This window comes from Myiozetetes cayanensis, unplaced genomic scaffold, assembly GCF_022539395.1.
Source record: "Myiozetetes cayanensis isolate MyiCay16 unplaced genomic scaffold, myiCay2020 scf5-8, whole genome shotgun sequence".
In the NCBI taxonomy this organism is placed as follows: domain Eukaryota; kingdom Metazoa; phylum Chordata; class Aves; order Passeriformes; family Tyrannidae; genus Myiozetetes; species Myiozetetes cayanensis.
This window is the reverse complement of record NW_026087742.1, coordinates 61,631,212-61,703,300: the sequence shown is the minus strand read 5'-3', so window position 1 is coordinate 61,703,300 and position 72,089 is coordinate 61,631,212. Positions and strand designations below refer to the sequence as shown.

The 72,089-nt window shown below is 40.3% G+C and overlaps 1 protein-coding gene across 3 annotated transcripts; it reads right to left on the bottom strand.

Annotated features, from left to right (window-relative positions):
- Nucleotides 1-19,180: 19,180 nt before the first annotated feature.
- RNASEH2B (ribonuclease H2 subunit B) lies at nt 19,181-63,100 on the bottom strand. 3 transcript variants are annotated; one of them, XM_050333437.1, is made up of 11 exons: nt 63,007-63,100; nt 50,382-50,453; nt 47,438-47,545; nt 45,269-45,345; nt 43,432-43,552; nt 36,938-37,002; nt 35,623-35,728; nt 32,511-32,589; nt 31,682-31,724; nt 26,161-26,241; nt 23,573-24,278 (listed from the first exon to the last, which is right to left on the bottom strand). In XM_050333437.1, exons 1-11 carry the CDS (start codon nt 63,050-63,052, stop codon nt 24,171-24,173), a joined length of 906 nt encoding a protein of 301 aa, XP_050189394.1. In that variant the 5' UTR covers nt 63,053-63,100; the 3' UTR covers nt 23,573-24,170. The 3 variants fall into 3 exon arrangements, with proteins under 3 accessions (XP_050189396.1, XP_050189394.1, XP_050189395.1); XM_050333438.1 differs by having other exon boundaries at nt 43,432-43,549; XM_050333439.1 differs by lacking the exons at nt 23,573-24,278; nt 26,161-26,241 and adding an exon at nt 19,181-21,111.
- Between the last annotated feature and the right edge of the window lie 8,989 nt (nt 63,101-72,089).

Here is a 72,089-nt window from a genome sequence, read left to right as displayed (position 1 = left end):
GGAACAAACCTACCTGAGTATTTTCCTCCCAGTCACTTTTGGCTAGAGCAGTCATACAACAGGGTTCATTTTGTAATTATCTACAGGAGGCTATTTTGGAGATTTCATTATGGGCATGTCCCTCGGATCAGTCAAATCAGCATGAGTCAGTGGAAGAGGTAGGTGCTTTAGGGGGATAATCCAACATGTCTAAGAGAGACATCAAGGGAAGCTGTAAGTGGAGGTGTGAACAGTGCCACCCACCCACACATACCATGTGAACAGAATTATTTTCACATTACTTAATATTTCCACCCACCACCTAAAATCCAGGTGTTTAGATGAAGGAGTAAGATCCTTCTAACCCTCACCTTGTAAAATTCCTAGCAATTGCTTTACTCTCACAAGAGTCAGTTGTTGGCAGACAGATCCAGACCTCTCGGCAGTAGTGTTCTTCCCTGCCTGGACAGGTTTCCATGGGCTCAAGGCCTCTCAGAGCAACAGGGTGTACTAAGTGAGGTAATAACTTGGAAAGGGTGTAACATCCACTGCCTTCTGTGTTTGGACTTTCTTGCTGGCAGGCTCTACTTCTCTTTCTACTTAGGCTTTTACCTGGAGAAATATGATCTACATAGGATCTAAAGAATCCTTGAGCATCTTAGACTTGTCCTTTCTAGTGCCGCTTGGAAGGAGTTCTGCAAGATCAGAGTGTAGCACAGCAGTGCTACATGTGGGAGAAAAAAGTTGGAACCAGGCTTTCTGTGGATGTGCAACAAAGTGAAAACACAGAATAGAGAGGTAAAGAAGGCAAAATACACAGAGGATGCAAAGAAGTTGCTTGGGCACCTAAACATGAGTTCTTTGCAGACACATATAGATTTTGTGCAATAATTGAGGTAACTCTCTTGAAAACAAGGACTTAGGATTTACACTTAGCCATACCTGCAGAACAAAAAGGAACCTATTTCCTAGTAGTCCTGATTCTGGTTTCCTGTTTTATACTCAGGGCCTCCAGCAGGAACGTGTTGTCTCTGATTTATGATTCGCACATTTTTATTGCTCATGGTCTTTCAGAATAATTCACAGCTAAAGCAATTTTTGGGGCATCCAAAAAAGCAATGCTTAAAAATAAAATTTCCATGACCTGCAGTAATTTAGTACCTGGCACAAATCCTAACCAACCCTAAACTCAGCAATAAATAACTTACAAGTACAGCTTTCTTACTGTGGCATTACTTCCTCCCCTAGTGAACAAATCGGGTCTGACTCTGCATTTCCCACTCAGGCAAAATTTCTGTTGATGTTAGCGGGACTTTCACCTCAGGAGTCCAAAGTCTGGTCTGCAGTTATCATAGTAGTGACATAGTGGATTGAAGCTGCTCTGCTCTGCTCTGCTCTCTGTTAAAACTGAGGTTCTCAGCTGGCTCTTGCTTACTAGTCACACTTGACATCACTTCAGTGACATAAGGGTTGAAGTTTCTTTGTCTCAGTTTGATATTTTTTGAGAGAGTCAGTGGAAGGGGGAGAGGAGAACCAGTAGGCACTCAGAGGTGGGAATAGGGTAACATGTCTTGAAATGGTCTGGGTGAACCAGTAGACAGACATGCAGAAGGACAAGGGACCAGGCAAAGAGCTTTGCAGTGGATCAGAAGCACAAACAGAAATTTTCTGTGGGGTATAGGAGAGGGAAGTTTGAGGGATAATTTAGGTTTAGAAACATGACCCAAATGTCTGGTTTTGAGCCCTTTTCCAGCCCCAGGACATGGACACAGAGTGCCCCCCCACCTTCACATGCAGTAGCCTGTACTTGCACAGACAGATGTGTCTCCTTGAGCCATGCACACACTACCTTCTACCACTCAGGCAAAATCTGTAACTAAGATATGTCTACCCCTGAGAGGAGGGGATTTCACTGCATCATGTGTTTAGCAACTTGTCTTTGAAATGCCCATGGGTGGAATGTTTACTCCTACCCTGCAGTAAACAAACTAAATGTCAGCAATGTACTGTGAAGAGTCTCATAACCCTCAGCCCAGTTGCAAACACATTGCCTGTTTGTTAGTTCATATATCACTGCAGGCAGGGATGAGACCTCACCAAAGAGAAAGACTGAAATACTGACAAAGCAGGAGCATCCGTGGCAGAGGGTGAGTCAATAGGATCCCTAGCAAGATGAAAAGGCTATTGTTTCTGGTGAAGACAACTGTTTTGAATGGTTTTGAACCTCAGGAGTGTGAAAACAGTAACAGATTTATGAATTCTTCCTCGGTGAATGCAGCCACCAGCCTTTAGCCAGCACACGTGAGAAGCACAGATCCTACATGCATTGAGCCTGCTGGGGATAGTGCCAGGATTGAGGAGGACAGCTAAGCTCATTTCCCACTTTTTGTGCCCAAACTACATATGGTAATAACAACATGAAGTTGGAGGAACACGATCAGATCAAAGGTCCATCTAGCTCAGCATTCTAGCAGGAGCCGATAGAAAATCCTTCGGGAAGATCTTTAAGAATGGGAAATGCAGAGACTGAGGCTCTGTTTGGCATCCTGTTCTGGCTTCTAGCAATCAGTAACTTAAAGGCTTTCTAGGCCTGGGGTTGTGTCCAGACCACCAAGTTTAACAGCCACCACGGACTTACCCTCTCTGAATCTGTCTAATCCCTTTTTGGACTCATTACTCCATAGCTCTGTGATAGCTGCACACACAAACCCAACTTGGCAACTACACGCACGCCTTTGTGTGGATGTGAGGATCCAAGCAAGCCTGTACTCATTAAAGGAAAAGAAAATGTAAGAAAGCCTGGCCCTTAAAAGCCTTTCTTCCCTCCCTCTTTTGAGTCCATGGTTTCCTGGCTCCTCAGGGCACTACTGAATGTCAGTCCTGCTTTTTTCCTCCTCTAAACCCTTTTGGAGGCAGATGTTGCAGGAAGCCTGGGCAGTGAAGTGGTCACTGTTATGCAGCACACTGATGATGAGCAGCTGCTCACCACAAGCAGCACTGCCGGCAGTGAGTACATCAGAGGCTTCTTATAAAATGGTCCTGATTCTTTATTTCACAAAAGGGGAGGTGGGCTGAGGATGATCCACATGAGCCTAGTAAAGCCATCATCTGGATGATACAGCAAATAGCTCCCCAAGGGCCAAATTTCTTTTCTACAGCATTTGTATGCTCCACTCTTCCTGATGACCCTGCGAGAGAAGGAACTAAGTCCCTTTAAAATTTGTCACTTTGGCTTTGCTACTGGAGTCCCCACATCCTGAGTAAGTTACCTCATCTTGAGAGACTGGAGGAGAGGTAGAAGCTGTGGCTTTGTTTGCTGACTTGGGTTTGTACCCGGTCCCTAGGGCAAAGACTCATTATTGCCAGTGTCAGGACTATGCTCCAGGCTGGTAAGACTGCACAGCAGCAGTGGGATTTGGGAGCGGGGATTTAGGTTAGTGCTAAACCCAACCATAGCTAAAGGAACTCAGCATCACTACTAGGTTCCCACCACAGCAAGCCACACTAAACACCAGATTTCCAGTTTTGCACTATGGAGGACCCACAAGTTGAAGCAGTTTTATAATCTGATTTGGGCTCATTCTGAACACTTCTACTGAACACTTCTTCCATTAAATACAGTACTAATCTGGCCTGGTCACAGCAGAGTTCACACCTTTATTGGTTGATAATGAATGACTGTGAGGGTCATTTACATGGTGTAGAACAAACCATCACCTGCCTCTCCATTAGCCCTTTGCCCTGCAGCAGCCTTGTTTCAACATCACAAGTCATCTCCATCACTGAGTTTTCAAGAATGTTTTTGAAGACTTCGAAGTCTCTGAGAGACATTGTAAAATTGCCATTGGCTTACCTGGGAAATGAGCGTAGAAGAGCCAGAAAGTTCCAAGGAAAACAGTGGCTCTAAGAATGCAGACACTTCCTGCTTTGACAGTACCTCTCCCTCAGCTCTGGTCTGCTGGGTGATGGTGACAAAACAGAAGAGAACTGATCTCTGGGCTTTGCACTCTGCTTCTTTGATCTGATACGGTCCTTCAAGCCACCTCACATGCATTTGCTGTGCATGGTTATGCTCCACTCCACCTATCTTCCTCCATCTTCCACAAGAAAATTTCTGGCACGCTTTTGCCAGAGGTTTTTGGTTTTGCTGATTTTGATATGTGACCTGTAGTTTTTGTGACACGGTAGATGGCAAAAGAAATCAGAGGCAAAGCAGCAGCTCTTTCAGACAGAGCTGGATACAATGCACCAGTCCTGCCAATAGGAACAAGCAAGTACCACAGGACAGCACACACATGGAATCATCACAGAGTCATTGAATGGTTTGGCTTGGAAGGAACTTTATAATCTAATTCCACTGCCTCTGCCATGGGCAGGAACACCTTCCACTAGACCAGATTGCCCAGTGTCCTGTCCAACCTGGCCTTGAAGAATTCCAGGGATGGGGAATCCATAACTTCTCCAGGCAACCTGTGCCAGTGTGTAACCACTTTCACAGTAAAGAATTTCTTCCTAATATCTAATCTAAACCCAACCTCTTTCAGTTTAAAGCCATTTCCCCTTTTCCTATTGCTACATATCCTTGTAAAAAAAATCATCTTCCAGCTTTCTTGTGAGCCCTTTTCAGGTACTGGAAGGCTGCAAGAAGTTTTTCTCTTCTCCTGGCTGAACAGCCCCAGCTCTCTCAGCCTGTTTTCATAAGCAATCTACTCTAGCCCTCTGATCATCTTTGTGGCCCTCCTCTGGACTTGTTCCATGTCCTTCTTATGCTGGGGGTCACAGAGCTGGATGCAGCACTCAAGAAAATGTCAGCTTTACCAGAGTTTTCTCCTGGGGTGGCTAACAAGCTAGATCTGTTCACACTGAGTACTGTTAGGAGATTTTCCTGGCACTTTTAAAACTTTTTTAACACCTCTTTTTGTTCTCTTTTTATCTGCCAGCAGCTAGAGCCAGTTGGCTTAAGGGAGAATGAAAAAACAGAACAATGAAGAGTGGCTTTCTAATTAGCAATGGCAATGGACATCCTAGGATTAGTGTTTTGTCATAATACATGGAAAATAAGAAACAATAAATTGCAGAAAGCCTGATATTGAGCACTTTAATGAAAACAGATTATGAGTTTTAGGTCCAGATTTTAGGAATGCCAATACTCTGTAATAAAGGTAAACAGAAGTGTTCGGTGCTTTTGCTCTCAAGTCCCAAAATGAAAAAGGATGAAGTATTATTACCTATATTTTAAAAATCAAATACAGTCTAGAGCTTTTGTCTTTGGCTGCTAATATGAAGTTAATGATGAGCTATAATGTCATGACACAGTGACTGCCCTTAAAAGAGGAAAGGGCCCCCAAAATTTGGTTTGCTAATATGACATTCACTGAGAGACTATTTTAATAAAAAACATACAGTATGAGGGCAGGTGTCTACAAGCTCAATCTGAAGCCACAGTTCAAGTCCACTGAGCTGTATAGAAGATTTAGAGCAACCTTGACCAAGGATTTTGGCTCCTTATCCTTGACTTCATTCACAAGTGAAGCACAGCACAAAGTTAAGCATGATGAGCCAGAGGTCTGGTAGTAGGTGACCCATGTAGCACTTTGGCTAAGAAATTGAGATTGTGTTGTCTTAGAAAGTCTGGAACAGCAAGTACCTAGGAGTTATTACTTACAGCTATAGCAGAGATTTTCTGCCTGAAGTCTTTATGACACATAGAGACCAGGAATGCCCCTTGTTAGCAGACTTAAATTGACTATAAAGAAATGTGTCCTTCCCTCAGAGAAAATGTTGAGGGATCTGCAAACAGGGAAGGAAAAGTTGAAAGCCATGAATTTAAAGAATTGAGCAGAGCTATGATTTCTGGCCCTGACACCTTCATCTCATGGTGATGAGTTCTGTCACTCCTTGATGCCTGCACAGACCCATCTGAATATTTTGCTGATGATTTCTTCGTTTCCTGCTGCAGGCATTCCCAAGGTCAGACCCTATAAACACTTTACGGTAACTTGGTTACTCCTTGACACAATTTAGTCCCTCCATAGTCCGAGCACCAGACACCTCACTGAACTGCGTAAACATCATTTGATTTTGCTCAAGGGAAAGTAGAGAGAGAAAGACAAAATGACTTGGCAAAGATCAGGACACGATCAGGAGAAATCTAGGTCTCTCATCCTCCAAAATCCCTTCCTTTCTCTTAGGTCACTTGTAGAAAAGGCTCCATAAGCACTCTCAGGCCTGTTGTTGGGAGATAGAAGAGTACAAAAGTGCTCATGGCTCCTGCAGAAGTGGCAAGCACTGACTTACACAGTCCCATCTCCATGAGTGCATTTTTACCCTCCCTGACTGGAAAACAAGGGAAGGTAGTGCTGAGCTATGGCTATCTGTTATTAAGGCCTGTTTTAGCTGGCTGTGTTAACCACATTCACACAAATTCCAGAGTTATGTATCCTAGCAACGTGACCCAGCCCACAAAAGGTCCCATAGAGGTACCCTGAGGGGTGTCATGGCCTGCACTAGGCTTGGGTATCCAGCAGCATGGCATTTACCTGGCTTAGACGAATGACACAGAGAATAGGGGACAGAGGGAAAGTCCTGATACCATCTCATCTTTTCATGCTTCTGGGATATGCTTTAGAGAGGAACAGGGTAACTATGACAGGGCTTATGGGCCCTGATGGGGTTGGAGAAACAAGAAACCTCTCAATAGCACTATAGTAGATCAGAGCAAATCCCATGTTACAGACCAGCTCAACGGGACAGGTGAGAAAGAGACAATCTGTGGTTGGAAGGCCACAGATGTATGGTGAATAAGCAGCCAGTGACAGGAAGGAAGAAATGGACTCCGAGCTTTAGAAAGGAGATGTTCAGCTGACAGCTTCTAGTTCTTTGTTAGGTTTTATGCCTGGTTGTGCCATTCTATGTACGTGTTAAATGAAGCAAAAGCATTTGTGTCTTTTGGCATCTGGTGTTAGGGCTACAGTACCACTGAAGATATTCCAAAGAAGCTCTTCAAGCTCTTACACAATTTATGAAAAAAAGAGCTTGGCCTCCTATTCTTGGTTGTCTGTGTCCAAATGACACAAGGGGAGAGGATGAGGATTTCATAGTCACCAAATTGTTCACTTCTTCTTCCTAAAGGGAAACAATTTCACCTCCAGGGTTGAAGAGGGGTATTGGTTTTGAACCTTAGGGATATTTTACTTTGTCGGATACTCTATTTCTATATCCTGCTCACTGTCCTACCAGAAGGTGCCACTATGAACAGAGAATAGGTGATTAAATGTTTGTATTATTTATGCTAATGATAAGAGTTGGTGGCTAAGTTGCATTCCCTTGCAATGTTAAAGCATGAAACCTCTCCCCTAGGACACCCAAGTACCTTCTCCAGTTATCAAAGTCAGCATGTCAGATGGTCAGGGGATAGGGCAAAGGCTGCAGCCTTAGACTGCAGGAGGGCTCATTTGGAAGCTGGAGACCTGCTAAAAGGACACTCTTCAGCTGTTTTTTGGCCACCAGGTAATGAGCAAGCTCCTGACAAATGAGGCCAGCTAGCTGTCCTTTGAAAGGGGTCAGAGAGTGGAACTGCAGATGTATGATTCCAGGGAGACAGGGACTTGAGGGGGAAGCCAGACACAGGATTTCTCTGCTCAGTAAATGAGATTTGCTATGTTTGCACCCAGCAAATGTATTCTTGACATTTCTGTCGTAGAAGCCAGGCCATGTATGGAGGCAAGGGACTACAAACCTTCTGAACAGAAAGGACCTACTTGAGTCCATTGAGATGTTCTTTCCTTAGGAGAGCTGAATGACCTCCTTCCAGCTATCTCCCTCCTCCATCTTACGGACCATGTCTAATCTTAAAAGGACTGGCAATGAGTGTGCCTTAATTAAGGCTACTAAGAATTATTGATTTTACACTTGGGGAGGAGACTATGCATTAAACTGAAACAGAGAGAAAGAAATTCCCAATATTCAGCAAAATGAAACTATTAATTCTGTCTGACTGCAGCATTTGAAGTGACCCCAAACAAATGCTTTCCTTCCATTGCCTTGGGGCTTTAGAAAAGGCAAAGAAGCAAAGACAAACAGTCAAAGGGGGAGGCTAGGTGTCCTAGCCAAAGCCATCAAGAGTAATGATGCCTTTCTCCTCACTTTGTGGCTGAAGGACTTAAGCAATAATGAGCAGGGGCTCTTGCCTGGGATGTGTACAAATGGGCTTTAAACATTTAGTCTGCTCAGTTCAGACTAATGAACTTGCATTGACATCTTATGAGAAGATGAGAGGTAGTAAATGAAACAAATATATAATGAGGAGGACTTGAGACTGGAGCCGAAGGAAGTGAGATCCAGCTGTGGGCAAAAACACCCATATTCTTTTGCCTGACACTGAGAATGACCAAAACCCATAAATTTGTCAGGAGAGCTTTGACCAGGATGCTGGGGAGAACATCCTGATCATGGGGAGATTCAGCTGGGGAGTCCCTGCGCAGAACCGTAAATAAGGCAGCAGGGGATATGAATCTATTGCCTTTGTGCTAGGTAATTAGGGCAAGTTCCAAAAACAACCCCGTTTTGCAAAAGGGGCCCAAATCCCCCCGAGAAACCAACTTCTCCAGATGGAAATGGTCTGTATCAGAAATGTCAGCACGGAATATAAATAATGCTGGTGGCCACCCTGTGTTGGCTTTTGGCAAATCGAAGGTGTGCCCAACCCTTCATCTCCAAACTCATTCCTTTTGTCAGCATTGCAACAGGTACAAAATGCAGGACAAGCATAACATGGGAATTTACTGAGCCTTTGAATAATCAGTATGATGACACATCCGTTACCTAGACTCACAGGCTGCTAACCATGTCATTTACTTGGGCTGCATGTTCTGCCAAGTCCACATAAGTCATCAGTAGAAATGCAAATGCATTTCCAATTTTTTACATGAATTACAGTCACAGCACAGGCTTTCTTATATTTTGCTTCTATGGAAAATACATTTTTTTTTCCCATTTTGTACCCGGCAGTTTTCATCCTACACATCATGTAGACAAATAAACAGCCCCACAATCGAGCCAGGGAGGTTAGCAGGCTTGATACCATGCTGTGTCTAACTGAGCCAGTCTTTTACATATGTTATATATTCACCTTTTCTCTGGCATCTGCATTGCACTTGGGAAAATACTTGCACGCAAAGGGATGGGCTCTGGGGAATGGAGAAACATTATCTAGCACGGGAATACTCAATTAATTTTCAGCAAGCAACTTTTATAATACATAACATACACTTAACATAATACACTTTGGTCGTGTGCCAGAGATTCTAAATGATTAGGCTGTATCAATTTACTCTTGAAACACTGATTAAAATCTCAAAACTTTCATAGCAAATGATGCATGAACCAGAATCTGTAATGTGATGACTGAAATATTGCAATGTCACAGATTCATCACACAGCCTTTCTCAATCCACTCTCAGTTTCAGCTGGCCTATTAAATGTTCTACTCACACGTCCTAGTGATCAGTGTTTTTCTCCTGCTCTGTCCCCCCTCCCCAACTCTCTGCCTCTTGGAAAGATAATAGCCAGGCCTTAATTGAAGCAAACAGGTCATTAAAATAGTAATTTTGTAGGCATTTGCAATGACAGACATTCATTCACTGCCAAAGACAAGAAAAAGAATCAAGGACTGGATATTCCGTGCACATTAATTCTACCACAGACCAAAAAAAGTTAAACATTCTCCTTACTTCTTACTATGAGAAATTTCCATTGGAAACAGAATTTAAACAAGGAAAAATGAAAAATAACTATTACTCTCTTGCCCTGTGAATGGTGGCCTAGCCTTGAAGCAGGTCTTAACAAATGATGTCATAACTTCTCCAATGAGAAGGAGGACTTTATCTCCTGCTTCTTGGTGCACAGTCACATTACTGTCACAACCTCTCTGTAGGACAATTCTCATCACAGTGTCACTAAAATGCACTTAGTTCTCACTGGAATCCAGAAACTCCAAGCAAAATAGCCTGCTGCATGAGGTGCATCATCCAACGATGATGTCTGACCTAGGAACCATTGTACAAGAGCTTTTGTGAAACGATACTTTAGCAGCAAGCCAACACCATAAATCTAACATTGGGTCTCAAATGTCTGTTAAGATAAGCACACTTGGAGTTCTTCAAACTGTCAGCTACCTTAGCTGTCCAACTGCAGTGTCTCCGGGAAGAGTGATGTGTGATGCAGACAGTCTGCTGGTGAGGATGTCCTGACCTGCTCTGGTAAAGGAGAGCAGGCATCACCCTGAAGGTAGTCATCTGAGCCTGGACTCATCCCATTTAACTTCAGGCCAAGTTGAGAGTCATTACACTAGCACTGTTCCCCACAGTCTGTGGGGCAAGGCACCACCACCAGACTCCTTGTCAACACTCAAGTAAAGACACATTTCTGTCCCCAGTGACCTTGGAGGAAATGGCTCCTAAGTAAGTGTTCAGTTAAATGCCTGAAACGAGATGAGGTGACATGGATCAGGCACTAGCCTGATGTAGCTGCACACATGAACTGCCTGTGTGCTCAAGTGCCAAGTCCAGTGGCAGGTTAGGACCAGCACACCAGGCCCTGACTGGCATCCCATTAACATCTCAAGATGCTAGAAACTAGGGCCCTGGGGACATGACCTCCGCTCCAAGTTTTAGGGGCCACATGAGGGAGAGAGAAACCAGAGGAAGAAGCACATCACCATTTAAAGATACAGAGTAGATGCCTGGCTAGAACCAGTCCCCTGAGGCTGCCCTGCTCCCAGCCAGCAGTGCTCTCCGCTATGCTTTTGGCATGCTTGAACCCATATCCAGGACCTTTCCTGGGCCATCACACACCACCATTAGAGGACAACTTCTGTGTTCTTTTCAGAGCTTTTACTCTGCTCCATCTCAAACTGTATATATGCAAGGAGGAAAAAACCCCAACTGAATGAGATCATTTTTCTCTTCTCATCTCAGACATTCAGCCTGCTAGCCAGGGTTACTGGAATAAAGCAGGGAAGCTCTTTTTCCATAGCAAGCCATCTGGTTGACATAGACTCACACTGATGCTAATCTGTTGGTTTCTTTCTTTTTATTAATTTTTTTTTTTTCCTGAGGAACACTTCATCTGCAGCTGTAAATTCAGACCTGCTCCCTCTGAGCGCAGAGCATTCATTTTGCACACATATTTATTACCACATTATGCCCCATTGTAGGTGTCAGGAAATCATTGTTATCTTTGGTGTGTCTACGTTATTCTAATGTCAGGGATGTACTTTCAAATGGAAATTAAGCAATTATGTTTCACATGGGGAAACCTGACAGACGCATAGATTTTTACACCACTGGCAATGTCGCTGTCACAAAAGCAGACATTGTTCTCAGTGGACTGTCAAAGAAATATAATGTATTTCAAGAGCAAAGCGTGAGAGGGAGGGGAGCAAAAAGGGGGAATGTGGGGTAATTAACTGTGTGATTTGAGTTCATAGATCACAGAGCTGTTTAACTTCAAAATGCAGTAGCGACATGACAATTAGGCTACTTAACTCATCCTTGAAAAGGAGGTTTCCAGTAGCCTTTTAAAACACAAATAAATGCTTTCAATGCTATCTTTTACTCCACCCTGGTGAAACCAGGATGCTACTGCATGTTTACTATTTGTACTGCTTATTTAGGCACTGGTTTAATTAGCTATCAAGACGAGTGCTGTAGGAGCAAAGAGCCATGCTGGTTCCCAGTTTATTGAACATCAGCCCTCTAGCTGAGCTGTCCAGGTGGTGTTCTTGGGGCAGGGAGCTGGGCGATCCTTCACCTGTAAGAAACACGTGCCACGGGTTGGTGCCACACATGAAATAGGGATGGGCACCTTCTGCTCATCCCCCGTGGCTCTGTTGTTGTAATGCAACACACAGTGCTGGTCTAGAGCCTCACGCAGCACAACCCGCCTTCCCTCTTCCTCCTCCCACCTCCCCCCAGTTATTTTTGGTTTGTTACGGGCTTTATTCAGCAGTCTTTTGTGTAACTCTCTTCTGCCCTTGGTCATTAGCTTCATACTATTCCCTCGGGTGTAATAGACCAACAGCAGCCCAAAGCCAGCAGCCAGTGAGCTCAGGCAAAGGGCTGTACTCACGCCCAGTTAAATTCAACAGGAATCTGGGGCCCAAGGAAGAGAATATCTTAAAAAATGAAGTATTTTTAAAATGTTTCAATCAAATACTCACCAGTAAACAAAAAAGCCTGTTAAGAAGCCCAATGGTGTATACCAATAACTAGGCCTTCAGCTAAATGGATTTCTAGACAAGATCAAAAAGCACTTAGGTTTAGGGAGAATTTATTTGTTTAATGGATATTTTAGATAGACAAAGCCTGTAGCCTTCACTACAGCAAAATTCTTACAATAGAGATTAGAGAGGAACAACTGACGATCAGGACTTCTGTAATCCAAGAGCTGCATAAACATAGCTGAGGAAATGGGTGCTGCTTCGAGGAGGTCATATTAAAAATACAAGGCATAACAAAACCACTGAGGCAGGGTGAGGGGAAGCAGAGATTTCTACCCTTCCTCCCCTCCATGAGGCAAAAAAGGTGTTTATATATTACCCCAGGTCTCCACAGAGTTTTGGGGCAAGCCAAGAACTGAATCCAGACTTTTCAGATGCCAGTCTGGACTTTTAAGCTCCTCTGGTTAGTCAACTCACCTTTATCTGTGTGAAAGGAGAACAAAGCCCACAGCTGTTTGTTTGGGTCCAGTTGGCTGCAGGTGTCCCACGTCTGCTGCTCCTAGAGGTGCAAAGCAGAAGCACTGGCTGGCACCTGGACACTTCTGAGGAGGCCCTACCCCATCTCCCCAGCCCAAAGAGCCTCAGTGGGTAACTGTGCCTAATGCCACCCATACCTCTCAGGCTGGGAACCAGTGTTGGTACCATTTGCTTCAGGACACAATCCCTTTTGTTCCTGTCTTCTGCAGCTCCCTGCTCACTCTTCCTGCCTACTCCCTGACCCTGGTTGCAGGCTCTGGTTTTAATTCTTTTCCTGGTCCTCCAGGGAAGGCATCTCTTATTCACTGAGACACACCCCTCCTCATTCTTCCTCCTGTCTCATTTATTTCATTTGCAGTCCCCTGCAGAAGATAAACCACAGGAAACCTGGAAGCCCTCCTTGAAGAGTTTGAAGATCACTGGACCAACAAGTGCTGCTTTAACACCAGGAGATTAATACCACATGGCTTTTAATACCACATGGCTTCTTCAACAAGAGGCAAAAACCAGTGTTCCATAGATTAGGTGAGAAAAATTAATCAACAAGCCCAAATGATAGAGCTCCCTGTACGTGCAGAAGGGGCATCAGCATCAGCTGGGCTTCTGTCAAGCAAGGCTGGGGTGGAGGGACACATGACCTTTTTTGGCCCTCTGCAAATATATATTTTACAACAAATTGGCAAAATACCCAAAATGTTTCCTAGGAATATTTGTAGCTGATAGGGTGCTAAAGAAGAAAAACAAGTTAGTGACAGTGTCAGCACAGTGGGACACAAGCAATCCATGCACTGCTGCCAAGCCTAGGTGTAAAGAGTGCGGGCCGTCCCAGGAAGCAGTGAATGTGAGAAAAAAGCATGGTGTGGGCCCAGTGTACTACTGATGGACCACCCACCCCACCCACAATTTTGTGGCCAACAGGGAGAATGTGAGTCTTGGATATTGAATTGCAAAATCCACAGCAGGATCCAGATTTTGAAAAATTCAAACTTGAACAAAGTAAGTTTTACGATGAAAGAATCCAGTCTATTCAACTTTCCCCAGAAAAGCTAAAGGGTGACACCTTGGGGTACAGAAGGTGGTTATGTTCTCCATCTCACAAAGGAGGAAGAAAGCAAGCCCATCTCTTCCATAGAGGAGCTCCATACACCCAAACAGCTCCTTCACAATAATCCCTCTCTTCATCTTCCCTGCTTTGTTCCTGAGCTTGTATCAATCCACCACAACTCTTTACTTGGGACCTGGATAGGCTGGAGAGTTGGGCTGATTCCAACAGGTTGAGGTTCAACAAGGCCAAGTGCCGGGTCCCACACTTTGGCCACAACCACCCCTGCAGTGCTACAGGCTGGGCACAGAGTGGCTGGAGAGCAGCCAGGTGGAAAGGGACCTGGGGGTGCTGATTGACAGGAAGCTGAACATGAGCCAGCAGTGTGCCCAGGTGGCCAAGAAGGCCAGTGGCATCCTGGCCTGCATCAAGAACAGTGTGGCCAGCAGGAGCAGGGCAGTGATCCTTCCCCTGTACTCAGCGCTGGTGAGGCCACACCTTGAGTATTGTGTTCAGCTCTGGGCTCCTCAGTTCAGGAAGGATATTGAGGTGCTGGAGAAGGTCCAGAGAAGAGCAACCAGGTTGGTGAAGGGACTTGAGCACAAGTCCTGTGAGAAGAGGCTGAGAGAGATGGGATTGTTTAGTCTGGAGAAGAGGAGGCTCAGGGGAGACCTCATCACTCTCTACAACTACCTGAAAGGAGGTTGTAGCCAGGTGGGGATTGGTCTCTTCTCCCAGGCAGCAGGACAAGAGGGCATGGGCCTAATCTCTGTCAGGGGAGGTTTAGGTTGGATATTAGAAAGAAGTTCTTCACAGAGAGAGTGATCAGGCATTGGAATGGCCTGCCCAGAGAGGTGGTGGATTCACCATCCCTGGAGGTTTTTAAGACAAGGCTGGATGTGGCACTGAGTGCCATGATCTCGTAATCACAGTGGGGTTGGACCAAGGGTTGGACTTGATGATCTCAGAGGTCTCTTCCAATCCAGTTAATTCTATGATTCTATGATTATGTCTTTATACCAACAATGCCGTAGTGTTGTGGCGGCATGCAGAGCTCTAGTTCCTCCTGCTTGCTTCCCAGACTGACTGTATTTGTGTAGTTATACTTAAGGCAAGCGTCCCTTTGCTTTGCTATCATTTATGAAGTCTATCTTTTATCCAACATGCTGCAGCCCCTGCTTTTGACCTTGCACACTGCTACCCCACTTAACTGGGCCATCCTCGTCACTTCCCTCCTTTGTGCTTTCTAGTTCAGCTCTCCTTACCAGGTTGGCCAGCAGCCTGTTAAGGAGAGATGGGTTGGAAAAGAAGCTTTTGCTCAACTTTGTCAGGTGGATCCCACCTCTCCCTAGCAAGTCTCAGTCTTCAAAGTGGGTTCCATGGTTCCAATGCCTCATTCCTACTGACACCAGGTGTGCAACTAAGAGTTGACCCATTGGAGCTCTGTTCCTCCCCAAGCCCTGCCCTCCCTTCACGGAGACCAGGTATTGTGAGCATAATGGTTTAGCTTCTGCCAACCTAAAAACATGTTAATACAAACTTTTAGTTAAGTACAGTGCTTCCAAACCCCAGGTCAGAATTTAGATACACAACTCCCTTTCTGCCCAATAGGATTTGTGTGGTTACACTTTGGCAGAGTTGAAAATACTCTCACATAGAGCAGAACACATGGACACAAGTATGAGGACATCTGAGTATGCCACTGCTTTGTGATTATTCTGTAAGTTTACTGCGACAGACACCTCATCTCTCAGTGTTCTTCAAATCAAAGTAGGACTTTTTTGTACACTGTAAAAATAACCAGTCTTCTATGAAGAAATGCTGAAAAAGATCCTGGAAAACTGGACTCAGAGTCTTTCTGATCCTTACTACTGGCAAACTCATTTCTGTGGTGGTTTCTTCTTAAAAAGGTCTGGTAACATTTTCTTCTTGTCATGGAGCAGCATGTCCATTCCAATGAGTTACTGTTTTTCAGTAGTTGCCTGCTATCTAGTGGTTTACAAATACCACTGGCATAAGGAAAGAAGACCACTCACTGCACAACTCCCAGGCAAAATGACAGCATGGAAAAGTGTTGAACCACAGCCCTCTTTGTTCCCCTGTGCTATCCAAACTCTATCTTTGTCCTTCCTATCTCTGCTCCTTTATTTCCCATCTTCACAGACTCACAGAATTGTTAGGGTTGAAAGGGACTTCTGGAGATCATCTAGTCCAACCATCCTGCCAAGATAGGGTTACCTAAAGCAGGTTACACAGGGATGCATCCTACTGGGTTATGAATGTCTTCAGAGAGGAAGACTCCATGACCTGCCTAGGCAGCCTGTGAACTTTTTGTCACCCATTAACTTCCTGCAAAAAAACTCTAAACCCTCTAATCCCTGTAGGAGATCATTTGGCTCATGTTGCTTGTCACTAACCAATAGCCCTGGAAGGGAAATGTCAGTCTCTTCAAGTCCAGCATATGCTCACAGGGACAGTGTGCTTTGGAAATAAAAACTAACAACCATGACTTCCATCTAAAGAACAACTTCCAGACATCAAGATTAGGGAGCCTGGGTCAGGTCAGGGCCCAGTTACTCTGCACCACGTTGTCCACCTCATACAGTCTTATGAACCAAGTGGTAATCTCATATTGCTTTTCCCGAAATTGGAGCAAATCAGTGCTTTTGCATAGCTCCAGTCTCCAAAGAAGTATTCCTGCTTGTGGAAGGCATAGGGGAATTCAAAGAAGTTCAGGTTGAGTTCACTGGATTCAGTTTTAAATGTATTTTTCTTTAAACTGTAATCCTATGAGCTAGCAACTGTCACACCTTACTGTGATGAGGTAGGGAGACATAACTCACAGCTTACTGACTGAAGGCTGAGGGACAGCGAGTTGAAGCACACTTGGATATACTCTTTCAGTTGAGCCTTAACAGCTTAAACAGTTATGACCCTCTGGCTGTTGGTTGCTGTTTTAATTCACACTGAAAGCCTGAACGGGCCTCACGCAAAAAGTCACAGCATCACAGCCAAAGGGGCAGGGGGCAGGTAGCAGCTGAGAAACAATAACTGGAAATTAAGGGGCTAAAACTCCTTAAAATCAGTCACAAGAATACATCTGGAAAGGGGAGGAGAGGCCCAGATCAACTTATGTACCTTCACTGCTTGCAGATAAAGCAGATACTGTTCAATTCCTCAGTGCTTCTTGTGTGCTGATAGAAAGGTTAAAGGCACCAGACACTGGACAGCAAAATTACTGCAAACAAATTTTGCCTTCTCAAACATAGAATAGTAATTTGAAGGCTGGGGGGGAAGGGGGTGGGAATAACAGGGCAAAATTTCCATGACTGTTTTAGTGGGCTGTAAGGGAAAACAGCATGGCAATAGTGCAGAATATAATCAGTAGGGTGATTCTCAACAGAACAGGTTTAAAATGAAGTTTATTATGTGTTTATAAAATGAGGAGAGAGAAGATAAACAATACTCTCTGGAAAGCTAAGGAGATCTTGAGAGCCTGATTTATCCTTTTTAGCCTAGAGGCTAAATGCACTTCCTCAAATACAGGACTGCCTCAAATTCTTGGAGACACAGTCATGCTGAAGAGAGCCATCTACAAATTCTGTGTGCAGGCATACACAGAGTCTGGGGTCATCTCATGGTGCATGGAAAAAAGCTACAGCTCAGATGGACCGTTCTTCCTGGAATACAGAAGTCATATTTTCAGGATGCTCCTGTTAATGACAGAGAAGCTGTGCAGAGGTGCAGAGAGACCTAACTTTCAGGTGGTTAAAATGAGGTGGAATGACTCCATTATTACTTGCTTCAAGGAAGCTTGAGTTATCCCTAGCTACCAACCTCTGTAACAATTTTGCTCAGCTTCTCCAGCATAGGATTGATTACAAGATCAGAAAAGTATGTAATTTCTTTTTTTACATTCATTCCTGCTAAATCAAGTTTGAACCGTTTATGAAGAGCCTCTAGCAATGTCAGCTGCACAAGGAATTCAAGAGGAAGGAGCTGGTGGTTCCATTCACAACCAGGGCCAGCTTCACTCCTTCGCAGGGTTGCAGAGAGCTTTGATTTGGGCTGTTTTCATGAATGCAGGTGTCTGGTCTGAAACTGTTTGCTTGTCTGGCCTGATGTCAAGGGCAGGTGGGGCTGTATCAAATTAGCATCTGTTGAAAAAGAATCAGGCCCTCAGAGTCAAAAGACAAAGGGTGAACACAACAATGAAAATAACCCCAAATCAGAAGGCACAATTTAAAGTAGAACTTTTCACTTTATCAGCTCCCTTTTAAAAAACTGATGAACCTCACTGGGGCATTGTTTTCCCCATGACACCACTGCTTGCTCTGCAACTGTCTCAGGGTACACAATGCATTTTAAAAGGGAGCTCTGGAAAGGTTAGAGTAATTTGCAATGTGACAGACCCTAAAAGAAAACAACAGTTGTGCTCAGAGAGGGTACTAGAGAGCTCAGCTAAAACACTTGAGCTGTGGAAGTTCTGTAAAGATGTAAAGCAGCGTGCTGTTTTCCTCAGTCTTTGCAATACCTTATGAGTTGACTTTAGTGAACTACAAAGTGTAAATGCTATTTCATATTTAAATACATGCCGGCCTAGTGCTTCATCCTTAGCACTCGTACTTCTGTTGCTTCAGGTAAGTGCTGGTGAGTGATGGGTATATGAAATGGTACAAACCTTACTGCTCTTCTTGTTTGGTTTTCATTAATACCAATAAACCAACTTGACAGCCAAATAAAATACCCATCACTTTGCTTTGCCCCTTGTCTGGATTTTATACATGAAATGGCAATAACTCTCCTAACAGCCTTGAGGCTTCATGTCAGCACTTAGTATAGTATCACGGTGATACTGGGATAATGTTTTGGCAGAAGAACAGCATTTCCCTTGTGTTTGATTAACTGTCTGCTATAAAAAAAACATGGAAAATAATTTTCTATCAGTTCTGTGTAAGTCTGTGATGGAGCATCTACATATTACATACAGGATGACAAAGAAGGTGTGATACATAAAAAGTTACATGAACATCACATCATTCTCTTTACCTTCAATCTTCTCATCCCACCATCGCTCAGAGATTCACTACCACATTCATGAAAAGGAAAATATCTGGAGTATAGAGGCCAACTATGTACAACTGTGTGTACACAGAAATGGGTTTTCTTTAGAACATCTGTTCAGTAACATCCTCAAGGATTACCCTAATTGCTTCACTGAATCTGTCTTAATGAACTTTTAAGATAAATTGATTATCTAATTTATCTTAGGATTCATTATTTCCGTCAACTCATCCTAAGAATTACTGACTACTTTGTGGAACCTCACAGTATTTGCAGCCTGACTGCACTGCATTTTTCTTTTAGTTTCTCTGTGCTATTAATGAAGTAACAATCAACAAATTATTCCAAAGGCATTTATTTCTTTCTTGCATATGATTTAATAATAAAATCTTACAAAAAATGGAACCACATTTTACTGAAATACATCATGTTGTTCATATATCAAGCATTTTTCAATGTAAGCTAGAAAAATAGAAATTTCATCTTGGACCCATTTAATATTCTTGCCATACTGCCTAGAAAATGATGTTAAAATAAATATTTTTTCCTTGAAAAGGGAAAGTGCATATTGCTTACCCAAACAAGCAAGTAACAAAAATAATTCAGTGCGAATTTCTAAAATAGGCATTCAGATTACCTTTCCTTTCATACATGATTTCTATATAGTTAAAAGTTCATGTTTTTCATGTCCTGAAATAGAGTTGATCAGCATCAGTTGAAAAGAAATTGGAATAAGGTATTGCCTCTGTCTTAGAATTTAGTTTTCAGCAATGTCATAATAAACTCTTCTTGGAGCTCTCTTTTACTTGAAGTTAGGTAGAACTTGCCAGAGTGGATGTAAAATATTTACTTCTTATCTAGAATGCTTTACAGAACATTTTGGTCACTTGCTGTAGGAGTCAGCGAATTCATAGTAGTACAGAGTCATTATCTTCAAAATCCTGTCAATTATTAATTTTAAGAAGTTTTCTAGTAATGACTTAGATATTAATGGAAGTTTTATAAACAGGTGCTTAAGTTAAAAACATCAGACTGCATCTGACACAGATCACTTAAGGCTCTCATTAGCATCTATTTTCTGTATGTCTTATGTAGACCCAGGTTGACATTTTGGTTGACACTCAGTCCACAGAAAAGTGTCTCTTACATAAATAAAAAAAGTTAAAATTACATCTTCTTTTTACCTGAAGGATTACATAGGTTTTGGTTTAGTTCCCAATACAAAATGTACATGTTACTTTATACACATTTATAAGGTTTCAATCCTTAGAATAAAACAAGTAAAATAAAACATACAGCTTCTCCATCTGCCTTTCTGAACACACAGCCTATTTGAAGCTTTAGCACTTAAGAGTCAGACTGTCTTCACAACCTGAGCTAGGTGACACCTTCTTTGGATAAAATCATGTAAATCAAACTCAATGAAGTTATTTCAAAAAATGTAAATGTCCTAAAAAAATAGAGTTAACATTTTTTTTTTTTCATTTTGGGTAATTCTATATCTGAAAATTGGAATTCTAGTCCAAAAAGGCCACTTAGCTAAATTTAGATAGATTCTGACAAAGAAAAAGGAAACTGCAAACAACATATTTTGCTACACAGCTTCTAAAACTTGTGATTATGTCCACTAAAATAATATATTCTATTAAAAACGAGTTAAAAAAAAACAAGGAAAATTCATAAAAAATCAAGTATTTAAGAGTTGCTCAAGGATGCTGTTGGTCTGACCTTGCAAAATACTTAGGCAGGTGCTTAATTTTAAGCATATGAGTCATTGTGCCAAGAGAGATTTTACGGTGAACACTAATGCACAAAAATTAGACTGGCTCTTCCACTTCAAGATAAGGATGTATGTAAGTGCTTTTCTGGATATGGATCAGGATGCTCAGCACCTAACAAGACTTTAGGCGCTGATCCAGCAAAGCACTTATCCATACGAGCAACACTGCTGACTTTAGGATCACTGCTCATGTGCTTAACATTAGGCATGCTCGTAAGTGCTTTCCTGGAAGGGCCCGATAGACCAATAGTGTCTAAGCTATAAAATTTGAAGCAGTCTATGTTTAACACATCGCATATTTAACAATGTTAATCTGCTGAGATTTGCTTTTTCTTGGAAGAGGGTATGTCTAATTCTGAGCATTTATTTTCAGAAAGTGCGTAAAAAACCCCTTTAAAAGCAGCTTTGAGATTATGGCAATTTAAAACAATATTAGCGAGTCTCCTTATGCTCCTTTCATTTCTTCTTTGTGTGTCTTTTTGCAGGCATCTACAAAGGAAAGAGAAAAGCCTAGTCACAAACATTACACTATTCAAATAAGCATCCACCTGAAAACAAGCATTACTGAATTCTTATACATTTCAGATTTGAAAGCAAATTCTGCTGACTATGTCCCATTTTCCACTGAAAATACTGAAATCACCAATTGCCACTTCTACAAATGGAACTAAGTTTATTACTTAAGACTGAAAATGATGTACAGTTTGACCCTTACATATCCCTAAGTCAGTGCTTGTATTTCCTTATGAAGTTTTCCATGCCCACTGATGTCAATCCATTTGCTATGTGAAATCTAAAAAAGGGAAAATATAAGAGCTGCTTAATCCCCAAAAAACAACTCCTCAGATATTTACATGAACATGTAGAGATGTCATGTTAACGCAGAAAAAGAAACAAAGTAAGACCATGTTTCTGTAATGGTGCTGGCACAGTGTTTCATACTATGTTAACCAAGAAGAAACAGCAAAGCAGCACTTTATAATGACCTACTGCTACTGCTGGCCAGGTAGAGTAACTATATTTAAATCCTCATTGTGGTAGGAAATATTGTTTTATGTACTTGGCACCATATACTCTTCATAACTTCTTACAGCTACATGTTGAGGAAGTTTCAAAGTTACTAAATGTATTTCATGCTTTCCTAAAGGGAAAAGTTTTTGTTTTCACGTGAAAGCTCTAACGGCTTTTGGAAATGGCTTATTTTTTTTGTCATGCACAAATTCCCGTTCAACCAAAAGCAAGGTCACTAATAAAATCACTATTGTTGTAAGTTACAGCATAGCTGACAGCTAAAGTCGAGATGTGACACACTAAAGCACAATGAGTCTATGCACAGAGGAAGAACTCTAGACCTAGTCCTTGAGTGCAGCAGCAGATGTGAAAGTCATAGAGTAAGAAAAAATAAAAACTGGTTGTCCAGATCAGAAGTCAGCACAAAGGCCTCTCATCTTTACCAGAGGTTTCCTCCTTCTGTCTCAAATTCTGACCAGAGAAACTGGGGTGTTTTCTTAGGAGGTGCTTGAACAGTTCAGTCAGTGCATTTCCAAAATTTATTTCACAAAACTTTGATGACTATTGAAAACCAAACCCCTAAAAACAGCAGATTTAAATATCCAGAAGAGTTTCTACCATATATATGTTCTACCTCATAGTTTCTGTTTCTAACTTAACTCTCTTCCATTCTTGGTTTTCCAAACACTTTCTCAGCATCTTCTACTGCTCAGAATTCGCTTTCCATTAATAGATACACAACTCCTTTCTTCTACCAAAACACTCCCTTACATGCTTAATGCATAAAATTTCTCCATTAACATGACAGTCTGTGCCTGTTCTTTTTCCTTTTTTTTTTTTTCCCTCATAGCGTTCATTATCTGGCATTTTTGAGTGATGTTGAGGGGTTTCCTTGACTGTCAAATAAGCTGCTGGGCTAGGCTGAAAGTTTTCCAAAATTTAACCCTTCCAGTTCATGGCCACAACTGGTCATTCTGGGCTTATTACACACTAGTTATTATCAGACATAATTTTCCAGATATTCTCCTCTATCCGGAAATTCTAACCATATTGACTTCCCGATATACAAACTATGTCCAAGACTTCAGAAAACCACCAGTTTGAAAGGCATACAAACCCCAACAACTAGAAAACACATAGCAAAGCTTCTCATTCATTTCTGGTTGGAAGACAATGCCACAGAGCTCTTTAACCTAACAGACACCACTGGAATCCAAGGGTTGTAAAAGGCAGCAAGTAAGTCTGAAGTGGAAAAATGGCATAAGTTACTCAAAGCAGAAACCCCTAGTTTCTCTGAAATTCATATTATCAAGGGATATGAGCAGATTCTACTGAGCTGAAGTAGCAAAGAATGACATATTTTAAGAGTGTCTTTCAAAAACATGCACTGTAGTTGATCCACAGTAATGAAACAACTGGTGGATGAAATGAAGTGCTATGCAGAACTGGTTAGATCTGTACAAATGATCCCAGGGACTCCATTTCTTTTTCAATTCTGTGAATCAGGAAAGCTGCAACATCAGCTATCCCTCTAAATACACAGGAATACTCTGTAATGAGGAAAGAACACAGAAGAGAGTGGGTAGGGCATTTTAAGTAACAGTCCAACCTTGTGCTAAACTTCATAAAACTAAACTTAATCTAAGACACTCACAATTTAAGCTTTTGAATCCCAGGCATCTTAAAAAAACTCCATCCATTTTTGCCTTTAAATCAGTATTTCCCTAATTATTTTCATAAGGACCTCTTGACCTTGGAACTAAACATAAAAATATCCCTATGTTACTATGTGCTAAGAGATTTATCATCTAAGCCAAAGAGATGCCATAACTCTTTAAAGATTAAAATTTACACAACAGGAAAATACCAAAACCCCTTAAGAAATGTCCTGAAACCTAATCTAACTCTTGAAACATACAGCAAATACAACAAGCACAAGTTTGTTACACAAAGCACTTTATTGCATTACATGTACATTGACATTTATTGCAATTCGTTTCTAGCATACTGAAAACATCCCAAATCCCAACACAGACAATATCTTTGCCTCGATAAATTGCCACCAATGACAATGCATCAGCATTACATCAGCACTTAGATTTGTGTCAAAAGAAAAATGTAATGATGCCATCCCCCTTTCATGTAATATCGGGTAAAAAACTTCAGAAAATCACAAAAAATAACGCTCCTTATGAATAAAAGAATGCATCAAAGGAGGGCACATTTTCAAGCCCAGCACGAAGTGTGATGGAGAAAACTCTCGGGTGGCCTTGACCTAGAAGAAGTATGCTACCATGGTAAGCTTTGCTTCTCAGCTCACCATGCTAAAGCATCTTCCTGACCCAGGCTGGAATATCTGCATGGTACTGCTTTGCCCCACTAAGGCACAAGAGCACCATATCATGCTACCTTTTCATCACATTTCAACATGTAACTAGACATACCCTGCACACGCTATACTAACAAAATACCCCAGGAGACATCTTTAACTTAACATAAAAACAACCACTGTATAAAACTCTTTCAAGAACAAGTCTTTATTTTGATGCTTTAGGTTTGGAGCTGAAGAAGGTAGAAATGGATTTCATTCCACTCTTATCAACTTTGGCCAGAGCCTTCTGTGCTGCAGACATCTTAGTATTTGCCTGTTAGTGAAATAATAAACAAAACCAGTTAAACAGAATCTCCACGGGGGGGAATATATGCTACAAACTCCTAAATACACAAGTCGAGCAAGAAGTTGAATCACTTTTTTTTGTATATAACAGTAAAGATAATGTTATGCAGGCTTTGAATTGCACAAGAAAAACCTTTAAAAACTAATTCGAGCTTATTCAAAATGAAAAATAGTTGTCATGAATTACTTAACCTCAGACAAAGACAGAAAAACAATTACAGGGACAAGGAGGTGAAACATCTTTCCTTTCTGCAGAATGAGGTATCCCAAATCAAACGTTTACTTTGGGATAATCCCTGAGTGTACATTAAGTGGAATAATGCATGCAATATAACAGATGCATACAGTACCCTCCAACTCAATCTCATGATTATGCTGTCAGCAGGCTGAATTACAGACTTGCATTACAGATGATGAATAATTCACACTGATTTACTATCAAAGACTCTAGACACAGTGAAATAAAGGGAAAAGAGATGCAAGAACTAGGAATGAAGAAAGTAACTAACATTTGCAAAGCCCTTTTGAGGCCATTGGGACAACTTCCCAGACTTCTACACCTAAAACACATTTTATGAGCCAAATTTTATAGAGCTGACCTCTTTTCTTTCTTTTATTTTAAAACATTATGTTTTAAATCTCTAGCTGCTTTCCCTGTTAAGAAAACTTTGCGCTGACCTTTCTTTATGATATTCCTCAGTCTGCAGGACTTCACAATTACAATACTTGGGATCAGCTAGATGGTTATGGATAGGATGGAGATACGCAGCAACAGTATGATTGCCTGTGTTACTCTACAAACAAAACCACTGCCAAAGTATTTAAAAAAGAGTAGTACACTGTACAGAGTCCAAGAGCTATCTTTTCTTTCCCAGATTCTCTCATCAATGTGCTTCATTATTTCAGGAGTAAATCATATTTAATGTTAAAATGAATTATCTTTCCTCAATTTATTTCTATCTTTACGATAAGTTTGAAAGCTATTGGTATATAATGGGGGAAGGGGGAAACATGAATATTTTTAACTATTTATCACGCTCATTTAGGGGGCAATCCTCTTACTTCAAAACTAGAATGTGCACTGAATAAAAAAATTTAGGGGATTTGGAGGGAGGAAGGAATGCATCTGTCACCAGCTGCTTCTCTTTGCAAAGGGATAATGAGTAGTCAGCATTAGTCTGAAGGTCACAAGACCAGCACAGTGGGCCTTTTTGGTTCCCAATGGATTGGAGGAAGATTCATTTTCTTTGAATGTTCAGAGAAATAAGCCAGTACAAGCCTCACAACTTTGGCACACAAAGACAGGATCTATTTCTTTTCACATCTCTGTTGCTCTCCTAGGAATAGTACAGTGGCAGGCACCGCTGGACTCAGATTTGAATTGGCCTCCAAACTTGCTTTGGAGCTGGCAATCAGTAAGTTCTGTGTTGATTTAACTTCATTAAGTTGACATAAGTAAGTGCACAAGTAATATTTCTACATAAAATAAAGCCTGTCTTAGCATCCCTTGGAACGTAAGTAAATGCTGCCATCTTTGTTTCTTTTTCAAGTAACTGAAATTTAACAGTTGCTATCACTAAGCCATAGGATTTCTCATCTAAAAATCTCAAAGAGCTTTGCAAACACTAGCTGAGCACCTTAACACACGGTTAAGTCTGCGAGGTTCACTGGTCAAATAGAGCCAAATTAAACCTGAATGCAAAGTTCAAGGAGATGTAAGTTACAGATATCAGATAATTTTGTAGTTGTTTTTCTGATGTGCTTTGGAGGAGAAAGTTAAGCACTCTGTGCTAATACTGGATATTAACCTATGCTTTAGTAAAACATGCATGAATGCAAGGCTTGCTTACCTTTTTGGTTTTCAGATTGTTGCTGTTAAGTTTAGTATAGTCTTCCTCTGGTTCCACAGGGACATCTGACAATTTCTTTTTCTGAAATGTTAGAGTGAGGAAGTTGCTCTGTCAACCACTTTTACGATGTACACATATGGAAGTTCAAAGCTTTGGCTTTATAATGTAACCACAGCACCAAAACAGGACTGGCAATCAACTGAAGAATCTGCAGCAAGAGTGGTAGATTCCTCTTTGCAATCATCTTCTTGTCAAGTGAATACATACCATCTCTCCAGCATTCAGAAGAGATCATTCAGTGCCATGGGAAGCATTTTCTTCCTAGCCTTCTGAGGAATGACTTTTAGAAATTAGCCATGATTGTGACTTTGATGTCAGTCTATTAAGAGAACTTTATGGAGCAGCTGTTGAAAGTTAGTGCCTAACAGTCAAGGAACCTAGACTCTGGTTCCCATGATTCCATGGAATTGTGCAGCAACTCCAGTGTTATTGATTGCCATCTGCCAACACAAGTGGATGATCATTTAGTCTGCTATCGGTTTGTTCACAGCCTTTAGAATTAATTAGTCTCTACAGTCTGGCAACAGTGAAGCACTGACACAGCACTGCTGACTGCTTCATCACTTGAATCCAACAGTATATTAAGAAGTTTGACTCTGCATGTGCTGTGTCCCTTCTAACTTCAGAAATAATGCAAGTGAACGTTTCTTGGTACTTCACATGATCAGGCTGTAAAAATGAATATTTCTTTCCATAAACTGTGAGCATGTGTTTAGTTTAAAGGTGAAAACTTTCTGGTATGTTTCCAAAAGGCAAAAAAAAGTACATGGTATTTTACAGCACTGTATTTTTATTATTATTATATATCTGATATTACTACCCTGTCCTTAATATCCTGTGAAATCTAGACTGTGGCCTTCCTAGTTTTTGTGCCAAAGAGAGTGATTTTGCAAGCAACTTGGATGGTACCATACACTTTAAGATCCTGTTTTATTCATTTTGTTTATGGTGCTTGTGATACCTCTCTCTCCCCCTCCCTCTCTCTCTTTGGCTCAGAAGCCAGGTCTGCAGCTTAGATTTCTCTGCTCTCAGAACCAGATCCAACTGCAGCCTTTTCTTTTGATTTCAATGGAATCTGGATCAGCCTCTCTAGGAGGCTGTTTACTGTGCTGTGATTACATTCTCAAATGACAACCTAATGAATAATCACTTTTCTCCTCTTTTTGGAATCTGATAAACAAGTTTTTAAAACTTACAACAAAAATGTTTGCATTTCAGCAAAACATTTGATGTTTAGTTGTAGCAAAGCCTACATGTTCTTTGTAAATGTCTCTCATCATCTGCCAATGGCCAGACTCCCTGCGCTGACAAAATGGACAGTGTGACAATTACAACACAAGATCAATGGCTTACAATTAATACAAAGAACATGCAATTTTGATTTAATCATTAAATCACAAAGTCCAGACTGTACCCAGCTTGTTCTTGCTTTTCAAAAGAGAGAATCTGTTGTTGCTTTTCTGCTAATCATGGTAAATCTCTCCTTCCTTCAGATTTTAACATGAATTCTAAGCATGCAATTACATTAGGAAAAAAGGAAATAAATGTTAGAACCTTCTTCTTTTGCAATAATCATATATTATGTCTGTCAATACACCTTGCCCTCACGAAGAGAAATGTCAAAGCAAGTGAATAAAAATGGTCTGATGTTTCAGTATACAAGCCTACCTTGCTCCTCTGAGACTGTAAAATAAAGTGTTTTAATCTCTGAAGATGCAAAGACTTAAACACAGAAACATCATACACACCCTGGTCAGTGCTCTGGAAGTTAATCAGATCCTCAACAAGATTTCATTGCCCAACAACTGAACAGTTGTAATCCTCATTTCCTCTGTAACCAAAGGGCTGAAATAAAACTATTTTTAAAAATAGATTCTCAGAACTATCCCAATGGTATAAAAGCTATTCGTACATAATATGGAATGTACATCACATGAAGTTTAATACAGTTGTTGTAACATAGTTATATAGCTAATGAATATCAGTTGGCTCCTGATGTGTGCGTAATATTTCTTACAATGCATAAAGATAATTCTTAACTGAATCAAAGGGCCAAGTAACTGTGCAGCCAGAACAACTGTCCAGCCAAATGGAAATAACATATCTACAGATATACATTGGAGAACAAATGCTATTAATAACAGTAGGGCTCTATTATTCCTGTATGTGCTAGCTGACATGCTGCTTAACAGAACAGTCACTGAATCAGCCAGGAATGAGGTTATTTTAGATTTTGTTTTGGTAAGCAGCAGGGACATTGCAGAAAGGGGCAGTGCAGTAAGTAACCTAGTTTCAGTAGACATAAGGTGCCTCAGTTTAAAGTACTCATGGAAAGGATAATCTAAAGTGGGGTTCTTGGTTCTAGGAGGGCAAACTTTGCAAACCATATGCCTTACTTGCCTAAGGCAAAGCAAAGGGACTTGATGTGTGAGGAGGACACTAGGAATGTAAAAGAAAAAGAAGTGATTTTGGATCTTTTACTTCAAACAAGGTGAATAATCTTGAAGGAAAGAACTTCTCAGACTAAACAGTATGAACATGCTTCCTTGCTCGCACAGATGCATGTGTTCCACCAACCCTCTCCCAAAAAATCCAACATTCTACAATGAATGGGGGAAAAAAGACTGCTGAGAAAAGAGAAGGGAAGGGGAGAGGAGGAGAGGGGAAGGGAAAAAAGAAAGAAGAGAAGAGAAGAGAAGAGAAGAGAAGAGAAAAGAGAAGAGAAGAGAAGAGAAGAGAAGAGAAGAGAAGAGAAGAGAAGAGAAGAGAAGAGAAGAGAAGAGAAGAGAAGAGAAGAGAAGAGAAGAGAAGAGAAGAGAAGAGAAGAGAAGAGAAGAGAAGAGAAGAGAAGAGAGAAGAGAGAAGAGAAGAGAAGAGAAGAGAAGAGAAGAGAAGAGAAAAGAAAAGAAAAGAAAAGAAAAGAAAAGAAAAGAAAAGAAAAGAAAAGAAAAGAAAAGAAAAGAAAAGAAAAGAAAAGAAAAGAAAAGAAAAGAAAAGAAAAGAAAAGAAAAGAAAAGAAAAGAAAAGAAAAGAAAAGAAAAGAAAAGAGAAAAGCACAGTTAAAAAAGAGTTGGTTTAGGGGTCAGGTAATACTGGGATTAAGTGAGAGCAGCCAAAAAGTCAAGCTGAGTTAGACCTTGGAAAGGAAATTAAAACAAACAGTACAAGGTTGTTTAGCCACAGAGGCATAAGGGGAATTAAAAGAGAAGAAGTGAAGCTGCTATGCTGTAAGAATTGGATAGATATTAAAGTTAATCTATGAGTGGACCCAAAATGGAAGAAATCCTTTGACTCAGTAAATCATTTTCAATAAAGATTAGGAGGTTAAACACAGGGGCAGAAAAAAGAATAGAAATCACTGTATTCAAGACAGAAGTAAAACTAAGTATGCTGACCCTGTTGGGAGACTACCTTAGAAATCACAAGACCAGGCAAAACCTGGCAAATGTTCTATCAGGTAGGGACCATACTGTTGCAGAATAGCCAAAGACCCATCTATATGTAAGAAGAGGGAAAATGTGAGAGTAGGCCTCAGGAGAACAGAGGGAGGAAGAAGAAAGAATAACTAAAGATAGAGAGTAAATGAACCACAGAATCATAGAATGGTTTGGGTTGGAAGGGACCTTAAAGATCATCTAGTTCCAACCTCCTCTGATGTAGGCAGGGACACTTTTGACCAGACAAGGTTACTCAGAGCCTGATCCAGCCTGGCCTTGAACACTGCCAGGAATGGGGAATTCACAATCCCTCTGTGCAACCTGTTCCAGTGCCTCACCACTCTCACAGTAAAGAATTTTTTCCTAATATCTAATTTAAACCTACCCTATTTCAGCTTGGGGCCATTCCTCCTTGTGCTATCATTACATGCCCTTGTGAAAAGTCCCTCTCCAGCTCTCCTGTAGCCATCTTTAGGTAGTGAAAGGTCTCCCCGGAGCCTTCTCTTCTCCAGGCTGAACAACCACAGCTCTCTCAGCCTATCTTAGCCTGAAAACTAAACATAGGTAATGCCTACTGACTTATCTTTATTTTCTCAAATATAACACACTTTCTGGTGACAAGAGGACTTGACATGGTGCCACTTAAGCAAATGAAATTATAGAAAATAAATACTGCATAAGAATGTTGAGGTAGGTAAGAAAGTGGGTAAAAAGGAAATAAAGGCAAATAATGCAGAAAGGGATGTCACTGGATCAGATGGAGATTACTAGTGGACTGCCATGAACAGTATCTATTCAAAATGTTCATTAATTGGTAATTAAAGATAACAGAATGCTAACATTTGCTGAATGTACACCACTGAGTAGCATTATGAATACCTAAAGAGCTTTTAACACTGAAGGAAAAGCCAGGGAACCTTCAATACTGGAAACATTAAAAACAGACTAAAAGTACAGAAGAAGTAAAATGACATGTACACAGCAGCTAATTGCATGAATTTCTTGTAAATCTGAACGCTCATCAAGTAAAAACTGCAGTGGAATAAAAAACAACTGTCTTAACTGTTCACAGCATGACTGAGAGCTATCTGGCACATAACACATCAACAGAGGCAAACAGGATTCTAATCTGTAATGGGACAATGTACTTCTAGTTAAGACAAGAAGGGAAGAATGCCATCATACTGTATGGAGGTTTTATCACAAATAATTATGTATTATTCTGGTCACCTGCTTTGAAACAATTAAATTAATCTTGGAATAGGTGTAAAGAAATGTTTCTGCAACGATGAGGGAATGGAGAACCCATCTTACACAACCAAGCTGGCTTCACCAAATGAAAACACAAAGGATATATGTTTTCCCTTTACACATTGAGAGAACTAATGTTAGGGAGGGAAAAGATTAAAAAAAAAGATTAAATTTCAATTTAAAAAAAAAAACAATGATAAAGTTAGCACAAAAGCATAGGGGAATAAATTGGTCATAAATAAATTCAAGGTGGAATTTACAGGAAGGTTTCTGAGCATCAGAGGAATGAGGTTATAGAACAGTTTTCCAAGAGAAGTAATGGAAATAAAAAATCCTAGTGAGACTTACGGTGAAGAATGGTCAGTGTATGAGAGATTATCCAATATGGTTGTCTGGGAATCCATGACCCAGGAGGTCCCTTTCAGGGTCCTCATAAATTATATATGAAAGAAAACCTATGAGGTCATATTGTCCCTTCAACCTCAATAAAACTATAATCAGCAAAACACATATGAAAAGACTGCTGACCAAAACCAGAAAATATGTCTCTCTCTTTCCCTCCCCTTTTTTAAACAGGAAAACTAAGCAAATTATTCCTTATAAAAAAATATGAGTTACCTGGTAAATTTTTTGTGTTGTTTTAGACTGGTTTTCACAAGGCCAACTTATTTATTGTACTGTACCCAGTGTTTGGCCTGGTCTAGTTTTAACAATAATTCAGAGAAATTACCTTACAACACAATGTATCTATCAACATCTTAATGTTCTCCTACCTTCAGTGGTGGCTCTGGTGCTGGGCTTCTGAGTTCTGGGAGCCTGCAGAACAAAAGATTTTAAGTTAATTCTTTATAAATTAAGACAGATGTATTGCATAATCTGAAGTCTATAATTCCTTCCTCACAAAGGCTACCTTGGCTATCAGCTGCTAACACGTGGCAAGCCCTTGCAAAAAAGCAGCTCATGGACTCTGTTTCTGACATATGCCACTGTTCAGATGTGGGGCTTCAAGCTGCAAACCGCACACTTTTCCATGGGCCACCATAATAGAACTAAACTGAGGAGTAGGTGCAGGGTCCCAGTGATGCTCCAAGCAAAGGCTCCTTACGGCAGGGAACACCAGGATGAGGATGCTGGCTCACCTTTCAGATTTAAATATAAATTAACACAGGTTAGATATGTGAAGTCAAACCCCAGCAGCATGGAATGAATAGGGAAAAGGAAAGAGAACTGGACATAAGGACTCTACTCCTGGTTCTGTGCTCGTGCTTTACCATTGTGGACAAACTGCTGTAACTCTTTCGATTTGCTTCCTGCTTGCTTTAGAATAGGATACATTACTCAGGGTTTCATGATGCAACTATGATAACAGACATATCCAACTTAAATATTACATCTCTCTCCCAGCCCATGGTCCTTAACATCATAGGAAAAACAGAAAGGCACAATCCACATTTGAAAAATCACATTCAAAGTGTGGCAATAAAATCTCATTGTGTCATTCACTGAAACCTTGATGAACAAATCTCAGTATTCACCAGAAATCACCTAAAGGACATTAGCACATGCCATATAAAACTGTCAGCTAGCTGGAACAATACTTACCCTAAGTATTTTAACAATTCCTTACTCAGATCTTCAGGAATATATTCTGATATTAACCCATGGGCATACCGTACATAGTCTTCAGGAACAGGGCAGGGAGAATAGAAAGGAGAAGAAAAAGAACATTCATGTTAGATAGTCAGGTTGCTTTAGCCTTGTTGCATGTGCTACCACGAAGCATAAGGTTGAATTATTAGTAAGAGGCTTCTAATGGATACACTGTGATGCTTCTCTGTGTTGAGAAGTTTATGTTACATGACACTTGCAGGTTTATTTAAAAAGTAAAGACTTACTACACTCACTTTGTCAGCACATGTTATTAATATCTGCTGTATGTACTTCACAAAAGCCGTTCAATTTCTGAGAATACTAGATAGCCTGTATTCGAAGAAATTAAATTTTAAAAACCTGCAAAAGTAAAAAGCTGACTCAACAGAACATGCAATCATTAATTTTAAAGCATCTGGATCTTACAATTATTTGGCAAGGGCTTCAGTACTAAAGAACATTTTCTGGCTTCAACTGAAAACAATTAGATGAGACAATGAGTCTATTTCAAAGTCTTGTACTTAATTTTCAGTACTTTATAGAAAATGCCAAGGCCTATCTAAACATCACTGGCAAGACAGGATAATTATCCGTGGAAATATGAACTACTAGAAGCTGTTTTCAGCACAGGGCACTCCTGCTATAAATGTTTTTCTGAGAGACTGGGAAAAAAAGTGACCCTTTTATAACATGAAGTCCTAAACCAGATCTTTTCCGGTCACGTTCTACACAAGCACTTACTGATCATGGGCTGGATTTTTTAAACTTGCTGTTGTTGAGGCTGCTAGGGAGTAACTGCACCCATACACAGAAAGCATTTGCCAGACAGACATTAAGTTAAAATCTCGCCTCTCAATTCCAACTACAACAGGCCAGCTTTATCTGCTCATATACTTACACACTTAAAGAGCTCAGAGTGGCAAAGAACTATTTCTTTAGTGCCAGAGATAAGTTTCCCCCCTTTTTTTTTTTTTTTTAATCTAAAAAGCCCAAAGGAAACTGGCATTGAAACAGAAAGCATTAACAAACTGACACTAGCATACACATTTCAACCATATTGACAATAAATTTCTAGTATTGCCTATCTGCACTTCTTCTTCCTCCACTGCCTAAATTCATCAAGGATTTGTCACTTTCTAAGCCCACTTTAGGGTCAGGAGAGAACAAGAAATAATTCCAACCCAAGATAATTTCATCTCAGCACTTAATATGTCCAACTTGCTCCTTAAAACTATTCCTATCATTTCACTCTTTGCATTATGACACTGAATGGTGAGTCCAAGTCAACTGCCATTATTTTGTACAAAATACAAAATCCTCTTTGCATTTCTGCTTTGAAGCAGACTTCTCCGAGTTCCTTTACCAATTTCAAAATACCACTGTTTCTCTTCTAGGGAGTCTACACTCTCACCCTTGTCTAGCTTTCTTATTAACCTTCTGTCAAACATCAGGAATACCTGCACACCACCCTTCTTGTCTTCTAAATGAAATATTCAGGTCTCATATGTTAAACCTCTTCTATTTCCCTATTTGCACTCATTATATCCTCCCATACTTTTGCCCTACAACATCTGTAGATGCTAACTACATATACTATCTATTTATAAGGTACTGAAATTTCATAATACCCCTATGAAAGCAATTCCCTTCAGAAGTAAATTGCAATGTCACAGTAGTGAAAGGATTGGACAAGAAAATTTGTCTTACTAGAAATAAGTGTTGAGTAATGTCCATTTGACTTCCTGTCCTTCACCTTGCCACATACAGTGGTACTACCTCCAAAACTCACCTACTTTAAATCCCAGCACTCCTTATTTCAATGCTGCTCTCTTAAATATCAAAAAACAAGGCTTTTAAAAAGGCTGCTACATCCATGTCACTGTAAGTAAGGAGTAAGATGGAAAAACCACTGTAGATGAACTATTTAATTACAAATTTCTGAGAAAAAGTATTTAAGCATCATCAAGACGGTTACTGCCAGGACACTTTTCCCTTTCTTCAAAAAAATTGCGTTGGGGAAAAGGATGAAAAGTTACTGTAAAGTTAAAGTCACAAGTTTTGCAGCTTTGCCTCTTTTAAAAAACATATATTACAATTTCTGTTCTATAAAACTGTCTAGTTGCCTCTTAAATCTCTTTTATGTTGTTTCCTTTGATATCATTACTTGGTAGCTCATTTTCCACTTTGTCAGCAAGCTGCTTTGTTTCTCCTTAATTTTCAGCAGCATGAAGACTTCTGAATGTCTTTGTAATAAGAAACAATTTGCTTCTGTTCATCTTGCTCTAAACTTTTCTTAGAAATTTTCATTAGTATTCAAAAAATTTATTTTGAGTCCGTTTTCAGGTTTCTCTCCAGAACTTCACATCCTGGTAACATTCAGGACATTGCCCTCCCCAGAAAAAAGGTGACTAAAAGCAAACAGGATCACACCAGACTTTTTGGTAACTGGACTGTCAATCTCAGAGCAATTTAATACACATATTATTAAAGCTATGCCCTTAATAATTACATATTTGTGCATTCTATATATTTGTCACAAAAAGTAATGTTTGGACCAGGAGCTTTTTCTCTGTGACTATGGCTTTCCAAGATCCCTTCCCCTTTTTGAAGAATTCTATGAATGCTAACAGGCCAATATTCTATGCATCCTAATAAAAACAGAATTAAAAAGAAGCATGTTCTAATACAGAGACACTTACTGGGTAGATACTCATACATATTATAAATATGTGTCCTATTGTCTAAGAAAGTCTCAGTTCAGCAAAGCACTTCAGTATATATTTCACTGAGAAAAATGTTTTGTTTTTGAACTATGGAGAAATTAAGTGGACCCCAGCTGAGACCTACTGTTAATTACAATGTCATCTGATGAAGATACCAAAGAACTTGGAAAAGCCAAGGCAGACAGTCACAACATATATGGAATTTTCTCTACAAGGAATAAATGTACTGCAAAGGCCAATTTCAATATATTTTAGTTTCTAATCATGTGTTGTATCTCCACTTATGCAACTTCACAAAAATGGAATTCATTACAAGTTAGTTTTAGATTTAGTTTTCTTACCTTCTTTAGTATCTGTGATCTGTTTATTGCTGATAAATGTACTTGCAAGTACCCTTTCACCTACTGATATATTGTTGCTTTTAAGTGCTTTCACTGTTTGATTAACCTATAGAAAACCAAAGAAAGAAATGTCTGTATCAGAATTGTTATGCACATGTTAATGCAGTGACAAAGCTCTTGTAATTTTGTTTCAAGCACATAAAACACTCAAGTTATGGACTGTGGTGAAATTTAATATACATTTGTAACGACTAGCATATGAGTTCAAAAAAGCCCAAAGAAAATAGCATGTCTTTGAACATGTTGCCTTGGCAACACAGCACCAGTTTTGTAGCACCCTAAGATGAACTGAGCTACTCAGATACAACAGCCATGATTATACAGGTGAGAAATACACCTGCTCAGAGAACAGAGAATGCCTCAGCTCAGATGGATTGCAGAAGCAGTCCTGGTGGAAATTAAAGATTAAGGACTTTACAGGGCACTACTATATTGGATACAACAGAGAGATAACTGTCAGTAGAAGGTATTTTCAACAACACAAATGGGTACCTGTTGAAATGTAATCATTGTATATGTAATCATTGAAAAATAGGTATCCTCATGCCTTATCACTGCAGAAAATAGACCAGATTTTGTACTTGTATTGACTAATTTAAATGACAAGGTTTCCCTATATCACGTGATGCATACCATCTTTTCCTACAAAGTGGCATCATATTAGGGGCACGTGTGTGTGAATAAAATGAAATTCACCTTCTTTATACCAAAACACAGACCCCATAAAGCTTAGCTTGAACACTATTTTATTTTGACATCTCTTTAACAGCATGATTGGATCAGGATAACAACAACCAAACAAGGATTGTTCCGAACAACTCTGCCAAAACTTCGGGAAACACACTTGTAGCACAAAACCAAAGCATTTCAGTCCAGCTGCAAAGCGTGGTAGAATTCAAAAGCTGTAACATTCAAAGCTCTTCTCCAGCCCATCTACGTAGGGGATGAAGCAAAGGATGAAGCCCCTAACCTTATGCAAAGCCTACAGCAACAGCTGACAGCTTCTTCTGTCTCCCCACACTCCATGAATCCCTTTCATGGCCAGCCCCGTCAAAAAGAGAAATGTAACAAGCTTGTAATACCTCTAACACACGATTACATTCCCAAGTGTGACAATTTTACTGCAATGTCTGTCCTTCTTGGACAGGACACGTACCTTGAACTGAGGCACACCACATAGCTCAAATGCAGAAATGAACAAGCTAATAAATAAGCATGTGGATTTTAAACATAAAGCAGAAGAGAAACACAATACCTTTTTCTTTAACCACTTCAGTGTCTTCTCTTGGCTGTATTTATGGAATTTCTGACTGCCAATCTCTGAGAAAAAACAAGTAAGGGGAAGAAAGTCATGTCTGGTTTGGATTGCATTTTCAATACATTTAAAATCTCCTAAGTTGTAGATACAGCATGAAAGTTAATTTGCGTCTTGGACATGTTTAATATCAGGGTAGTAAGTTTTAAAAATACTGGAAACACAGAAAAATAAACAGAATAAGCTGATATATATCAGTCTGAACAATTTGAAATTTTTTTAATTAGGACCTAATCCAGAAAAACGCATATTTTATTTATTTATGTGTAATCTTGGGCTGCCTGAATTCACTGAGACTCTCCTCAAGCCCTTGTAGTTTGCCAAACCTTCACTGCCCTATGTCACCAGCTTGGTCATTTTAACTACATAGTTCACAACACAAAATGTTGGTTTCCGACTGCGTTTTATTAAAAAAACCAAAACACAAACCAAACCAAAACCAAAACATATTATCTTAAATCTTTAGTTATCGAATTCCAGCACCTAGTAAGAGGTTGGGACAGTGAGCTTATTACTGAAGACAAACCATTCACCCCTTCAATAAACACTTTTGCTTTCAGTTCTGCCCTCTCATGTCACAGAGTTACTGAAACAGGAGTTTTACTTCTATACCCCCTTTTACATAATTCAATATAACGTCAAAAGAAAATACAGGATTCAAAATAGTGAAACACACTCCTTGTGGGAGACAGTATGTGATTCACTCATGATTTATGGAGCAACACAAATTAACTCAGTGATATAAGACTTTCAGAAAGTGCTTCCCCTGTGATAACTAGGGTATAATGAACACTTGCTATTCACATGTGATCAGTTATCTGGAGACATGTGAGTTCACAATTCTGAGGCAAAACAGAGAGAAAATTACAAAGGCTCATGAAAATTTCAGCATAGAAAAATCAGTATTAATTCACAGAAAGCTACATTTGGGAAATGGAATGAGATGCCTAATAAGATTACAAAGGAGATTGTGGAGCCCACTGTATTTCAGTCTTTTTCCTTAACAGCTATTTCAGTAAGTTTTGATCTACTGTATACCATTCCCATAAATACCTACACCTGTTTCATGCCATTTACTGATACAGTGTCATATTCCAACACTCCGTTCATGAATTTCATTCTCCCCTTGCAAACAACAACATATTATTTATGATTCCTTCAGTATTTCCTTCTTTGGGGTTTATCTTGGCTCTTTCAAATTGCATACAAATAGTGAACTATTGTGTGCTCTTTCTGTACGCATGGTAGGGGGTATGGAGAGGTTGAGGAAAGCCGTTTACAAGACAAAGCTTAAATCTGTCTCAACAATTGCAGAATAGCAAAATCCAAAAATTCTTCAGACCAAAACTGAAAAAACCCACTAATATACACTTTGCTTCATGATAAGTTGCAGGTAAAGTAATTAGCTGTGACATCGCTGGCTGCAGCCTTTAGGACTTAGAAGCTTTTAAATGGCTCTGAAGGACAAGAAGCAGAAAATGGAGAAACGCTCTGGATACCTGAACCAGTATCCAGCCTTTGCTTCTCAAAGGACTAACGTGGTTTGGGTTCAAGCACAGCGACTATGATTCGTGGATTCCTCTCATATCAAAGTTCGAGGAAGGGACATCCTCCGGGCACCATCCCCCAACCCATGCTGAAAAGTAATTCTAGTCTGGATTCCCAGGCAAACTCCCCCACAACAGCATGATTCAGAGTGACTCAGTTAGGGAAAGGAAATGCAGAACTGTGAAGCCATTTTCATTAAAACATGTGAAAAATAATTACACTGAACCCTTTAGAGATCACTTTGTTTGAAAATATTTTGTGTGCCTGACAGTTTTGACTATTAAACTCTAAAAACTGACAATATTTGAGACCTCTGAAGAATTAAGTGAGTTATGAAAGTCACAAACTGCTGACAAAAGGATTCAATATTGGAACGTGGATTTAACATGTGATGCACATTTGATATTGGTGAGAGTTAGCGACTCTGTTTGATAATATGAGTATATATTGGAAAGCCTTTTGTTCCCTAATGTGTCTGGTGCCTATAAAACTGGTCTGAGACATCTGGAAAGATTAGGTCTGAGAAATACAGATGGAATATAAGTGGTTCTACAATTAAATAATATGTTCAGCGATCGGGTAATCGCTATGTAGACTTGGAAGTTTCCCTGATGTATTGTTGAGCAAACTGCCTAAAGCACATTTTAACATCCATTTTCTCAGTGTTTTCCATAACTCTGAAACTCATATGGCCCCTTTTTTCCTACCTTCTGGGAATACAAGCTTGGCAATATCATTTAGTTATTCTAATCAGGTAAGTTTTCTTGGCTCTTCATGTTAATCACATCAGACAAGATTACAGTGCAGCTTTTGCCTTGCAAAATGAAACAAAGAGTAACACTCTAGAACTGGAATTCATAACCCTTTCTTAAACCTTCTCTATTGTACTTTCCATCCAGTGCAAACAAACTGCCTCACCTAGATTTAGTGAGCTGCAACACACCCTTTCCCCAACTACTAAAGCAGGTAACCCAGAATTTAATTTAGCTAAATGAATTTTCAGTGCCCTTCAACACCGAGGCCAGGGAAGGTGGATTTTCTGCTAATTCAGTAAGTGTAAACTGTGAGTGTTCTGGGTTAAGAATTTGTTAGACAGATGTTAAATGTCTTATGATCAAAATTAAGAGTGAAATAATTATGTTGTTAGGTTCTGTCAAGCGGAACAGAGCTGCAGAAGCCTCAACACAACAAATACATCTTGTCCTAACTCCTTAAACAAGAATGGTTACAAAGTGGACAAGTCTTAAGAGCTAGAAAAGAGTACCTTAAGCCATAATATTGGTATTTTTTACAGGCAATAAAAGACATGAGAATATGAAACACGTAGAAGTGGATTAAACAGAAGGGTGATCTGTGCATGACAGGCAAGCAAGTGCCAATGGGTTTGTTGCCTAACAGTACTCCTGGTGTTCTAAACAAAGAAAAATCCTAAGAACAAACGTCACTGTTACTTTGAACCCAACCCAAACCTGAACAATTAAAAAAGCATGGACATGCAGGTCCATGCAGAGGAACATCCAAAAACATCACATAAAGCTGATGTGTGCATGTGCCTACAGCTTTTATGTGCGTACAGTTTTTACCTCACATTTCAAAACAAAGCCCAAGAGGTGAACATAACTTCTTTAACAGTTAATATCATTTGCTGGCAAAACAACACAAACGTTTAAGTGTACAGAATACATTACTGAAAATGAAAAAACCCAAGCAGTAAAGCATCTCCACTACTGTCTAACAAAACACAGTTTATCAGAGGATGCTCTGATGGATAACATCTGCAAATACAGTATCAGAATAGATACAAAAGTCACAGATAAAGATACAAGATATTGTCTACAGCAAATACTTGTTTTGTTTCATTTTTATTTTGCCTCCAAGAAGGGAACATAAATACTGCCCAAAGGCTGTGCTGTTGTTTGGAGTAAGTGCCCCTTTAGAAAAATAATCCAAACGTTGTCCGGTGTTTTTATACAGGCTTAGGTTTGACAGCCAAGAAGATCCGGCACCATTTTTCACTTTCTCATGTGGGAGACCAACCTGACCTCCTTCTATGACAAAGTGACCCACTTGGTGGATGAGAAAAAGTCTGTGGATGTTGTCTACCTGGACTTTAGTAAAACATTTGACACTGTCTCCCACAGCATTCTCCTGGAGTAGCTGGCAGCCCATGGCTTGGACTCTTTGCTGGGTAAAAACCTGTCTGGATGGCCAGGCCCAGAGAGTGGTAAAGAATGGTGACACATCCACTCACTAGTGGGATTCCCTGGGGCTCTAAACGGGCACCAGTTCTGTTTAATATCTTTACTAATAACCTGGATAAGGGGATTGAGTGCACTCTCAGTCAGTTCACCGAAGACACCAAGTTGGGCAGGAGTGTTGATCTGCTTGAGGGTAGGAAAACTCTGTAGTGGGATCTGGACAGGATGGATTGATGGATGGGTTGAGGACAACTCCATGAGTTTCAGTAAGATAAAGTGCTGGGTCCTGCACTTGGGTCAGGACAATCCCATGCAGAGCTACAGGCTGGGGGAAGAGTGGCTTGAGATCTGCTCAGCAGAAAGGGACTGGGGTGCTGGTTGACAGCTGGCTGGATATGAGCCGGCAGTGTGCCCAGGTGGCCAAGAAGGCCAATGCAATCCTGGCCTGCATCAGAAATTGTGTGGCCAGTAGGACCAGGGCAGCGATTGTCTCTCTGTACGTGGCACTGGTGAGGCTACATCTCGAATCCTGTGCTCAGTTTTGGGCCTTTCACTTCAAAAAGGACATTGAGGTGCTGGAGCATGTCCAGAGAAAGGCAATGGAGCTGGTGAAGGGTCTGGAGCACAAGTCTTAAGAGAAGCGGCTGAGGGAACTGGTGTTGTTTAGTCTGGAGAAAAGGAGGCTCAATGGGGATCTCTACAACTACCTAAGAGGAGGTTGTAGTGAGGTGGGGGTTGGTCTCTTTTGCCATGTCTCAAGTGAAAGACAAGAGGAAATGGCCTTAAGTTGCACCAGGGGAGTTTCAGATTAGATATTACGAAAAATGTTCTTCACCGAAAGAGTGGTTAGGTGTTGGAAGAAGTTGCCCAGGGCAACAGTGGAGTCACCATCTCTGAAGAGGTGTCTGGACGTGGCACTTGGGGATATGGCTTAGGGGTAACAAGGATAGTGCTGTGTTGGCACTTGGACTCAATGATTTTGAAGGTCTCTTCCAACCTTGATGATTCTGTAATTCTGTGCACAGAAGTTTAATAGTTCTTCTCTCATCCCTAGCTATTTAGCCACTGTTAGACAAGTTGTAGAGCACAGCAACTGCTTTAAAGATTAAAAATACTTTTTACTACAAGTACTTCTCACTTCATGGGAAGGCAAAAGGGGTTTTGCAGTTCAGATGAACCTGTCTTCAAGATGCTTGTCAGAAATCACAATGAAAAAGATTCTTTGGTCCCAATGATACCAAACATAACTAAATGTTTTCTGAAGGTTCTTTCAGAAATCTAATATTATTCTGTAATTATGTGCCTATAGAAGTACATAATTCCAACCAACGCAGTACTAGCAAGAGTGTAACAACAGCCTTGCTGCCCAGATTTTCTGCTCTGTTGTTAAAGTGATCATTTTCAATGGAAACATATCCTGCCTTAAAGTTCAAATGCAACTGTCCTACACTGCTTCATATGCACCATATGATACTGGAAATACTTAAACTTGTGCACCTAAAGTTTTCAGGAAAACTCAAGTTTCCCCACTCCCCTCACACTTTAATGTTCTGGACAGCTAGGAAGAGGTCTGGTCTTTTACTTAGCAGGCTTTTTATTCTTCCATCACCTTTCCATAGCCACTTCCCAATCACCTGTAGATCACCTAAATACTTCTTCCTGTATATTATCAATAACAAGGGTCAGTTTGCTTCATGAAAGCAAAGTTCTAACGTTTCTAGCCTTTAATCTGTGCATCTCAACTCCTTAGAGGAGCTCTACATGCAGAAGGGTCAGACAGCTTAGCTGTTTTGCACTTGGTGGCAGATTCCTGCACCTTCTCCTGTAGATCTCCATCTGAATGTAGGTAAATCTCCATTTCCTATCAGGAAGTTAGCAAGCATAAGCAAAGTGCTCTTTAAAGGACTAAATATAAAAACTGAGGTCTTGCACCTTTTGCAGGTCTGCAAACCTGCAAAAATTACATAATGCTCCTTCCCCTTCCCTAGAAAGCACATATTGTCCTCAAATAAAATAAAAGACCCCAGGCCAAAGGGAATTCTGAGCATATAGTTGAGGAAACTACATACAGAATCGATACTTTGCTAACTTTTTTCCATTTAGGTTTTCTCTCTCATATACTCATGCATCCCAATCAACTTTTCTATTTTAAAACAACTAAGTCTTTGAGATCAAACCCACAACACTAAAATACGCAAAGTTAGAAAAGCTGTGTTTTCCCTTCTCCTCAGCATATTTGCTCTTCTCCACCTTTTTCCTACTTATTGTTTCAATCCTTAGCAAAAGAGGGTAAAAAAAAGTTAAATGGACAATGGATAACTTCTTCTGTGTCGGACCATCCTACACTAAATAAAGAATTTAGAGAGATGCAAAGTTCTCATCCAAAGTCAAAGAAAGTTCACAACATATACAATAATGTCTGATCAGTTTATCATTTTTATGATGCCTAGCAACAAGACTGCAGAAGTATTTTACAGTTGCAGCAATTAATCTGAGATCCACACGTTACTATTCACAATACTGCAATGACAACTTCTAAGTCCTGGTTTCTGTTTTTCAAGTAAAGTTTCATCCAGCTCCTTGGGTATTTGGTAAAGCGAAAAACAGTTTTTAAATCTATCTTGTCATTAAATAACTCTAACAAAACCAGTCTTTTTCTTTGCCCCTCCCACCTGCCCCTTTTTTCACCTTTTTCTTCTGTTACGTGCTGTATGTACTGCTTAACATTCTCACACTTCAGCAGCAATGGGCAGCTAGGGTATTCTGGGTCTAGCACAACTTGATCAAGTGGCTGGAACTTTCCCTGCTGCTGAAAATACATCAAAGGGATTACAAAAGCATTATTATAATGTTAAGACACATATACAAGCTACACATATATAGAAATACATATGCATGCAATGGCCATAGTTTTAAAATAAAGGATTTAAAGAAGATCGTATTTTGAACTGTAACACATGATACATTCAGAAACTGATTACAAAGAGAGCTATAAATATTTATTTCAAACCAGTAAATACCTGCAAAATGCTGAACTCTTTAAATACTGCATTTAAAAGACCAAATTTAAAACAATATGGGGAGAAACTAATGCGAAGTACAGTGGGATTTTTTGGAAGATGACATAAGACACAGTAGTCAGTGTGTGCCAATAGTGTTTTAGACCAAAACCTGTTGGATTAAACCCAGTGTCATAACTTCCATCGAAATTTTGCTTTTTCTTCCATAAAGATAAATCTCGAAGGAGCAGGGCAGCTTCTGGAACACAGTATTAACCTTTCACCTCTGCAAAGTCAATTCCAGTTTGGCCAGAGTAGGGATATAAAGCGATTTTGGCACAACTTGAATAGCCCCACACATGACAGAACCATCAAACAAATTTAACCATTGCCAAACAATGTATAATCATTCAGCCTGGTTTGGCACAACTGGCAGCCTCCCCTTTGGAAAGATCCTTTAGCGCATCAGTACAAAGACTCTGTGTGCGTCTCATCCTTAGAGAGTGCATGGTCTCAGGAGCCAAGGCTGAAGTCATTATACTGCTCAGCATGAAAAAAAACCCACTTGGGTATATTGCTTTCATTATTAATTAATTCTTTTGCTAGACGGTCAGAGGCTTAAGAAAAGTAACCAACTATTGTCAAATCACAATAAAACGGAGAAAAAAAAATCCCAAACAAACACACAGAAAGCAAAACCAGAAAGTATTTAAGAGGTTTTTTCTCCTTAAAAAGGAAAAGGCACAATAACAGTGACAAAAAGAAGGTTATGAGACAGAAAAATAAAGCTGCAATAAACTCATTCCTGTAGATAACAAAAAAAGAAGGAACAACATTTCCATTTTATTTTGTGCCCCTTTTTCCACAGGCAGTTTATAAGAAATAAATCAGTAACTTTGCCTATGCCTTTTGATGTATTTCAGAAACTTAAGTGAGGTTTTGCCACACCCATGATAAATCAATGAAGCCATTTATTAATTGCCCAACTTCTGGATACTTGATCATCCCACTGCTGTTCTATGATACAGCATCTCTACACATACTGCTTCTAAAAAGGCAATGTTTCCTTCCAAGTTCAAACTTCAAAGAGAAACAGTCTTCCTTCCTCCTCCATAGCATCAAAATCCTTCTTTCTTTTTACCTTCTTTCCCAGAATGACCAATCTACTGATGCCTCAGAAAGGACGCTAGTTTGTTTTATTCTGATGACATCTCATCATTTGAAATTCAATAGTGCTGGGACAGGCTCTCACAAAGGACAATAGAGAGTTCTCCTTCTCTTAAAAAAGGAGCTGATTAGAGCTTGTCAAGATTTGCAAGCTGACTATTGGAACTAAATTTACTGACCAAAAAACTTGATGCAAAAAAATACTTCTAGTTATTAATATAACTCTGCTTTAAATGCAAATTAAATTTCCATTATTATGGAAGCCACTCTTCATAAAATTAACATAACTTCTGCAGAAATTAAGTCAGAAATTATGTTTTCTCTTGAGAATTCCAGTCAAAAAAATAAAGCAGGCTTACCTCCTTGTCTGCCTTTATGAGGTAGTAAAGTATCAAAAATAAGGGATCCATTGGTGTAACAAACAGCAGGCGCCCATCTAGGTGACAGACAAGTAAAAGTAAGTTTAGTACCAAGGGGTATAATATATTGACATTTTCAGGTTTTGGGATGTTTTCTATGAGTGTGAAGACAATTCTTTTTCAGTAAGTATCTCAATATTTCAATTAGATTCCCAGGAAAATTCAATTTGTAATTTTATATTAAGAATACAGAGAGAGATCAATTCTCAACCCTGACAAACCAAAGCGCAAGCTCCACTTCAGGTCTTCTGGCTTCATGTACTCTGAGTTTTGCCTTTTTCTGCACTGTATTAAAAACAGCAAAATTGAAACTGCCCTCTGTTGGCAGATTTGGGGGTAACAGAAACTTGGTTTGGGATACCAGACAGATTCAGTATACTCCACCTCAAACACTGGGCAAGATATCACTGTGCTGGCAGAAGAGACAGGCAGGACAATAAAGAATTTCAAGAGCTAGTAAAGTTAGAGTTGCCTCTTATCTGTAAGGGAAGAATCTGCATGCAGTCTCCTAATGGAACAAAATAAAGAGAACAGAATATACGGCTCAGTACGTTTCATTCAAAGTTACACACAAAGGAGGAACTCGGTCTCCCTCTGAAACAGACACCTCTGCCCATCTGGAGTTCATTGGAGGACAGTGGCTTAGTCAGGCTTTTTGTGTAATTGCAGATCACTGGAAACAATGGAACATCAAGGAAATTCACTAATGAGACTCAATAATTGATGACAATTTGACATTAATTAGCAAACCAAAAGTAAATAAATGTCATTTTTTTTGTTTTAAATCACACGATTAAGATAATTAAAGAAAAGGAAATCCTATTATGATGGCCCTAAAAATAACGAAAGATGGGGTGGGAAGAATGGGGTTTGGACAAAGCTGATCTCCAACCCAACATCTACAGTACTAACATGATGCGCTGTGTGAGGCAAAGGAAGCATTAGGACTACTTACAAACATGAAAGCTTTGATAATAAAACTGGAAGGGAAAAAAACCCATTAGCCACTTTCTCAAAGCTTCCATTTAAATGTTCTCCACTGAACCTCCAGAAAGAGCTATTTTTGTTTGTTCTAAAACATTCAAACTCACTAGAAGTGTACAAAGATCTACCCTTCTCTGTAGATAACAAGATGATTTGCTTTAACTGCAAACACACAGCTTTTTCATGTTACAGATTCAGATTGGTCAGGCAGGACCTGCCCCTCCTTAACCTGTGTTGGCTGGGTCTGATCCCCTGTCCTGACTGTTTCAGAGATGCAGCAGCTCTAACATTCAGGAACAATTTTTCCCCTCTTATCTTTAAAAGAAAACTGAGGCCATGATTCCTTGAAGCAACTCTTTCCCAAGGGCCAAAATAAAGTTTAGAAAAGGGAGAGGGAGAATACAATGTGGACCTAATTGGGAGCAGGGAGCAGACCCGGTCTGCTGGCTCACCTCCAAGATGGAGCAAGGAAAAGCTCACAGACATACTACTTGCATTGCTTTATGTGCCTGCAGAGGATGTTTAAAAGTTAGCACACACTTTGGGATATTACCATTAAAGAAGGCATATGTCTGGTGTGGTTGCTTTTATTTATTACTATAAAAGATCTTTTTTCTAATGAAAAGGAACAAAATAAATATACCTTAATCTCCTGAATTAATACTTACTGGTCTGCGGACATGTTGGCAGAGGAACACTACTACAATGACATCCTTACTGAAAAATGATTGTGAAAGTTGTAAGAAGTTGTTATGTAAGGTTCCTCCTCATTATCAGAGAGGCATGTAGGATCAGAGAATGTTCAGGATGGTATAGACAAGCTCACTTCAGACAAAACACTGAAATGGCAACCTCAGAAAGCAGGCCTATCCTGAGACCCGAGCCCCCACAGAGGAGACTACAGAGGTAATTAATAGAAAGCAAGACCATACATTCCAACGCTTGGACAAAGATCCCAGCCCTGGTTAAACCCATATGGCAAATGAGTCTATCAGAAGGTGGGGATATGATGCAGAATTTCTCAAACAACTTGGAAAAACACCTGTAAATTTACTAGAAGAGAGAGGGAAGGTCTATGTACAAACATCAGTTAAAGTTGGGGGAAGGATACATTATGCAACTCACCTTGTTGAACAGTCTGACCTATAAACCAGGAACGACATTCCTCATGAAAAGCTTTTACTTCAAACAGCTGCTGAGCACCACTATTGAATAAGTAAAGGGTTGCTTCCCCTGTTGAAAAGAAATCTGGTTTGTGTTTGTAAGCTTTCATAAAAATCAAAAGAATACCCAATATGTCTGAAGAATGTGCCTTATATACATAGAGACACACAAACATACACACATTCTACATAAATTCTCTACAAAGAAAGCTCAGACAAAAAATACTATTATATACAGATGTTCATTTACCAGCTCTATAAACGAAACTGAATTTGAATCAATAAATAAGATGTGTGAATAGTTCATCTTACAACACAAAGCCTTTGATCCAAACCCAAATCAAAATCACTCAAGAAATCACTTTTTTCTGTACTGAAGGGGGAAGGTAGAAAACAAGAAAAGTCCCTCTCCTTCCATCATGTTTGTCTTCAAAATATCAAACTCTGGGTTAGAGGAACAAAAGTAGGGGGTTTCGTACATCAAAATGAATTGTGATGACTCAGTATGGGTAGACATATCAAGTGAACAAGGAAGCTAGAAGAGGTTGCTTTGAAGTACCTATCAGAATCTTGATAGCCTGGAAAGGAAAAGGTAAGTTTTGTTTTAGGTCACCCCATAGGACAGATCTGCCGTTTCACATTAGTTTCGGGTTACAATGAAAAGGTGACAAATACACTTCAAAAAGGATTGGTATTTTCCTTATCTAAAATGGGAAATTGCCAGAACTGAAATGTGGGCCACGGAAACGTGGTCAGTGAGTCCATTGGCTGGACTGGTCCTGTCTTCTTTATCAATCCATCTTCAAGAAACAAAAGCAACTGCAACACGGCTGTCCTGCAAAGCTGCACTGACTTGCACATTATGGGCTGTCTGAGAAAAGTCTCAGTGTAAGCCCTCTAAGCTGACATCAGCACTGCAGACATCCCCAGGTGCAGAGGAAGGTCAGCTAAGATGGGCAAACACATCACTTCCCAAAAATTACTTATAATGCATTTTTCCCCCCTTTATCCAAAAGGCTGACCAAATGTTTAACCTCACTTAAGGATGTAATTTCAGTTCTCCGATAATTTTTCTTCTGTGGAGGGTAGGAGAGGAGCAAAGAGTAGATATAAGGGGGAGAAGAGGTTTCAGTCATCACCATGTGCACCCTCAACAAGGGTCTACACCACAGTTTAATCAACATCAGACATCAAACTACTCACAGAAGTGCTGACTGAACAACTTAAGACTCCTTCCAGTGAGCATGCTAGCCAAACCTAGTGGTGAACTATACAATCTTGGGAAAGGAACCCTTCTTATTGCCTAACTGCAGCTCCTTAATTTATGTCTTTATGTTAAAAGGATAGTCACCACACATTCCCAGCAGTATTGTTAGACAAGAACTCTATGCGATGGAGAGAAAACCCAGGCAGCTTTGCTCGCAACTTCACCAGCGCTGAAATGTAGCCTGAATCACAGTTTATAGTCTTTGAAAGGGATAGAAATTTTGTCTTTTTTACCTGCCTATATATAGGACCAAGCATACTTTTATTTAATAAAGCAGTTAGCATGAATTCTATAGTGTGCTGAGTCTTTCAGTGCATATTTATACAATATCTGGCATCAACAATTCATCTGTTAGACCCAAACATAAGGAAAATACATTAATATTATGTTCTCAGTCCTTCCATTTTCAGATCCTGTATTTATAACAGGCTACGTAACTGAAAGTTTATGCAGGTCTATAAATAAACCCCTGTGAATTCTAAAGGAACACACCCAGGCAATCATTGCACTTTAGGTTTTCCCCAGAAAACTCTTCCAAGATCTCTGATTCTACAACGTAAACAGATCTCTTCATACACAGAGGAAAACAAATTAACATCTACACTTTTAAAAACATTAACAAACTATAAAGCCAATATGATACAGCAGAAAATAATAACACACGTGGAAAATAAATGTGGCTTTATATTCCCACTGTAAATCTGAGCAACTGAAAAACAAGTAACATGATGAGTAAGTGACTTCATGTTCTGTATTATTATTTTCAATTATTTTCCTCTTTCAAGAACTAGTTACTACATTGTGACATTAAAATGTATCTGAAGACTTTAGTTACACATCTATATGCATGTAAATACATACTAATACAAGCACTGAATTAAAAAAAAAAAATTAAATCTACAGAAAACAAATGAGCTTAAGCAAAGATAAAAACCCAGCATGAAACATATTTTTCAAACAAAACACGTTAACCCTAACAAAGGTTTACTGTAAGTTTCTGTTGCAGTACCTCAAACTCCAAATATTAATTACTCACATAATAATAAAAAATCCTTGACAAAAAGAACAATCTGACCAGAACAAAGTAACTGTAGGGTGGTGGTGTCACTGTATCACCTGCATGTGCTGGTCTATCCAATGTATTTTGAATTCAAAGTGCCTCATCCTTGATTAAGGAGAAAAGAGACACCATGACGTGGACCAGGAAAAGAAAATTAGGTTTAAAAACAAACAGACTCAGAAAGCTTGGTAAGTATAACTGAATCACTTCTTCTAACTCTATTTATTTTACAGCATAAGATGAATGCTATCAAGCCTAAATTGGGATTAAAAAAAGTGCCCAGACTCAACACCCAACACTGTAAACTCCCCCAAACTAATGCACTTAAAAATAGAACTTAAAATACACATCTTTTTTGTGCTGCCAATATTCCTGGTGAATAAACAGTTCAACCAATTAAAATTATAAGAAATCCTAAATGTTTGCACAGCATTAACTATCTGGCATCACCAGCAGTATCTTTGGCACACAAGACTTGTACGATCATCATTATTTCAGCTTTGCAAAATATGAATCTTTCGGTGGTAGAGCAAATCAACCAGAATATTAACTGGCTCATGTCACAATTCCAGAACTTGCCTGTGCTTGGATTGCGCAGTTTTGTAAACACGGGTTCACTGTCAGGTGTCTTAGGGGGGTCAATAGCAGCCTCTGTGGGGGGAGAGAAAAAAGTTGTGAACTTGTAAATTGTGAAGTATTTCACATCTGCTTCTCCAAGACATTCAGAATTAATGGGACTGACAGTTGTTGGAAACTCACATCTGCCTAAAAGTTACATGCCTCAGCCCAAACTCATCCTACCTGATCAAGGCACCTAAATTATGATTCCAGACTTCCTGGCACTCTCTATCTGTCACAGGAAAGATATGCACCTGGGGATGATTTAGATTTTGAAAACCACTTCCCCCAAGAGAGCCTTCAGGCAAGAGAGCTCCTAAGTCTGACATCCCAGTTAAGTGAGATGAACTGATATGCTGCCCTGATTAGTCACAAAGACAAAGAGAATGCTTTGGTAAGTTAGGCCAAGCACAGTGTGGACATTAAAAAAGTGCAAAAGGTAAAATACTTATAGGAAGAAACAGTGATGCTTTAAAGCTTTCAGGAAGTCTGATTATGCAGGAATTGTCTGACCAGTTGATACTTCTGCAAAAAATAGGCACACTTGTTTACCTGTTACGTATAAACTTGAAAAATAAAGAGCGCATTTAATTCCCTGCATGGGCAAAAAGCTGAGACAATGTAACACCTCTGGCTTAAGCTTCTGACAGTTGTTCCCTTTTCGGTGTCTGAGCAAAAAGAAGACACAAAGCAGAACCCTGAAAGTATAATTTCTCTGTGAAACTGAAAAAAAAGGAAACGGCTACCACAAGGATGTTGATTCAAGTACGAAAAAACATCTATAAGGATCTCCAGTTAATTATATTCTATCCAAGTTCTCTTTGTATGGAAATGCTAACTTATATTTATGAAAGCAACTTCCCACATCTCATGAAGAGCACCATGACAGCACCATCTTTCTTAGCTTGAACACTGCCAGTTCTGTCTCAATTTCTTTCATACAAGCATTCATCAGAGCACGGAAAATTACTAAAACATTTTACATATGTAATCAGTATCCAGACCCCAGAGAATGGACTGACAGGGATCAGACTGAGGTTTGCGTTACGGTGCTGCTGGGGAAAGTGGAGAGGAGCAGTAGAGGCAGGCTGAATGGCTGTTCAAAGGAAGAGAAGTGCCACACTGTCCTTCCCCTTTCAGTAACATCCAGCAGCTTCGTGGAGACGGAGCTAGTATAGTTATGTTCTATGGCAAACAGAGAAGTAGGAACAGTACAACCAAAAGTAGCTATCCTCCGCTCTGGCTGAAAGCCCCAACACACCTGAAAAGGGCAAGTGCACTTCTCACAGGCTGTTCACTGGTGCCTCAGTGGCAAAAAAAGCCCCAAATAACTCTCATCCTTCACACCCACTCCTGGTTATTCAGTTGTGTCAGTTATTCAGAAGTTGCCCAGATAAAGGCATAAGCAGGACACAAAAAGTAACTGCATTTAGTGATAAAGTGTTGGAGGATAATAGTTCTCAGAATGGTTCAGAGAATTTATAGTCATTTTCTTCACCTAAATTTTTAACTATGTCTTCATGTGGCTTGAAAAAGTGCTTCAAAAAGTTTCAATATAAGTTGAGGGATTTTAATGGAAAAAGTCCGTATTTGCTAACCAGACTTGCTTCATATGCTGATACATAAACACACGGTTGTCAAGCTACATTTGCCCTGGCAAAGGCGAACTTCAAACTTCTAGAGCTGTGTATATTTCAATTCTTGACCACAGTTTAACATTAGTGTATTTCTTGTTACTTTTTAAAACACTGAAGTGATTAATGATAGTGAAAGAAACACACTGCATGTGTTTACTTTGATGTGTTTCACATGAACATGTTAAAATATACACACTAAATGTGAGTTTCAAAATTTAAAACAAAAAGCAAAACAAAAAACCCCCAAAGGAACTTTTAGCGCTCACTTGCTCTGCTTTCTTCATGCAGATTTATGAACACTGGGAATGAGTCCAGCTGAGCCCTAAGCTGCATCTTGTATAATGTGAACAATTAAGTCGACAATCCTTCCTCATTTGCTGTTTTTTATGAAGCTCACATCTTTATTATGTTGAGATGTTCTCTTCCTAACCTTCTAGTACCACACTGAATTTATCTATCTCTGCTAAGCCTGGGAGACACCTGTAGGTATGGATCACTTAGTGTAACAAACCCAAGGGATACACTGTCCCTTCTCTTCCTCATCAATCCTCTGCCTTTGCAATCCAGATAGCCCCTCATCATCCAGGCCTGCCCCATGCTATCCCAGGCTCAGCACCCTCTGCTCTGCCCCCTTGGATACATGGCCTGGCCCTGCAGCTGCCTGGACTCAATCAGAAGCTCTTCACCACGTGAAGAGCAGCACAGCTCTGCCATTTGGTTCTTTGGTCCTCCCCAAGCTCCAAGAGGTTTACCACTGCCCAGAGGACAGCAGGGAACAAACCCTAATGAACAGTCCGAGTTTCAGGCTTCAGTCCCAGTATCTCATGCTGATGGGATCAGAGTATATGTCACATTCTCCACACAGCTGCCACAGAACATGGTATACCTGAAGGGACATGCACATAGGAAGAAGGGAAGGACTAGTCAAAGGCAAAAGGGGTTTCTGTGAGTTTCTGTAACCTTCAGTTTCCTCAAAATGTAGCCAATATACCACTCCATTTCCAGGGGCATCTGAAGTATATTTTTCTTCTAGATTGGCTTTACCATATGTCAAGTTGGCAGACTAAAAAAAGAGGCAACTAGGAGAATGCCTGCTTGGGAAACTGGATGCAATATTAACATGGCCTTAAGGGCAAAGAAGGCCCTATTTATCTGAATTTAAACACTTCATGACTAGGAAAATGCTGAGCAAACTATTCTTGACATTAGGTGTCTAAACCTAACTTGTGTGTGTTCTGGCCTTTAGCCCGGAAAGGTAACTGGACTTCTTTAATGCCATTATATTTATCAGTCCTTGTATTTCAGCAAGAATCTCTTATATCTAATAAATATAGACTTCTTAAAAAGGAGTACTGTAGCCATTTTCTAGCAAAACTAAGAGTTAAACTAGATTTTTTTTTTTTTTTCGGTTTTAAGGCTCATGTCCAGACAAGAAATAATCTTACAGAAAATAAGCAGACAAAAGGGACATTACAGGAAGAGTTTTTTGCTAAATCCTAAAGGAAAACATTAGGTAATTGCCACTATGCTTATGACAACAGTTCCCATAGCTCAGCCCTGAGAAACATGTTCATCTCCAAGAATAACCAGGGAGAAAGGTAAGACCTTTCCAACTGAAGAGTAAACTCTTTACCAACAGTCCTGCCACTTAGAGCTGCAAGTGACACACAGTCAGTACAGGTCAGTTTAGTAATATGTGCCAGTACAGCACACTTTTCTTCTAGGACAACATACAGTACAAGGATATAAAGCACTGATAAGGAGGGGTTCCATTAATCCTGTCTCAATGAGGCATCTCAATCAGCAAACCACTCTTTAAATTGCCTGTGAAGACACATGACAGACACTTCCAGGAGGCAGCTGAACCCACCTAAAGCCTAATGCTACCTATACAATCCCCTGCAAGTGTATGCCTCTGATGCCTCTGTATCCGTGGATCTTATAGGCCCCTCCAGCAATGCAGCATGAATCCAGTTCCACTACAGCTATACCAGAGGAGGGAGTTCTGAGGTAAGCACAGTGCAGGACAATAAATTCCAACACTGGGCCAGTAAGTATGTCTACTTTGCTCAAGTTACAGTCTACTGTTCACTCACAATGAACCAGATCATACGAAGCCCATCTAAAAATGTGATGTACCTATCAGTTTGGAGTCTACAGATAGATCATCAGAGTCCTGAAGCTGAGCTAAAGAGACTGCAGAAGCTTAAACAAAGCTTTCCATTAGAGAAAAGGAGAAAAGCCTATTGTATTTCATGGAGGTCAGACATACAACCAAGCAAATTCTATAAAATATATAAACAGAACAAAGTGAAAATGAACCAGCTGTCAAAGGATTTCTGGCAATAATTTCTTCCACAATGAAGAGATATGAGGCACTAATGAATCTGGCCATTAAAACAAAAAAATTGTTAGCTGGTACAGCAACATGACTAAATTGAAAAACAACATAAACCTCCCACTAATGGCTATGAAACTGCTACAGACGATGCAAAGTCTATTCAGCCTTAAAAAAAAAATAGAAGAATACTATATATAACAAACTAATATCAAGTTATTTGGAATTCCCATGCAAAAAGCTGCCAGCCAAGCAAGCAAAAAGGCTGTAAATATCTGTCAATTGCGTAAGAGGAAAAAACCCTCTGAGAGCACAAGTTTCCCAACCACCACCACCCTGCAAAAAACCAGGATTATTTAAGTCTGGAAATATAAAGTTAAGATTTCATTTAAAAACAGATATTAAACCATACGTCACCTACACAAGTCTTTTCCATTCCCTTCTTAACTTCTAACTATGCATGAAAGGTGTGTCAGATGGAGACGTTATGATGGAGCCCATTAAACGGACATTTTATGGAAGACTTTAAACTATGTAGCCTAAGGGTACAGATAGGTTAGAGCTAATAAACATTTTATTTGTGCTCTTTTCAGAATCTCAACCCTGAAGTAAGTGGCTTTAATTCAGTGCCCATGTGCTTTGTCATGCAGCATGCTCTGAAAAAAACCTGGTGAAAATTAATTAATAAGTCCAGTATTTTGTATCACTCAAGTTTTTTACAATTTTTGCAAGTTACAAGGTAGATAACTACAGGCATAATAAATGAATTCAGGTATGCACAGATTGAGGATACAGTTGCACAAAGGGCTTCAAATGACCAAAGATCACAGATCATTGGAAAGTACACTCCTGAGGTCCCCAACTCTGCTCCCTTCTTGTGCACCTCTGCTGCTTCTTTCTCTGCTGCTTCTTTCCACCAAAACTGGTAATATTGTGGCCCCACAGCAAGTCAGCTCGATTCACTGATCCAGCTTTGAAGTAACCAGTCACAGTGAGGAAGTAATAATTTTTAGCCAGATCAGTTAGCTATTCTCATTCACCATACATGATCACCGGAAAAAGGGACAGAACCCATGGCGAGAGCAGATGGCACAGAACATAACCTACTTCATTTACGACACTTGGTGTGTTTCGCCAGTGTCTGCTAATTAGAAAACGAGACTGTATGTGACAGAGGTGAGAAAGCAGATGAGCCTCAAAGACTACATTGTTGCTTCCTCGGCTCACAATACTACCAAGGGACTACTTAACAGCACACAGCTCGGAGTTCACCTCTGTTCCACCTCTCCAAACAGCCTATTTTGCAGGTGCTTACACAGTGGGCATGGCTTTGCACTTGAACACAAATGATTTTTGAAAATATCTTCTTAGTTGTTACTCAGTTATGTAAACTTGATGTTATCTCACCACCTTACTCCTTTCCTGACCATACATAGTAGTAGCTTCAGTAAGGGGACTTTTGCCATGCTTATTGTAAAAGATAGAATGGTTATCAGCTAGGTAATTTATTACTAGGTGCCCTAAGGAAATAATGTTTAATGTGACCTAATTTGCACCCCTTGAAGTCCTTCTGGCTCTCACTTTACTTGAAAATTCTACAGTAAAACACAATGATATCTAAAAATGGCACTGCTTTCTATCTTGAGCACAACTTCACTCAGAAATGCTACTAGACAGTCTGAATATCTTTTGCTCCAGGACATAGCCATGCAATACAATTAAACTTTAAGACTTATGCCTGAGAGCATCTTTTGGCTTCCCCTTATGCTGGCACAGTTCACTTCATAGGCCAAAAAAAAAGATTTTCATGGACTCACTGACAGCAATGGACAGTATTAATTCATCCATTACTGAAGTTTAGATGCTTGGCAGAGCATGCAGATTTTCAGCTGAATAAAGTAGAGGTCAATCTTGAGAAGTTCAAAAACTGGTTATCACTTGAAAGGATAAAAACTACAGACTTCCCTTCTCTGTATTTATAGGGTCAACACTGGTGCAGCTGTATGACTGGCTGAATCAGCCCTATTCTCATGTGCAGAGAGGCCTAAGTTGGCATAAGATGGTCTCTTCCAAGCCAGATGGAAGAAAGCAGAAGTAGGAGATGGTGTTACACATTAAAACATCTCTTTTCAGTTATTTTATTTGCTGTGCTTCCTTCTGGCTCCCTAGCTTGCCAGTTATATCTGCTTTATTCACAGCTGAGCTCAGTAGGCCTTTTAGGAGATGACATGTAAGAAACAGTGCAAATTACCTGCAGGCAAAGGCTTTGTTCGGGAGATGCAAATGCCAATTTAGGGGGAGGTTAAGTAAAATATGCCCGCAGAGTGCTAACTTCTAAAATAAGCATACCCACATTCACTTTATGAGAAAGGTATATAAACATGTGTGCATATTTCATATAATTTTTCTGATGTTTTTACTCAGCTGTTTAAAAAATGGTACATATTCACATTTTGTAATCATTATTTCCGAGTTCATTACCTAAATTATTCTGAAAGTATTAATGTTCAACTACCTAAAAGCCCCACAGAGTGATTTATTTTGTTACAGATATATTGAATTGTTTTTTAAACACTAAATAAAAGCATGTATCAAAGTGTAAGGTGCAAGAATGGAAAGAAAGTTAATGCGAAACCTGTCCACTTCTGCTTTTAAAGCAAACTACTTTCACACATTAAGTATTCCACAGCTTCTTTTGCTATGACATCTTCTCTCACTATGACCCAAAATTTTCAAGTCAAATTCTTCCTCTGTTATTGCACGGAGACAAAAGTTCCTTAGTCTCAACTGAAAGGACGGAGGATTAATTTAATGTGTGCTGATGCCCTATGGTTTGGCATCACAGTCCCGTTTATTTCTGCCTCCATTTGACTTTTGGCATATATGAGATTTGTTCAAAAAATTTGCCAAGTCTAATGTGAAACTGCTCCTTTTATTTTTGAATAAGTAATTCCTAAAAATAATAGGACTGTTAAATTTCCCTCCTCCCTTGCAACCCTTCCAGTTCTATTCATATGGTAGTTCCCATAAAACAATAAAAAAGCTAATCAATTTACTCTTTAAGAACACAGCAGACTGAAAAAATGTGGTCAGCTAAACCTGTCTAGTTCAGAATGCTAAAAGCTGAAAATAATTTTCAGCATGCAGCTAACCCTACTTATTTTCCTAATACAAACACAGAACAAAATAAATAAGGCAGTCTTAACTTTAGGTGCAGAGTGGAACACCAGACTTAGAACACTCCCTTCAATTCCTGACCTATTTGCTAAAACCAGTGAAGGATATAAATAGTAGCAGTTCTGACATAACATCTATCCATGAGGAAGCGTACTGAAAAAGAGACTGTCCTTCACACCAATCTGTTAAGCAGGTCAGATGTCGCACACGGTGACTTTACTACAGTATTTGAGGGTTTTCCAAAGCCCTACCCTTAGATTTAGACTGCCCTACAATCAGATGGGGTCTCAGCATTATTTCTCAGTCTAGAAAATAATTTCTAGTTTTTATGATTTTCAGAGAAAACATTAAAAATGGTAGTTCCATGGACTCACCTCAAAAGGCAAGTAGAAATTTCCTCTATAATGGCCAGTCTTCGCGAGCGAAGATCCGGGGAAGGTCTCTACACCTTCCAGCCTGCGCATTGGATTTTTTAGGTGAGACACAGTGTGCGCGGAACTGAGCCCACCCTTTAATCCTAAGGTTCATCTGCCAGGGCCAAGCGAGCTTGGACGGTGGCAGTGAGGTCCTTAGGACGTAGATGGATTGCCTTTTTAAGGGTTAATGAGCTCCATCTGGCCCGGGGAGTGGCCCTGACCGGGAATCGAACCCCACAACCCTCATTGATTCTGGCAGTAGGATCTTTTTAAAAAAGTAGATGGATACTCAGTAAATACAGACAGAATCTGCTCTACTAAAGCACATCTGAGCAACTTTCTATATGTGAGATGGCCAGGTTTTAATCCCCAAGAGCTATTTCTCTTCCCTCGTACCTGTTCAGTAGCTAGACCAACAACAGAAAGCCTGTACAGGAATTTTTACATTCCCAAGGGTATAGGTGGGTTTGGATACATGGGTAATATAATAGCCCTGATCATCCAACCACCACTAGATATCCAGAAAAGCACAGTCTGAAAACTCGGCCATCCAGCAAAGAAGTCCATGTGAGCCCTTCAGGACTTGTTAGCACTTTGGTGTCTCTGTACCATGATTCCTCCAGAACTCCAGATGCAGGAGGTCTTCTTAACCATTGACATCAACTACTCCGCACAAAGCAAGTTCAGATCTGGATTTCCAGCCAAGCTAATAAAATCTCCTGGAATGTGGAGCACAGAAACACCCAAGCGGGTCTACACAGAGCCAGCTTGGTCTACCAGGACTTATTAGTTCAGACACTGCCTGAAAGCAGCTGCACTGAAAAGCTGATTCTGGAAATAGCAGAGATGTGTTAACATGGCACAGCACTTGAACTAATAAACTGTTAGTTCTGAGCTGAGTCTGCCCCAGGCTAAATCTGGTGCCTGTAAATCCACTCCGTAGTTAATCTGCAACTGGAGAAACTGGCCAAAGAGTTTACTCTATTTCAAGCCTAACATGCACAGCTCTACCCCTACCAACATGCCCAAGTTTCTGTCCTCATCACCTCCCTCCATATAACCAATCCCCGTATCTATCCTCTTCCTGTTTGTTCATCATTTACTGTCTTGATTATTCTCATCCGTTTCTCAACCTTCCTTTAAATGTCCATGATAAGGATGCACAATGTATATCAGTGGCTTCCAGCCTTTCTGGAGTGATTAACATGGTTACCACCTTCTTCTCATCCTACCTTCTCAACCAGACCAATATTTACTAACACGTCTCCCCTGACTTCTGGCTTCCTTCTTTGTCCTGCCTTTCGTGGTTCAATCCCTAGCAAAGCAACTTTTATGCTTATAAAAGCAAAAGAAAAATATGATCGTATTGGCATATCAAATTGTCCTGTCTCTATGGAAAAAAAAGTATCAGCAGAAACACCACCACAAGAGGTCTCACCAGGCCAAGGGCTGGCTTCTACTTCTAAAGGTAAAATTTGCTATCTCACCTAGAAGTTGCTTGCCAGTCAGCCCAGATATGATCTGAGGCTCTCCTTTTCACTTCCTACTTCTCTTGTGTGATCCTCTCATACCAAACAGCCTGAGTGTCTTGGTGTGGCAAAGAGTTGGTGAGGGCAAAGACTTGTCATTATTAGCCTGCTGATAAGAACAGTGAACAAGGAAAGAATGAAGTTAGGCAAAGACTGATTGAAATGGAGCACAGGGAGACTGGCCTGCTGATGGAACATCAGCTCTGTCTTTTAGCTCAGTCAGCTCTGCTTCCCCTCCCCACCTTCACCCACCCCTACAATCCATGCAAAGCAACTGTTGACCACGTGGTTTTGTAGCTCTGTCCTACCATGTGCAGGCATGAGATGGACACTAATGATCAAAGTTTTACAGTACTGGAAATACGACAGTTAATCACCTGCTATAGAAAGTGACAGTCTGACTCTCTAGAACAGTTCAAGAGGGCTGACATAACACACATCAATGGTAAAACAACCATCCATGGCTAGGCTTCGCGAACGAAGATTTGAAGGTAAAACAACCACTCTGACTGCATTTATTCCTCTAGCCAGAATCATGACTAACAAAGAATATGGGCAGTTTCTACCTGACAGAGGAGATTCCTTGCTTCTGTTTCCAGAATACCAAAGTTCAATATAAAAATTACAAAATCAGAAGCAAAACTGAAATTTATCTCCTCAGTCATCATATATGCTCTGAACAGCACAGCAGCAATTTACTGTCTATGCAATATGTGTGCAGATGTGTATTGAAACAAGGAAATTAGTAATAGTTTTATAACTTTCAATCTAAAGCAGAAAAGCATAGTCTGCTCACTTTCTATGGCAATTAGGAAATTAAATCTTCCTGTTTTTTAGCTGCCGTGTTCCAGATACCAATCCTACGCTGTCAGTTGCTGAAGTCTAAATAAGAAAGTCTTTCCTTGTCTTACATGTGCTTTTCACAGCTAAATGTTTCTACATGTCACACAAACATTAAAACCACGGTCAGATGGATTCTCAGAACAACACAATAACTAAGAAATCAGAGCAACAAATGCACTGTCATTCAGAACTCCAGCTATATCTTTGCCTTGTTATAGGAAGCTGTTGTTGAACCTCTAAAAGTCTGAATGATTGACAAATACTGATACTTAAGAAAGCAAGTTTCAGTTCCGGTTGTTTCACTTCCATACTTCTTACAGATCTCAACCTTTTTTAGACTATGGTATCTAGTCTCTTTGTAGAACTAGTCACCATGTTCAACCATACAGGAACCTTTAAGATGTCACAATGAAAGCAGGATGAACGGCATATATCCGAGCAGAGATGTTATTAGGTTGTGTAGGGTGGTATTCATTATCAACCTGACACACTGCTCTAGGAGACAGACTACACAGGTGACTAACGCAAACTAACTTAAGCACTTGAAATCTGGATCTTAGAAAGTATCTTTATTTCAAGAAAAGTTTTGGAGCTTCTTACACAGAATGAAATCACACCTTGTTCCTTCCTTCCACTCTGCATAGGATAATGGCTGCAGATACAAGAACAGGCTATTTACAAGCAGAAGGTACTAGTGGACTTAGTAACAAACTGCATTAAGCTCACATCCAGAAACAGATCCTGGACTTATTTAAACCAGGTTTTATTATATATGTTATGTAGCATAAAGCCATGTAGGTATTATGAAGATTGTCATACAAATTGAATTTTACAATCAAAGAAAAGGCATTTTCATTATAAATCCAACTGCATCCATCTTCTTTCCTAAAAGTAATCAGGTCCTCCTACTACATATTCTGCTAAATGACCAAATGAAAAATTTCTGAGATACACTCAACAAAGCAGTTAAGACATGCAAAACTTTGAAAAGTGATACATTAACTTTAAAAACCTCTTTTCTGAAAATGTTAAAACCAAAATAAAATCATCAAATATTTGGTTTCAGCAGTCCTATCCATATGACTGGCAACTCTCATCAACTGTGGAGTTCTGAATTTATCAGCCACAGACTTTTTTAAAAATCACTATGTGCTTTGAGGTTCAACTAAGGCTTAATAAACTTTCTTACAGGTCTGGAGTACTATATAAATTTTGTCAGAGCTGTGCTGGCATAATTAGTAATACAAACTGTCTGGTTTCATGAAAGTTACAAGCTCTGGCTCCAATCCTGCAAACACTTACTGAAGAATTTAACTCACTGCACAGAACTGACTACTCATGCATAAGCTAAGCATATTTGTAAATATTTGCACAGTACGGACATCTGTTGGCATAGCCAGTCATCTGATACAAGATTCAGCTTTAAACCCTAGTCTGCATAGAGTCAATATTAAAAAAAGGAATTCCTCACTTTATAAATCCCTTTCTTAGGCATCAAGCATGTCAGATACCAAAGGGTGGAGCTGAAAAGCTAAAACCAGAGGAAGAAAGGAATCAGTAAAATCATGGCAATTGGTTCTGTTTCTCATTTAACAAGAGAAGACTGGTTTCGTATGGATGCATGTCTCAAGACTTGAGCTCCTGCCTTATTTTCAGCCTTTGCTGAACTAAGCTTTTGCTAAACACTTCCTTCAGTGGTGCCATTGATAGCATTTCTCACACGATCACAGGAAAAGCTTGTAAAATTACTCCAAAGAGCTCCTCCTTTTTATCATGTTTGGTTATTGACACTTGTCAGTTTTGGGTGGCCTAAGAAATAGCCACAGTACAAAGCTGGGCCACAAATAATTGTGGAAGTTGCATTTCCTCAGAAAACCAAACGAAGAAAGGTAATTATTATCTCCTTCCTCCTAGTGTCTTGGAGTTTGAGCATATCCTGTTTCACTCATCTTCTTTAATAGCAAAACACTTTTCTCATCTGTGAGTTTAAAACCCGATATTAGGCAGAAATACATGTAAAGGAGCAAAGGCATCCTCCCATTTATTCAGCGCTGCGTGGGAGAGACAAAACCTAGTGTTTAAGGCCTTGCGTGTATTACACCTGTGGAGCTGCCCCGTGGAGCTCTGTTTCTTCAGCCTAGAGAGCAAGAGCTGAGATCTCACTCTAGCTTAGCATGTAAGTTTCTTTTACAGCTGTGGCTTAGGGCACTAAACCATCTCCTTCAAAAGATGGAGGAATGTACTAAGGGGATGGAGGTAAGGTGGGCCGGCAGCTCCAGGGAGGGGACAGCGAGGCCCCCACCAGGGACCTAAGAGCTCCCTCCTCAAACTCTGTTCCCAGGGCTCACACACAACGCCGTTTGGAATGCAGGAGCGACCGGGCCTTCGGAAAAACCTAATGGCACACGCAAATTAAACAAGGTCCCCGGGGAGGAGAGGGCGGGTGCTCTGCCGGGCCCGGTGTCAAAGCCGTGTGAAGCCACACCCGGGCCGGGGCTGGCCGCCCGCAGCAGCCCGCAGACCTGCCGCAGCCCTCGGCCGAGGGCACCCGCCTCCTGCCCGAGCGACGGCACCGCCCGGGCGGCGGTCGAGAGGCTGGCGCTGCGGCAGAGCCTGCCCCACCTCGGAGCGAAGCCGCTGGGTTACCTGGTGCAATGAGCACCCACTGCCCGGGGTGCTCCGCGCCCTGCATGCTCCGTGCGCCCCGCGCTCCCGCCGCTCCCGCCGGAACATGGCGGGAGAGGAGGGGCGGGCTGGGGCGGGGCGGGCGGCAGCACCGCACTGGGATGGCCGGGGCTGCGCTGCCGCTTCGCCGCTTCCCCTTCCCCCGGCACACGCAGGGAATTGGTACGAGCCACTGCGGGCGGGACCACGGGCCGTAAAGCCGGTTCTGTGCCCCGCCCCGCCAGTGGGGCTGACGGGCGGGGGAGGGAGAGGGAGACGGGCGGGTGTGACGTCCCACCCTGAAGGGCAAGGGAGGAGCCGGGATTCTGTAAATGGCTGTGGTCGAAAGGAGTGGGCGAGGTCGGAGAGTCCGCAATCAGTCAGAAAGTTTTATTAGTAAATTACACACTTGGCATGGAAATTGGTGTGTTAGTCGCTGACCTGGTATATAAGCGCATGGCAGGGGGGTTTGGATTAAGGGGTAGGATGAAAGGGATGAGAGAAAGGAAGAGATTAATTGAAGAGGGGGAGAGAGAAAGAAAGGGAAAAAGAGATCACCAGTCCTTTTTCCAGCGTCGATCCACCTGATGAGATGTCAGCCCTGATTCTAGTGCTGATGGGATGTCCGGGATCCTGGGGACTGCCGCCTGGGCTTCAGGGGGGAGATACCTTCTTATGAATAGGTTTCCCTGCCCTGAAGATAGGTTTCTTGCTTTCTATGTAAATTAGTTATCATGTGCACTCTTCTTTCTGTTCTGGAAAGGGTTTAGAGGGCTTCAGAGGTCTTGGGTGGTCTTGATCCTCACCTACAGTCCATGCCCACTTCTTGGCCTCATTCCTGAACTTGCACATACTGTGTTATGCTTTTCTCTAGGAACTAGAACAAGGGTGTTTGTCCCAGAAAAGCGGTGCCCTACCTCCACATGGCCCCCTTCTCCAGCCACATCTTGGTTTTCTCACAGCGTGTTAGTACCAACAATCCCCTGTTGTCTGCACAGCTATCCAGCTCTTGGTGTTTGAGACATACACATTAGCCTCTTATCTCTTGGGATTCGAGAGCAGGAAGGCAGTGCCATGAAACCTGGCTCAGTCCCTCGTCCCCACCTCTGTGCTCTTAGCCCAGGAATGATCAGGCAGCAGGGCTGCTTTCTCGTACAGATCTTTACCCTCACACCCTGGGGGCTGGCAGGAAGGACTTCCTTGCAGGCCTGTCATTTCACACGGTGGGTGGGAGGTGGCTGTGTTGCAGTGGTCCTTGTTAGACATTTGGGCAACCATCACTGAGTGGTGGCTGCCACCTCCCTGTCACTGCCAACCGCTCTACCTAAAGCTTTGTCTTGATGGGGGTCCCCAGCTTTTATGTGGTGTGATGAGTCTGGACCTAAAGGCAGAAATTTCTTTCAGTACAAGAGACATGGATCTCCTGGAAGAGGTCCAGTGGAGGGCAACAAAGATGATTAAGGGACTGAAGCATCTCTTATGAGGGAAGGCTGAGGGAGCTGGGCCTGTTTGGCCTCAAGTAGAGATGACTGAGAGGGGATCTCATCGATGTCTACAAGTGTCTGAAGGGAGGATGTCAAGAAGATGAAGCCAGCCTCTTCTCAGCGGTGCCAACTACTAGGACATGAGGCAAAGGGCAGAAACTCGTGCACAGGAAGTTACATCAGAACATGAGGAAGAGTTTTACTGTATATGTCAACATGCACTGGAGCAGACTTCCCAGAGAGGTTGTGGAGTCTCCCTTAATGGGATATTCAAGAACTGCCTGGATGCAATCCTGTGCAATGTGTTCTAGGATGACCCTGCTCAAGCAGGGAGGTTGGACCAGATGACCCACTGTGGTCCCTTCCAACCTGACCCATTGTGTGATTCTGTGATTCTGAAGTGCAGAACCACAGGAATGATGAACAGATTTGAACATCTGAGATGAGCAAGGGCCGAAAGCTGGAGTTGTTCAGCCTGGAGAAGAGAAAGCTTTGGTGGGGGGGAGGGAGGGTCTTAATCCCTATACCTAAATACCTCATGAGTGGAGTGAAGAGGGTGGAGCCAGGCTCTTTTCAGCAATACCAACTGACAGGGATTGACTTATAGGGCACAAACTGAAATGCAAGAAACTCCATTTAATCATAAGAAAATATGCCTTTAGTGTGCAAGTGGTCGAACACTGGAGTGGGTTGTCCTGAACAACCACAGCATCTCCATCGGTAGGAGGCATTAAAAACCCGACCTGAGCACTTGCTGTAGCTGTCCCAGCCCTGAGCAGACGGCTGGACTGGACCCTCTCCAGAGGTGCCTGCCTGCCAGCCTTTCTTATTCTGCAGAACTTCAGTCCTACAAGGCTGGACATGAACAGAGCCAGAGTCCTCTCATAACAGTCATCCTATGCAGTATATAATATGATCCTGTTAAATAGGTTCTGTACCTCCAGATCGCACCATAGTCACAACATAAAATGCTTATTTTCATATACGTGCACATATATGTACATAAACTTGGCTTTACTAAGACAAGACCGGGTTGATGGCCACCTTCCCAGAGATTTAGGAGGCAAAAATTTTGTTATCAGAAGTATTAAAGTATGCATATCAATTGCAAATCTCAAAGTTATGAAACAAAATATTAAAAACATACTAACATCTACACCCCAAAACAGAGCAGAACTAACCAATGCCCGCATATGCAAAACAGCTGAGTTGATGTAAGGCTGAGAAAAGTAATTTCCTGAAGTTTGAGCATATCCATTCATAACTGAGATTACATTAATCTAAATTTGTTTTATTTTAAATCTTCTGACTTTTTTCTCCTGCTTGAAGTAAGGCAAGATTTAAGTGCCAAAGACCACGCTGCACCATGTGTTTTGAAGAAGTTCCCAGTGGAATCACTTGTTCTCAGAGTGATTGCAATTTGCTGTGGCATGTGCCTGGATTGCAACATTCACTGATGGGCCTTGTAAAACTCCCCTCAGTACTTGTGTTAGCAAAGAGAGATAGAAGGTCATGACTGTTCCGCTGTAGTCTGTGCAAGACCACTGGAAGAGCAGAACAGAGCTGTTTGCTGTGTTTGAAGCCTTCCTAGAAGGAAAGTCTTTCATATTGAGCAAGGTTTCTCCGTAATTTGGCTTCTAGTCCTGAAAATGACAGCAAGTCTTAGGCTCGGCTGTTCACCGCAGAGCTTAACAAAGCTCTGGAAAAGCCAGGAATCCGACCCTGCAAGCCTTCAGATGCAGTGTGTATCCGGGTCAAGTCTAGAGGCATAAACTGCAGTTGTTCCAGACATCCTGTTTCCTCCCTTACTGTAGTGTGTGATGGAATAGTATACTAAACACTGCTGTACATTTACAAAACTGACTTACAAAGTTCACGTTTTTCAAAACACCAATCCATCCTTGTTTAGGCAGCTAGTAAGCAAGCCAATTTTCAGAGGAGCTGAGTACTCCTAATATCAGTTGAGCTGAATGAACATTCCAGCTGTTAGTTTATTTTGATTTATGATCTCCCACAATCTCTACATGTATATTGGCCCTGGGATCTATAATGTCCTTTTCCATGAACTTTCAGATAGAAATGTTTTTCTTAGATGCTTTGAAATGCCCCAAATGGAAAATCTCAAATAGGCCTGGAGAAGGCACTAGAATGACATGAGTTTTGGAATAAAAATAATACATTAATTTATACATAATAAGTATTTAAAACTTTCTGTTGTTACTCATGCACACCTGAAATATACTATTCACCTTTATAAACAGAGGATATACTATATCATTATAAGCTAAAGATAAACTAATTAGGGATTTCTGTCAGGAGTTGATGATACTAGAGTCTTATTTCCTTAAGAACTACTTTACCTCCAGGCTTGCCAACACTTTTAAACCTTAGTGATGTTACCCAGAAAGAAAATGATGAAGTTTAAAACACTAGACTGATCTGAACTGCTGTGGTGATGTCATTTTAAATACTCAAATCTTAATTTTACACACATGGGTATCTCATTGGGGTCCATATGACTCATTAAGTCTGGAAAGATAAATGCATCCGATATGGGGCTGCATCCAATCTGAGGGCAGTCATTTTCCACATTTCAGAGCCATTTGATGTGCATTCAGACTTCACCTGCATGTTGTCCGTTCATTCATTTCTGCTAGGGCTGCTTCTTATAATCCAAATGTCTGTGCAAATGTAAGCATCTCTTTTTGCCAAACAAAAATTACTTACTTCTCTGCCAAAGAAATGCTACCTTTGTCCATCTTCAGCTATGGAATTTACCCCTTCCTCCTCCCTTACACTAGTGTTAAGTGAAGCAACTTTCAAATTTTGCTCAGAGCAAGAAACAAAACAATGTTTAGAAAGAAGTGTTATTCATTGTTAAGTCAAGGTTGTCATTTAAAAGACAAAAATGTTTCCACATGATTATGTTTCATTTTACATTGTTTCAACAAATATGGGCCAAGTTTATCTATTTTATGCTTCAGTGGTTCAAGCATTTACATACATAACTTTAAATTCATTGATCTACACATTTGAGGGTCATATATATATATATATATATATGAGGGTTTAATTTCATTCCAGTAAAAGGCCTATTGATATTTGTAACTTTAGCTGATGTACCAGGATAATTATGATTAATTTTAAATTAGCTCGTTTGAAACCCTGTTCTCAGTTCATCACTGGTCAAATTATTGTTTGGTTTTATTCAAAACAAAGTAGGTGTGACATTGAAACAAATTGAAAATATTTCATTCAGTCCTTTTTTCCCTTATTTTTCTTCATAATAGACAAGAACCACACCTCTTTATCCTCAAGACTAATCGTGGAAACATATCAAAGAGTAAAACAACAGATAAATATGAAAACTGAAAAGCCTAATAAAACTGTATAAAGAACATGAATCATGCTTTATTATACATTAAAATAAGCTCATTTAAATGACAAATGGTATATTCTTAGCATAACTTTAACAGAACATAAACCAGTGATGAAGTTTCTTAAGTTTCTACCCAAGCAAATCATAGTTCTTCCTCACTGTGTGAACAAAAATCCTCCCTGATTTGACTAAAATGTTAGATCCATGTCCTTCAATTCAAATCATGGGATCATCTCATCACACATGCCTGGGCACAGTCTCATTCTGTGGCAGGAAAAATTTTCAGTTTGGTCACATAAAACACACATATGCTGACACATAAGGAGGGAACATGTCCAGTTGTCTTGTCCTCCCGAATAGGTTTACTTGCTCACAAAGCACTTTCCCAATCTTTTTTTTTTTTTTTTTTTTTAATTGAAAAACTCTAGAGAGCTGGTTAACCCCTGTATTTTAATTCTAGTGACCTTAGAAGGTACTCCTGTGACTCATAAGACCATATGGAGGCCTAACACAGAGATGTCCTTGACCAGAAAAAAACACACAAAGGTATTAATTACAAGCCTATAAAACAACATTTAAATTTCTAACTGAAATTTCAAGTCAATCTGTCAAGCTGAAAAATAATTATTTTAAATAGTCCTTCATGACAGTATTCATCTAAGCTAGAACTCATCTTATTGAAAATAATCCATTTTAAGGAAAATAACAGTATTTATTTAAAAGTGGTCAAGCAATGGTGGAAAAGATTCTAACCAACTCTGAGTGAAAATCACTTTGTCCTTTACACTAAACAAGGTTGTGTCATCTTGTACACCTATAGGTAAAAATTATAATGTTCTGCTTTAATAGAAATAACCTACTGAGTTCCAAAGTTTGCTGGTATGTCAGGTCTAATAGCAGTAAGAGAGAGAAAAGTAGAGAAAGCAGAATTAGATGGGGAAATATAGGCACACCCTACAGAAATCATCGGACTCATATTGCCTAATTTTATACTGTAAATATCTAATTTAAATCTGATTATGTAGTATCTTTTTATAGTTAATGGACAGAAACAGAATAGGATCATCTGGCCTACTTTGTAAGTTTATCTCAGAATTATCCCATCTATCTGGAGGTAGATGTCTGAATTGCAGATGTCTCAGATGAAAGGTAAGAACCTTTCTCCATTATGTTTGGGGTTTTTTTCTGTACTGAGAAAGGCCCCAGCTTACATACAATTGTAATCATTACCTCTTTCCCCCCTGTTTTTTGTGTATCCATCACATCCTAAGAATGGATGAGGATCTTATTGTGGAGTTAGCACTAGCAGATATTTATTGACCCAAGTATGCTGGATCTAAGAAATGTTACTTTTCTTGGTTAGTCAACCAGAAAATCACTTATTGGAGGAGTGTTGCTATAGCAAGCAGACCTTCATCTGTTTACAGAAACTGCTTGGAATGATGCATACTGTTTGAAGAAAAAAGTTGAATGAGTATACAGATTGTGAGCTGGCTTGAAATGAACAGTAGCGACACTTTTTTAATGTGCATGATACATTCATCCACTGCAGTAAGTTACTGCAAAATATACTCCAATTATGACTCAGCCACTGGCAAAAAAAAAAAAAAAATTAAAACCCACCAAACATATGGAGACTTTTCTGACATTTTCAGATTAAAGTTGATGCATCAGAAGTGTTATAGTAGCCATATTAACTCTGCCTTCCTTTACCTCATATTTCAACAAATTTCTCAGGCCCATCGGTATACTCTCAGAAAAACAAATGCCCATTTGAAAAGCAGAATATGGAAAAAAGCTATCAAACAAACTGTCCAGGTTGGTAAGAAAGAAGGCAACATTTGAGACTGAATGTTACAGTGACCTTATAAGTGTCGTGTGATGGTATTATTATTATTGTTATTATTGTTGTTATTTTTGCTGATATTATTGTTGTTGTTATTATTATTATCAACCAAAAGTACTTTGACAGTCTTGATGCTGTACTTTTCCTTCCAGAGTATCAATGGTTAGAAGTGTAATATCTGTAAGGTAAAAAATGGTCAACAATATCTTTCTATCACAGTTTGTACACATGGATACATATACTGTACATATACCTGTATACACTGACACAACCATTTAAAATATATATATATCTTCCACATAAAATATGTATATGCACGTCTATCTGTGTATTGTTCTACTGAAGCTTCATTCCTTTGATATTGAGGAACAGATGTCTCAGATATTTGTGTGAGTACTATTTATCCTAGAGTATCCTCAAGTACTATTTATCCTAGAATACTATCCACATTGTTCAGAAATGCCACTTATTCTTCTCCTCAAACATCTTTAAACAGCTGTAATTCCCTTTGATTTTCTGTTCCCATTTCTCCCATAACTCTTGAGGAGTTATCTCTGAACAACCACTGTATTTAACGGTTTTATTTTTGCCATTTTTTTCCTCCGTTTTTTGCTATTAGCAGTTCTGTTACTAATACAACACATTCATAATTCTATTATCCAGCAATACTAAGACAACATTCCACGCTCAGAAAGCATCACAGTCGTCTCTTATAGTTGATTAGGAAACTTTAATAGTTAACTTCGGCTTTCAGACATCTAAACCAACAGACTTATCCTCTTTCAGAAAACCCTCTAGGTGGGATCTCAAAGAACAAAACTGTTTATAGTGCTGTCTTCAGAGATCATTCCATGCAGACTCGGTTTCTTTTCTAGCAAATACTGTGTACCAATCTGCTGAAGGCCATTGTCACCAAAGATGGTCATTTGTGTGCTTCAAATCCAGCTTTAGTCTTCCAGCAGACTCACTGAATTTCTGTCACTGGGGCTGGCATAACAGTCCTCTAGATCAGATAGAAGATCTCTGTCCTCTACCATTGATAGAATGGGATTGGGAACCAACAGTAACAGAAGAACAATTATGGAAACACTGAGTGGTGTTTGTAGCCCAGTCCCCTAAGAAAGTAGGGCTCAGGTGAGCATATTGTGCATATGTATGCATGTCTCAGTCCTCCCTTGGTAAGTGGTCACTGACTTCAGACACGTTTGGTAGAGGTTCATATTTTATGAGAACATGCACCTGGGCTGAGGAAAGAAACACCCTAAAGGTGACATTCAGCTCTCCCATCTCTGGACAGCCCATTAGCTCTCTAAAATCCATGGCATTTATTGACTGCAGGCTCAATTTGGTTGCAGAGTGGGAACACCTGGCCACCTACTTTTGGTCCAGTGAGGCAGTGGTCTTCCGCAGGTCTTTTGCCATATCCTCTGGCTCCATATGCATGTAGAAGACACCTTGAGGTATGTTAGATGACATCAATAACCTTTATAGGGGAGATAAAGAAACATAAATTCTAAATGCCTTATCCATGAGTATTTTGATGTTCAGGTTCCACAAGACAGTGGGGTATTAACATCATTGCTAAGATTCCTCGCTTTTAATTATTCTTTCATGTTGCTTTCATATGGGATAGACTTCATTTTCTTCTTAGTAGCTGGTAAAGTTTTGAAGTTGGTATGAGAATAATATTCATAACACACTTATGTTCTAGTTGTTACTAAGAAGTGCTTACTCTGAATCAAGGACTTTTCGGTTTCCCGTGCTCTGCTAGCCAGCAGGTGCACAAGAAGCCAGGAGGAAACATGGTCAGGACAGCTGACCCAAACTGGCCAAAAGGATATTCCGTACCACAGAACATCATGCTCAGTGTATAAACTCAGTGGAGTTAGCCAGGAGGGGCTGACCGCTGCATGGGGACCATCTGGGCATCAATCATTGTGTGGTTAGCAATTGTATTGAGCATTGCTCATTTGCCTTGGGCTTTATTTCTCTCTCTCTCTCCTTTTTTCATTACAAACATTGTTATTATCATCATTAATATATTTTATTTTGTTTCAATTACTAAACTGTTCTTACCTCAGCCCATGAGGTTGAAATTTTTCTGATTCTTCTCACCACCAAGGCAGGTGGGAGTGAGTTGGCGGCTGCATGATGCTTAGCTGCCAGCTGGAGTTTAACCATGATATGTGTAGGTATGAATATTCCTGAAGGCTTCCCAGCTTTGAGTGATAGCATTTGTAAAACGGCTACCACCTGCATGGGTTATCTGATGTCTAACAAGAACCTGAGCTTATGTTACGATCCAAAGGAAGGTTCAATCACCTACAGAACTCAAATTCATTATAAACCAAGCTTC

Bases quoted from the DNA above. Each gene is read 5' to 3' on its own strand.
- RNASEH2B (XM_050333437.1), bottom strand. From the start codon at position 63,052: ATGCAGGGCGCGGAGCACCCCGGGCAGTGGGTGCTCATTGCACCAG. The intron at 50,454-63,006 runs GTAACCCAGCGG...CTCCCCCCACAG, and splicing joins GTGGGTGCTCATTGCACCAG to AGGCTGCTATTGACCCCCCT. The intron at 31,725-32,510 runs GTAAGTATTGTT...TTTGTTCTGCAG, and splicing joins GAATTGTTAAAATACTTAGG to GCTCCCAGAACTCAGAAGCC.